This window comes from Hirundo rustica, chromosome 8 (assembly GCF_015227805.2).
Source record: "Hirundo rustica isolate bHirRus1 chromosome 8, bHirRus1.pri.v3, whole genome shotgun sequence".
In the NCBI taxonomy this organism is placed as follows: domain Eukaryota; kingdom Metazoa; phylum Chordata; class Aves; order Passeriformes; family Hirundinidae; genus Hirundo; species Hirundo rustica.
Window position 1 is genome coordinate 11,035,078 of NC_053457.1, and position 71,381 is coordinate 11,106,458.

Consider the following 71,381-nt stretch of genomic DNA (forward strand, 5'->3'; position numbering starts at 1 on the left):
TTGTGGCAATTTTGCTACCTATTCAGCTCTTCCCATAAACAGATTTAAGCACATGAGGTTCATGGCTCTATCAAAAAAAAAAAAAAAAAAAAAAAAAAAAAAAAAAAAAAAAAAAAAAAAAAAAAAAAAAAAAAAAAATTAGCAAAACTCTGGATGCTACAGTATGCATACCATACCCCCTTGGTTCAAATCAGTCATCATTTGATGTTCTGAGCTTTCTTGTGGAGCATGACATCAAGTTAAGGCATTATTTTTTCTTCTTTATGGAAGTGTATTTGTGGGGGGGTGTGTGTGTGAGAGAGACAGGCAAACACAGACAGATGGCAAGGTGGTGAGAGAGCCAGAGCATGCAAGAATGTGCATATACTAAACATGTTTACAGCAAACCAGTTAATCTGAAAATTTCCTGGTGGAGCTGGCAACCGCAGAGCCAGTGTGCCTCAGTGCCCTTGCCCTCCCCCAGACTGCTCTGGCACTCTCTCCTTGGGCTTCCAGCAAGGGGGGCAATGTGTGCCTCCCCCTAATCCCTGCTCAGCAGTGCCGAGGAGAGGGGCAGGGTGAACAGCAGCGACACACGGGCACACACAGCTCCGTGCCTGAGGCACGGGGTGAACAGCAGCGACACACGGGCACACACAGCTCCGTGCCTGAGGGGCAGGGTGAACAGCAGCGACGCACGGGCACACAGCTCCGTGCCTGAGGGGCAGGATAAACACCCGCGACACACGGGCACACACAGCTCCGTGCCTGAGGGGCAGGGTGAACACCAGCGACACACGGGCACACACAGCTCCGTGCCTGAGGGGCAGGGTGAACAGCAGCGACACACGGGCACACACAGCTCCGTGCCTGAGGGGCAGGGTGAACACCCGCGACACACGGGCACACACAGCTCCGTGCCCGAGGGGCAGGGTGAACAGCAGCGACACACGGGCACACACAGCTCCGTGTCTGAGGGGCAGGGTGAACAGCAGCGACACACGGGCACACACAGCTCCGTGCCTGAGGCACGGGGTGAACACCAGCGACACACGGGCACACACAGCTCCGTGCCTCAGGGGCAGGGTGAACAGCAGCGACACACGGGCACACACAGCTCCGTGCCCGAGGGGCAGGGTGAACAGCAGCGACACACGGGCACACACAGCTCCGTGTCTGAGGGGCAGGGTGAACAGCAGCGACACACGGGCACACACAGCTCCGTGCCTGAGGGGCAGGGTGAACAGCAGCGACACACGGGCACACACAGCTCCGTGCCTGAGGGGCAGGGTGAACAGCAGCGACACACGGGCACACACAGCTCCGTGCCTGAGGGGCAGGGTGAACAGCAGCGACACACGGGCACACACAGCTCCGTGCCTGAGGGGCAGGGTGAACAGCAGCGACACACGGGCACACACAGCTCCGTGCCTGACTCCAGTGATTGCTCTCGGGCACCACAGCCCCCTGCAGAGAGAAATGTTCGGCTCCTGCCTCCCCTGGAAAACACTGTTTGTTCTAAGTTTAGCAGTGCTTCATGCAGGTAAGATATTCTTGAATATGGCTAACAATTATTTAAATAGGGCTGTCTCAGAGAAATGAAGCGCCTGCTTGGGAGTCCAGCCCTGAGTGGCTCTACAGGCGCTCACATTGCTGTTTCCAACAAATCAATGTTTGTACAGGTTATTCACATTTGAGCCCTGATCACCTCCGGTACACAGCTAGTACTAGGACTGTGGGATAGGATAGAGGCAGGATAGAAGAACAGTTCCTCTGAGCAAGTGGTATTTGGGGTTGGTTCATGTGTCAGGAAGGACTATGACCTTGCTAAGTACCTGCTTCTGCTTGTCTTTTAGATTCTGCCGAAACTGGAGCTTTTGCTGGTCTAAGTGAATGCAAAACTGCAACCATAAATGATGTGAAGGAGAGTCTGGAGGTAAGAGGTTGGCTGTCCCGGGGTCTGTTCTGCACCCACCTCCTGTGCAGGTGGGCTCCTGCCGTGTCTGCTGTGCTGGCCGGGCAAGCACAACTCGTGCCTTGCTTTGGCAATGTACAAAGTACACGCTGGGGAGGGGAGCCACACGCAAGAACAGAAAAACATTCATGTCATCTGACTTACCACAACTTTGGTCCTGCTTCTGCTGGTCCAAAAAGTGTCCTCGTAGATGTATTTTTCAGTTTTGCCCTGCTCCAGATGTATGAAGTAGCTTGAACATAAGCAGTATAGCAACATAAATAACAATAGCTACCTAGAAATACATGAGCTTCTTTATTGACCTGTGTTCACAGACAGATTAATTCTAAGGCTCCAAAGTCTTTCCTTTTCAGCTTAGGCTTTTTCTCCCCTAACTCCACAGAAATATTCAAAATGCTTGCCTGAAATGGTTGCCAAGGGTGAAAAAGCTTCAATCAATTCCCTGGTGTGGACACTGCAAGAAACACTTGATCTGCTGCGCCCTGCTCAAGAGCAATGTGAGGCCCCTCCTGAACCAACGCTCCCCTTTGCTGGGCTTTGGAGAAGCACAAAGGAAAGTTTTCCTACTACAGAAGGAACCAAGTGTCTGCATTTCTTTAGGGGAGGAGGGGCATTGTATAAAAGACATCTCGGCAACAGAGAGCACTGGGACTGAGGAGGCACTGCAGCACTAACAGGGGGTCTTGCTGTCCCTGCAGCCCAGGCACTGGTGCTGAGCAGCAGCACAGTCACAGGACCTGCTCTGCCCTCCAGCCAGAGCCCCTGTGCTGTCTTGGACCTGCATGCCAGCCAGATTTTCCCAAGGAATATTTGGACGTTTTTGGCCACAATAGCGCTGAATGTCGGTGCTGTGAATGCAAATGCCACAGTGAGCCGCCTCTAAAGTGTAACCAGGGTGACCCTGTTGTAAGTGACGAGAGAGGGGAAAATTGGTGGATGTGGCCAAAAAAAAAAAAAAAAAAAAAAAAAAAAAAAGGTTGAGGAGGGGAAGAAAAAATTTTAAATGAGCAAAAATGCTTGCTTTGACGATGGAGACAGGTCAATGAATTTACTTGGGAAGGGGAGGCTTTTATACTGACTTTCACTCTGATATATTTTTTCTTGCTCTCTTTCCTTTTTCTTTCCATCCACCCCGAAGTTTGCAAGCAGCTACCTCTGTGCCCACGGCCAGTGGCCCCAAAAAACGGGGGGCTGGTGTGTGTGACCATTGACGACACTCAGTACTGCAAACCCATGTGCAACAAGGTAACATTCCTGCCTTACTGCCGCTGCATTGCTGCATCTGTTCCTTCATTTACAACTGCTGATTCGCTAAAGCCTAATTTTGCTTTCTATACTATTTTTTTTTTTTTTTTTAAATATCCCTCAGGGCTGGGAGAGGTTGTAGTGTTTGTGTTTGGCTGACTGTTTCTTCCCCTTGCAGTTACCATGACGTGCCCTAAGTCGGTGTTTGTTTATTTTCTCCCCACCACTGCTTCCCAAGGGTTATGACTTTCAGTTCCTCAGAAGCAGCAGGCTGTATGAGGTGTGTGGCAATGGCACTGGATTTTCCTGGACCACGCAGCTTGTCGGGGGAAAGGCACTGGCTGTTTGCAACCGTGAGTGCTTCTCAGATGTGTCTGTTCATGGGGCCACGAGGCTCCCTCTCTGTTGTTCAAAAAAATAGGAGGAAAGAGAAGTTTCTCTTTTTGTAACAACCTTGTCATGTGTGACATTGTGAGAGCCAGTGCTGAGCTGGCAAACTGATGAGTAAGAAAACATGTTACCTTTAATACTCTCATGAGGGCATTGCTGTTTCATCTTGGGGTACCAAATATGATATTTTTGCCAATGTTTCAATCTGTTTTTTTAAAAAAAACCCAGAAAATTGGTATCACCCTAACACAAACCCCACGTTGCACAAGGGTTGTGTGACTCACTGGACAGACCGCAATAGTCCATAAAACTGTTTACCTTTCAACAATACTTGAAGAATCTTAGCAAAATTGGCCAACACCTGTATGCACACAAAATAAAGTCCAGCCAGCAGTGCTCCCATCTTCATGGCAGCCCAAGGACTGCAAGACTGCTCCCACTGTATCCACTGAGCAATCTGTGACCCAAAGCAGGCTGCATGACTCTGCTGTTATTGCCTTAATTTAAAAATAAATGTGCATGCAGATACACAAAAGGGCCCCCTTACCTGTCCTGTGCTTAATGGAAAACGTTTTACTGTTGACAGTGCCTAGTTGCTAGTTGTTTCCAAGGCTTACTAAAAGCAGGAAATCATCTAGGCACTTTTATTCCAAGCTGGAAACTCTGGTCTAGAAAATGAGAATGCCGGCACAGGTTTAAAAATTGGGGAAAGATCAGGAAAAATCCAAGCGAAGTAATTCAGCTACTTATTTATTTATTGTCACCTTTGATCTCTTCCAGCCTCTGAGATGGCCATCAGTGGAGCTAAATCTGCCTATTTCCCCAGCAACAGCACCTGTGTGCGCACACTTGCCTTCCCTGAGGCTCAGACAGAGCAGCTGAACATCTTCCTCGAAGAGCTTGCAGAGCAAGGCATCGACGGCTCCCGCCGGGCCCAGGGGGCTGATTGTATCATCTGTGGTTACTAGCACCGAGCAGCCTTGGACGGCACTTGGACAGCAGAAGAGAGCAGTGAAATCATGGCTAGTGCCTGTAAACACACAGCTTTTGTTTAGTTAAAGGACTGGAGATCACAGCCGTGACCTCAGCTTTGGGGTACAGATATAGAGGCTAAATCTAATCCCACGGCTCATGGCAAGAAGAGTTTCAAAAGAAAGAAGACCACTTTTATGGCTTAAATCTGTCTAGCTGTAATTAAATAAGGGCTGCAGTTTTTCAATGGATGCCTTCCTATTGGCTTAATTTCTTCAGGATCTCTGAGGATAGTGATAGTAACACTGATTGTTATCAGAAATTGTCCTGTGACAGGGGTCATCTTTACTGAGAAAGGGCACTACTTCTACTCACTTTTACAGTTGCCAGATAATCGCTATTATTGCTCTGGTGACCATTAAAGCTGGGTAAGTGATGACATTTCCTGGCTGTAGAGGTCTATAATACTTTATCCACTTGCTTGCTTGACTGGGCCTTAGAACAGCAGCAGAAAACCTGTCCATGGTCCACCTGGCACTAAGTGAAAGTGAAGATCAAAGGCAACTTAGCACTGGTGATCCAGCTTATTTGTGGAGCTGCAGCTACCAAACAATGTGCATGTGAATTATTACGAAATATAAACAAGAAATTTAGCAATGCTTGGTTTTCAGTGGAATCTGTGCTTGGGGTAATATTTTAATTTTCTTTTGTTGAGCAAACAGTGAAGTTGTAGATCTGAAGACAGACAGCTCATCTGCTTGTGTTTCCTTTCCCTTTCTTACCTTTTCCCTATTTCTGTCAATCTCTCAGACACAGCATAGTTTTGTGGTACATTATGTAAAATTGACCTTTACCTCATTAATCAGATAAATGACTCTAATATATGTATTTACATACTTACATTTCAGGCTAAGAATCAAGTAATTACAAGCAAAAAACCCCATAAATGACCCCAGTTGCTTTAGGGCCCAGAAGCAGACAGTCATATGACAATGAGTGGAGCAGACAATTACAACAGAAAAGCCATTGTGTTGGAGACAAAAGTGCTGTAGTCTTAAAGAAAAACAATGAGTTTTGACTCACTGTGGGGTTTTTGGTTTTGTTTTTTTTTTAATTACTTATTTATGGCAAACAGATGATCTCTTTCAAATGGAATTGTAATATTTTTTAAGTCTTTCCCGCCAAATCATTATCAATTGATGGTCAGATAAAATATCTGGAGTACTTTGCAGTATAATTTTTCTACTGGTGCTAAATCACATTTTTTTCCTCTCAATTTTGTTAATCTATTCTAGTGACCTTCTAAATCAGCCAACAACAAAAAAAGTTACTCATATTTTATTTCATGAGGAAATCAAGCCTGTAAACTAACAGAAACTGTTTCATTTGTGGGTCAGAAATCCTCACAGTGAGTGTCACACAGTGTGGAAGAATTAGGCTGGAAAGCTTTAATTGTCATCTGTCATGAACCTGATATTAAGCTGGAGATTGGGTTGTTTTTCAAAAACTTGCAGAGAAAAGGTTTTGTTCTATTCCCACCACCTGAGTTCTTATTTATACATGAGGCAGGGAGTTGACTCAATAAGCCCTATGACACAGTTAAAAACTAAAGTAAATTTAATTGTGTTCTTTCCCAGAGTACATTTGAATCATTTAATTCATGTAAATGGTTGCTTTAACTTCTTGTTGGTGTCTGGCCTGGCCTGTCTGAGCATTGGACCATTCCTCGTGCTCCTGCTCTAGCCCCAGGATGGAGTAGGCTTTGTTGTGGCACTAGGGGGTTGAGGAGGGAGGAAAATCCATTAAAAAAGGAAAGAATTTAAGAACATTTTAAACAATTAAGTTTTCAGAACAACAACAACAGAAGCAGGGGAGGCTTATTTATTGTATCGCTCTCTGAAATTTTATTTTTTATTTTTAGGTTTTGCAATATAACCAGATTGAACTACTGTCTCCCCAGAGTATCCTGCATGCTTTTGATAAGTCCTGCATAACTGTCAGTCAGCTAAAGGCTTCGGTAATATTTACAGCATAACTGTAGAGAGGGAAGCTTTCCTGGTATTAATTAAGGGAATACAATGCTGCATTATCCTTGCTTCTCTTTCAGTCCATTATAACACAAGAGAAGAACTCAGTCTAGGAACTGAGCCAACAACAGTAATTACAGCCCAGCCAAAAAATGGAAGGGAAAGTGCCGAGGACTGCCATTCATGATGATAAAATCACACACATTCTCTTTTCATAGGAACTTAGTAGCAACAGAGTGGTAGCCCCACTGCCTTTGGGTGGATCACAGGTCGTGAGAGTGATCCTGGGCGATGTTATCCCTGTGAGCCATCCTCCCGGGGTGCGGCAGGGCTGGCTCACACCGAGCCGTGCAGCGAGATCTGCGGCATGCGCTTCATCCTCCAGATCACCACCGCAGCCGGCGGCAGCAGCATCAGGAAACTCATTACCAGCACTGCAGCAAAAATCACCAGCAGGATTTCCCATGGGGCCAGGACCGTTTCCACCACGATTTCCTCCATGTCAAGAGTCTGAAGCTGTAAAGCAAAAAATAGGCTGCATTATTTACTTGCAAATAGAAATCGTGTCCAAATAGTTGTTTGTTTCATAGGGGGGTCAGCCTCTTTGGCCTATTCCTTTCTCAGCCTGAAGAATAAACCCATTTCCTGGGCTGCAGACCCCAGAAAAGCCCCAGTTCTATCTCACTGTGCCCTCAGGAGCCTCCACAAAGCATCAGCCTGCCTTTGCCCCTTGGCTCAGGTGCAGTTGCTGATGCCAGTGTAAGACATTCTGTCCACCCTGGAGCATCATTCCTAACCCTTGGATAAGCCTTTCTCTTTAAAGTTTTGATTTTTAAGGCATCATTACACAAAATGATTACTACACTGACATGAATCAAAGCTAAGGCTGAATACAAAAGATTATGATGGAAAGGAGAATTGGAAATTGAACTACCATCAGAGTGTATATTTTATCTTTTTCCATGTAGAATGCTCTAGAAAGAGCAGGGTGCTTAGGAATGAGTTAAATCGTGTTGATTTTGTTAACTGTTAATAGCTATGTCCTAGGGAATGCAGTGGTCAATGCACTTCCTGCCACAGGACCCACACACCTGAAAGCTGTAAAGTGGGTGAATAAAAGGAGGTGCCAGGGGCTGAAGAGGTTTTTTTCTCCAAAACCTCTACCAGTACTGGTAGTGAGGAGGTTTCCTGAGGGGTGCAGTGCTGCCTACACTGTGGGAACTGGGGCTACAACTCACCGGAGGAGGTCTCAGGTTTGTCTGAACACGTGCTTTACTGGGGTTTTGTTACTAAATCCTCACCCTTAAAGATGAAGATGGAAATAGGGTTGATGGAGAAGAGTAGAAAATTTGAATAATTTCCAGCAATGTGTTAAAATTGCCATTAGCTCAACTTATTTTTTTGCTGTGGTTTGTGAGGAGAGTTGCTGTATGTCTGGTAACAAATCTTGGAGGATTCAGGCCAGGCTATCAATTAGCAGACTCCCAATGGAGTTCTCCTTGGCTGCTGTGTCATGTTCTAGTTAGATTAATCTCAAATCTTACAAGCACAGGAAAAGTACAGAGGCTGCAGCTGGAGCTCCCCTAGCTCAGGGCCTGGAGCACTCTCTCAGCTGCTCTCTTCTTACCAGTGAAGCCACATACCTGTGGCAGGAGAGTGACTGGAGCTGGAATGCTGCCCACCAGGTTTATTCCCTGAAGTGGGCTGTGCTCTGTGTCTGTTTTCAGCCAAACTGCAAAAGCTGCTTCATTTTGTGTGTGTTTGTGGGCTCTGACCTGTGGTTCTGCTGTGGGCTGTGCTGCAGAGCCCATCGGGCTGGGTGATATCCTGACCTTTCCTGTGGCAGCCTTTGGTATTGTTCCTCTCTTCCCACTGACTGGTGGGTGAAGATAGGTGTGAGGCTGTTTTTAAGCTGGAGAGGGATTTTTTTTGCTCAGGGAGCTTCCTTGTGCTGCCTCACTGCTGCCTATAGCTGCTACACAGGGAATGTCACAGGCTGTTGAGTGTTAATAGGGCTGTCTTAAGGAATACAGTGCCTTCCACAGGAAAGCACTTGTGACTTCCACACACCTGAAAGTCATAAGGACTGCAAGTCCTGTGCCAGAACCCACACACCTGAAAGCTATATTAGCCTCCTGTCTGCTGATTGGGATGTCTTTGTCAGCTAACTCCTTTAAACGTCTCAGTTTCTGACTAGCTTTGTGGTCCATTTTTCCTGCCTTTTTCTCTGCTATAATATATCAGACAAAACCACATGTGAACCATATTTTATTTCCCATATCTTCTGCAAACAGGGCTTATAGCTGTTTAGGTGGGGAGGGGTTTTATTACCTACACCTGAGAGCTGCTCAGTCAGATAAGAAGATGGGCTCCCAGTTGCTTTAGCACGACTGGAGCTGTGACCACTCTTCTCCCAGGCACGCACTTATTTTAAAGGAAGAACAAACTGGAAAGGGCTAACCAACAACAGCAACAATGAACTTGTTCTGCTTCATTTTCCACTCAGTCAATGATATAAATATTTGCCCTTCAAGTGGGGAAAACAAGTGCTACTGAGTACTTGTTCTCTAACTTAACTGCCAGCTTCCTGTTAACACTCCAAGATAATTACCCATGACTGGTTTTCTGAAGAGGTCAGTGCTGCTGCAGCGTCCTTAGCGTGCCTTGTAACCCTGTGCAACTGCAGGAAGGTGAATTCATTCCTCTGCCACTTCCCTGACTGTGTGTTACAAACAGAGACAGCAAATGGTAGCAACAGGAAAAATTCTTAGACCTGGATGTCTGGCACAGTGATGGATGTGAAAAGAGGGTGATGATGGAGAGATAACTACACTGCAAATTAGAATCATCTCTTAAAACTCCAGTAAGAACCAGAAATCAAATTAATGAGTTTGGTACCTCAGAGAAAAGGCTGCATTTCAACTATATAGAACCTTGGAAAGGTCTAATAATGCTGCTTTGGTCTCTAGAGGGCCAAACCTTTCAAACCAAAAGTTCATGAAAACACTCAGAGTCATTAAAACATTAACAGAAATTTCACTGAATTTGATTGTTATAAATATCTCCCTCTACACGTAACTAGTAAATAAAGTATTAATTAAAATACTTCAGTATTCATTTTTTAGAGGATTTCAACCTTTATAAGGCATGAAGCAGTTTGGTCTGATTATTTTTAAGTCAAATCTGTATGTATTTATCTTTCAGTGAGTAAAGTTACTGTAGGATACAAATCTAGCTTAAAATACCATAATGTGAAATCTGTCCATTTAACAGACAAAACTAGCATAGCAGACTGTGTGATTAAGCCAATCAAGCCCTCAGTTTCACCTCACTTCCAAAAGTAATTGTAATCAGGTGACTACAATGACAATTAAAAATGCAAGAAGAGTTACTCAGTTGTTATTTAAATCACATTTTTCTGGACATATAAATTCAAGTTTTTTGTGTTTTGTCTAAAAAGATGGGTTTGTGCTCTCATAGATAACACATTGTGGCATGTTTGTTAGGTTTCTGATTCTTGAATGTGTAGTAGTGAGGAGATACTACGTCTGAGTCACAGACGTCACCTGTTCTGAAATATTTAGATTTTAAACACTTTTGAATAAGCTTATACAAGCTGCAGGTCTTCAAAAGGAGAAAAAAGGATTGCCCCATGCAGTCCGCTTATAGACGTAATTCTAACAACTTAGCAAACTCTTTTGCACTCAAAACTAATTATGTGAACAGGAACTCCGTTTTTTCCAATCTTCCCTGCTGACAACCCATTACCCAAATTAGAAACAATTTAGTCACCCCCCTTATTTTTACAGAAAGGCATCAAAGCAGTTGAATTTTTTTGTTGTTGAGTATTTTCATCTTTCTCGCCCTGACCACCTGCAGGTAGCGCTGGGATGTGCTGTGCCCACCCTTACCTGTCCTCGGCGTGCTGCAGGTGCCGGGCAGGGCTGCGCTGGCTTGGGCAGGGTGCCCATGCCCGGCAGCCGCGGTGCCGGAGCCGTGACAGCGGGCAGGGCAGGATGGGCAGGGCAGGGCGGGCTCCCCTCGGCTGTGCAGCCTCAGGTGAGTTCGGCACGGTGCTCCGGCGCTGTCTGGGCAGTGCGGTCTCCCCTCGGCGCTGTTAAATTGGCCCCAGCCCTCCGGGAGGCGAGGGAGCGCTCCGCCCGCGCCGCGGCCTGCCCGGGAGCGGCCCAGCCACCGCCGGCCCCTCACGGCCGCGCAGCCTGCCTCAGGACACTGACACGGGGGAACCAGGGCCCGCTCTTCACCAGGAGACCGCCTGGGCTTTCCTTGTAAACCGTCCTGTTTACTCACAAGCGAGTAATCGGACTAAGTAACTCCTTCTGCCTGATTATGAACAGCGTGTGCAGCCTTCAGAGACACGAAGGCTGATGCCCGTAAGTTTACTGCAGATCCGAGGCGTGCGTACACCCAGCTCTCTTCCACCTGTGCATATTCAACAACCCACTTGGTACTTAACAGCTTAGCTTTGTTTAAATATCTGAAAAATCACAGCTACTCTCAGGTTGCTGCAGTAACTGTTCTATAAAGCACACGTAAAAACCTCTTCAGAGGCTTTGCTAGGCCAGCTCTGGCTCCTCTCTGTGATGCTGTGGAGGTGGCACTACGCAGCCCCTGGGAAGTGGTCCTCCTGCTGGGACACGCTGCTTCATCCCCCTCCTGACAAGGGATGTGAAGGCCAAAGTGCAGCCTGCCCTAAGAATTGAACAGTGAAGCCTCTGGGACTGTCTGTGCTGGAATGGGTACATCCAAAGGGCTGTGCAGAGCTTCAGATTGCAGATTCACCCTTTACACCTCAAAGCCACACAATGGTCAATAGGTTTTTCAGCTTCTTACAAAGGAGAAAAAAATATTAACTAGGGCATTTTCGCAGAAAATAACATGTTAAGAATACTTTTTCACGTGATGGATATTTTTATAGAATTCAAAACAATTTTCTGAACAATTCTTGGCAGGGGGGGTGGGTGGGTGGAATAATTGTTTCCCACTATACAAGGCAGCAACACTTTTCCCTGCAGAACTTGACTAGTGACTTCCACTTCTCTCAATATTTGACACAGTATTTCATATTGCTAAAATTAAATTCCTCACTGAGTTGCTTTCCAAGTTACCTGTTCATGCTATTCTTTTACTAACGCTTCAGATTAATACAATTTTAACTTTACTTAATCCTCATGGTGGTACTATCAGTCCTGCAGCTGAGAGCAGGAAAAGTACCTGCCATTGACTGAAAATTGAATATCACAGAGTTTGCCTTGTCAGCATGCTGTGTGGTCCAGAATATCCACAAGCGCTAGTAAATACACGTCAAATTATGGCAGTTTTTAAAAAGCACAACTAGTATTTAAAATTAGGAGAAGATGGATCAAGCTTTTAAAAAGAGTTCACAAATGTTTCAGAAAACAGCTTTTGAAGTAAATGCTTGCTAGCCTTGGGAAATCCTGTCTATCTACAAATCAGAGGGTGCTGTACCACCCTCACATTCAGATTTAAGAAATAAATTCAGTGCCCAAACGCTGAACCAATCTGCCTTTCAGGCCACGGCAGCTGTTTCCAGACCTGCCTGCTGTCAGAAGGGTTGTTGAAGATGGCAGCTTCAGGCAGGGTGACAAAAATTCGCTTTGAGGTTTTGTGTCCTCATCTTAGTACCATGATCAGCTACGGTCTCAACAGGGCACTGGCAGCTGTGGAGTAACAAACAAAGTCCTTTACTCTCTTCCCTGGGAGCCCACAGGGGAAAAGGCCAAAGATGGGGCAGTGGTGGACCATTTCTGCTGTGGCACATGTTCATTAGACTAACACTGAAGGCAGTTGCTTTCTTTCACACAACCTGCAAATAGCTTTAATTTTGATAGATAATGCTGTGAACCCCTGGGGATTGGCAAGATAAAATAAAAAACCTACCATGGCTTTAAGTGTTCGGTGCTGGTGGGCTGTGTGTCCAACTTCATTCTCAGGCTGATGTTAATCACTGTAAATTTCCTTAACTTTATTGGAATATGAGTGGAAAAGTACTGTATGAGATGATGCTTGTGATCCTGTTTCCTTGTGCTCGTGGCAGAGTTAATTTCACAACAGGAGTCACGCAAGGCTGAAAACTGGGCAGGTGAACTGATGGGTGCAGGCAGATACTGGTGAGCTGTAAAATGTTTGTAAGAATAGAGTTTGCAAGTGAAACAGTGCCATATGGACTCCTGAGTCCTCACTGCTCCTCTAGTACCTATTTCAATGGGTTAACAGGGCAGTCTATCTAGACCTTACATGAAATGGGATTCAGTGGTTTATATTTTGGCTGGGCTGTTCAGAAATAAGGCATTCATTATCAGTTTGTAGATCTCCTTACATGCCAAACAGATGCATGGATAAACAGGACTTTGCTGACAAAAGTTTTATATTTGCATATGTTGAGGTAATTTTATAGCTCTTGGAAACAGGGTCCTGTTTAGTATGCATTGTGATGGAGGATTTGAATACTGCTGGAGTGATTAATTGAGTCTACCAGTGGAGATGGACCACCTGCAGGCACCAGGCTGTTCAAGCAGAAAGGTGTCCGTGTCTTGGTTTGACACTAACCTCCTTGCATTAATTTTCCTAACGCCTAAAGGACAAGCAGCCTGGTTTGCAAAGAATAACAGCGAGAAGGATTCACAGGCCCTGACATCAGGCAGAGGGCTGAAAGAAGGTCAGGAAGACCCATTCCTTGTAACAGAGCAGGTGAAGAGACCATGTGTCCAAAATAATCCTGTAATTGAATTTAAGCCAGTGCAGGACTGTAGTGTGTGGCAAGTTGCTACTCTGAAATGACAAGTGATTTTCACAGCTACAGGGTTCCAAGCAATCTCTTTGCTGGCCCCCAGGTTCACAGGAGCTGTGAGCACACCTTCCCTTCCCCGTTACCTCCCATACTTGGGCTGCTCTGTCTCCCTGTCACACAGAGGCTGAGGGGACAGATGATCTGGCTCTAGAGCTGGACGTGTCCTCGCTCAGGTTTCTGTGACCCAGCTGGGACTAACATGGGGTGAATGAGTGTCTTGGGTTATGTAACCTAAAATTGTGTATTCTATTTCATCTGTTGAAAGCTGGTTTTTTGGGAGATGTTTTATCCTTCTAACTCCAGGGGGTAGGGGGAAGATGCCTTCTGATAATGGCCCAGCCATTCAAACCAGGTGGGGCAGTGTTTCTTATCTCTTTCACTACCCCTCCAGGAGGACATCTTCTGATAATGGGCCATCAGGGCCCACCAATGACATGACACATTCCATCATCCCATTGTGAGATGCTCCACACATCTCACATGTGGGGGAGGAGCCAGCTATTCCCAGCTAGATAAAAACTGGGACTGGAGGACAAAAGGTTTCTGTTTTTTCCACTGGATTCCCGAAGGAAGACCGGACCCATCTCATCACCACTGGACTTTCTACAGGACCATCTCTACTCCACAGAACCACATCTGTTACTCCAGGAGGATTTATTTGGACTGCTTCCAACACCCTGACCAACAGGGTGCCAGGTCGTATCCCTGACTCTGTCAGGGTTTTTCCAGGATTTTTGCTTGCTTCCTTGCTTGTTTTTTGTATTACTACATTTTCTCTTTGTACTACTACATTTTCTCTTTTTTTTAAATATTCCTAGTAAAGAACTAGTTACTCCTGTTCCCACGTCTTTGCCTGAAAGTTCCTAATTGCAAAATTATAATAATTTGAAGGGAAGGGGGTTTACATTCTGTGTTCCAAGGGAGGCCCTAGCTTTCCTTGGCAGACGGCTGTCTTTCAAAACCAAGACAATGAGTGTGACTGACAGTCAGGCATTTGGCTTTATGGAGGCATCCCCAGATGCTCAGCCAGCCTTTGCACCATGTCATGGGGCTGATGCAGAGCCTTCATTGCCTAAGCTGTGCTGAAGTCAACTGCCCTGGAGAAAGGAAAAACCCAAATCGGACACCTCTGAGTGTGCAGCTGTGCTGCACATATGTGAATCTAAACCTGGGGAATTCTCACCTGCAGTAGGTGAACAGACTCAAGCAAGAGAGCTGGGAAAGATTTCTCTTAATCCTTTAGCTTAAGCTGGATAGTGGAGGCTGAGCAGCTTCTGCAATGAGCGCTGACTCACTTGGCACCCACCCAACTCGGCCCTGTGGGAATCCCAAGGTGGGTTTGACAGACACCTTTGTGGTGCCCAAAATTTGTTGTATCTGAATCTCATGACAATATAGCCTAAAAAAAATTGTCCTTGTTGTGGCTCTGCTGATTTTCCCTAAACCACATAAGCCCAGTAATTCTGTGTATTTTCTTCCACACACATCCCATGTGACAGGGGACCTTGGTCTTCTTGTGTTCCTACATCTTTGAGTCAGGAAAAGGATTAGGAATTGCTGAACAGTGGCTTCTAGTCACCACTTCTGAAGTGCATGAAGGCTAAAATCCTGCTTACTCTGAAGTTTTCCAATGGGAAATGTAAGGGGGATGGCTCTGTGCCACCCCAGCAGCACTGCTCGTGTCTTCTTCCAGGGCACCTGTTGGGGGTGAGGATGTCCAAAGCAACAGCAGTGTCTGCATGGGGAGTTTTGGTGCGGGAAATGTACAGAGAGGGATCAAAATACACACAACATAGAAGTTCATGGGTAAAGGAGTACTGGAAGAATCTTGTGGCTGCAGGTCACTTTAGATATGTGGCCAAGAACTCTTAATTTTTGGTTTTGTAATAAATCAGCAGGCTAACAGCAGTAGGAAGCCATAGGCATTAAGACACTCAGTGGGCAGCAATTAACAAAACAGACAAAATGATCACTGGTTTAATTATACAGTTTCCTCTTTATGGCTGGCATTTGTTTAACAGATAGATCAGACTGGAAAGAGTGAATTTTATTTTTTCATGCTACGTTATCTAAATTCACTAGCTACAAATGAAGACGCAAGTGATAGGGAAGCGTATTCCAGAGAGCAGCAAGGGAAGCACTAGAACTGGCAGACAATAAGGTGATTCTTGTTACACTTTTTGTCGTTCCAAGTGCCATCAGTGTACATCTCCACACATTCCTCCTCCCCTCGGCCAGAAGGTTCATTTGAATACCAGTTAGTATAGCTCAGCTGACCACCATTCAGGGGCTGGAATTTGCCTGGAATAAGAGATTGTTTTATCCCCAGGTAGGCGTAGGTGTTAAAATATTTCACGAAGTACAGAATGGCATCATTCTCGCCAGGGTTCCTTGGAGTGGCAATAGAGCCTCCAGCCTCTTTACATTTTTCCACTGTAGCATCAAAATCAGCTCTTTTCCCATTGGTAGCAAATATTTTTCCTCCAGACTCTGTTATTATCTTGTTCAAGCGAAGGACTGCAAGAGGAGGGAAAAGCTGTTAAACACTTGTGCATTGTTTTGTGTTCACTTTGCTGCCAATTCTAACTCCTGCTATTTTGCTCCATAACTTTAGATTAAATCCAGGAAAAGGTGAAGGAAAAGAGAACTTGAAATCAAAGATTTCAAAGAAATTTGAAAATGAGGATGAGAGAAAAAGGAAGAAATACATATATACAGAGATGATGAAACAGGAGAATCATGTAAGAAGCTGGAGAAGGAGGAAAGGGAATGAGGAATTTGGTATTTTAAAAAAGTATATGATTTTCTTTGGGACTCTCTGGAAGACTCTGAGGTATTTTGCAGTATACCGATGTTCCTGAGTGAGTGGGATCTTGGATTTGGTCTCATCTTGATTGTCTTAGAATGATTTTAGTGTTCTGTTTGTCTGTTGGGAGCACATGGTGTGCACGGAGCAGCTCTGCATAGGCAGGGATTTTAATCTGGCACATTCCTGCCTTGCTCGCACTCATACTTCAGAGCTGTTACCCAGGTCTCTCCAGCTAGTTAAGAAATTCTAATTCCCACCTCCCCCATTTGAAAGTTTTCATTCAATGATATGCCAGTGAAGAAGATATAAAAGAAATGCAATGAAACTGCAGAAAATTCTGCCGTTTTCCTAAGAAGAAGCTTTAGCCCACCTGGTCTACCCCCACTAACCCAGTAGCAGCAGAAAGTAAAGGCAGATAAAATACCTCCTTCCAGTCTGGAAATCCGATATTCCAATTGACGGACAGTGTCCCCATTTTCATTACCAGCCACTGGTGTGAGATCTGTGAATAAAACTAGCTATTACATACTTTGCATTACAGTTTAAGTCTTGGCTTTCAAATAAAGCAAAGCTCATCATATGGAACTAAGATGAACTTTAAAAATGTTTGTTTGACAAGTTTTCATTTACTGCTGTGTTTTAAACAGGCAATACACGTTAATCCTTGAAAGGATAGGGGATAAGTTCCTGGAGGTGACCTGCAGAGCAGGGGTGTTTACGGAAAACTGGAAGTGGCAAACTGAGATAGTTTTCTCTCTAAGTGTTTGATCCAGTCCAGGCTAAACACTGACACTAGTGTCAGGTTTAGTCAATTTTTAACTGTGTCTAGGGACTGAATCCTCCACAGAATCCTTCAGGCTTTTCAAGCACTTGCTTACAGCTCCAATCCAGGACTCAGCAACAAGTTTCTTGTGCTATGGAAAAGTCTAAACTTTTATCTGTATTCACAGAGAAAATATCAGTGAACTGCTGCATCATTAAACTGAGGTTTAAGCACCTTACTTCATATAAGGAATTAGTAAAGTCCTGATTACTTTATTTCAAGTAGATCACACATCAGATTATGGTAGGTAGCATGGAACCCAACAGATAAAAATGAAGATAACTTCATGTACCTGGTATTTGTCGTTCATTGCTCTTAGCTCCAAAAAAAGGGAACTTTGGAAGAAATCCTGCAAGTTTACCTTGAGCACAGAATGAGAGTAGGAAAAAAGCTACTGCTAAGATTTTGTGCAGCTGTGGAGACAGCATCATATAAAGCTGAAGGTAAACCAAACTGGTTTACTCTCCAGTGCAGAGTCCTGCATTTAAAAAAAGAGAGAAGGTTTTAGAACTTTTCTGGGTGTGAAGTCTTATATATATTATTCTTTGCCTGTAGTGACATGAATGTCATTCATGTAGTTGCAAAGATATCTTATTTCAGACAATTAAAATATTTTCCAAAAGATAGTCTGCTAAGTCTACAGAGCAAAAACCCAAAGCATCCCTTCAAAGCTCTTTTCTGTACATGAGATACCATTATAAGTCATTTTTTCCCCATGCAAAAAGTTACAGTTTCATTTTACAGGACAGCAACAGACACACGGCTGCTTTAGCAAGAGAATGTTTAAGACAAAGTGGGACATACTGTCTTTATCAACTAGTTTAACAGCAACACAACTGCTAATACTTCTACTGCAGCATCCATTTTTTAACATCTCTTCACCTCAGGTGACACAGTCTATAAAAAGAGGTGAAGTTGTTAATAAAAACGTTGATACACACACCAAAACTGGAAAGTTTTGTGATACAGTTTAATAGATTCAACATAGTTTAAGCAGCAACCTATCTGAAGATGTTCAACTTACCTAGCAGCTCCAGCGTAAATTAAGAAAGACTCATTAAATGGTCCAATTTATAGGGCATGTAACTTGAGATTCATCATCTTACCCACAGAAAGCACAAATAATACGTCATATGATATGAATTTGCATATAAATGGAAATCTAGTGAACTTTAACTTGAATGATAGGGGGATTGTTTTCTTCAAGAGGTAAACATACTTAAAACATGTGAAGACTATTTGAAGGGACTTTTTAAACTTGTAGAGACACTTTCACATGTTTTAAAATGCCCACCCTGGAACAGAACAAATTTCCCAATTCATATTTGAAATAGCTAATGTTTCCACAGAGTGGCTGTGCAAATACCACAGAAGATAAGCCATAACAAGTTCACCTGAAATATGCACCAGGAACACCACCATCATTTTTGTTACAGACTGAGGACTTACCGGTGATAATGACAGAAATAACTAAACAGAATCTCACAACTGTAGCAGCAAAGTCAAATGACAGTGGTGCATCTGCAGCACACATAGAAGAGACAGCTAGAAAGACACATGCTGAAATAACTTACAGAATACTCCAGGGGAACTTTATATGTCAAAACTAGCAGCTTACTCCAGAGGAGCAATGACCTCTCAGTGAAAGAAAAAGCTGCTTTATGCCAGTCCTGTAAGTACAGAGGCCCAAGATGAATATCAGTGAAATGGAGATGGCCTTGCCAGGCATTTTACAGCTGTTCTCATTTGAGAGTTAGCTCTGGACAGTGAAGACCTGGAGAAAAGCTGTTTGAGTCCAACTGGTGAGGTCCAGTTCAGCCAAGTCAGATGTGGCCGCGTGGTGCTTGGGGTGTCAGGCCAGCATCCTGAAGCTGCAGCAAGGCCACCAGCCAAGACAGCTGAGGAATGAAGGGCTCGTCTGAGACTGGATGGGGAATGTCAGCAGCATCCCTATTAGCCTAATATGCTACTGGGTCTAAGCAAGGCTAGATCACCTCCACAAGCACTGTACACCTGTGCCCTGCACTTCCATACTCACCTCAACCCGTGATGTGTGCCTCCACACCTCTGTCCTTGGTGGTGTGCCCACAGATGCTGGATTAAATCCTGCTGCACTGTTTGTTGAGTGCCCCTGAGTGTGCCAGTCCTGTGAAAAATAAATAGGCAGTACCCAGTTGTATGCACCTTGACAGAAGAGGACTGTTTTAAATTTGCATGAGTAACCTTTGTTTCCAGTTTCTTGTCAAATTTCAAGTTTCTTAGCTTTTGAGTGTTTGATGTAATGCTTTCAACATTCTTCTGGCAGAGTTTTTTTAAATAGTTATTTTTGGGAAAAAAAAACCCCACCAAAGTCAAACAGACAACATGAGACGAGCCAGTTCCTGGGTTCTAGATGAGCCCTAGAAAAGGTCACTGGCTGACCCTGGCCCTTTGCATCCATGGTGAGAACAACTTGAACACTTAACTGCACCTGGAGGAAACCACAAGTTAGGCAAGGGCGAGAAGAGGAGGAGGTTTGGCCTGCAGTTGTGAGTTTGACTCAGAGCCTGGGAAGCCAGGAGGGGGACAAAAGGTTTCTTGTGATAGACTCCTGAGGAAAAACTGATGTAGATTTGATAAACTATAAACTTTTCTTGTCTTGCTTTTCATCTGCCTATTAATAAGATGGTGCAAGTTAAATAGATATTTAAATACACCTTAATTTCTAATATGTTTGTTTATGATTGCCTGATGCCTGATGCAATATTTTATATAACTACCGTAGCTTGTAAACTATTTTCTGATCTTTCCTTGTACTGCATATCACAGAGGTCTGGCAAGATTCAAGGACACAGATCTGATAAAGAACAAATTGTTTTTCAGTATTGAGGTAACTTTTCTTCAGTTTCCACATCAATCAGTAAGAGATTTTATAGTTTCAGTGGCAGAGAAGCAAGTGATGGATATTCTGAGTAGATTATGTTGTGCAGTGTACGTAGGCCAAAGCAAAACCTGCTAAAGACAATGTTGCTTTCTTAGCTGTTCTGAGAAATATACAAGGAGTTGAGTAGTTGAATGGCTGTGTGCTCCTTCCATAAGGCTGTTTGTTAGCCTTTCCTTGGTATACTGAAAGTTTTGCCTTTTTTTTTTCTTTTCTTTTTTTTTTTACTCCTTTTCTTCCATAGTGCTATTCACAGATAACCTTAAAAATTATTTTCTTACTCTCTGTTTGTATTGAAATGCTCCCAACCCCACCACTATTTTCTGTTTAAGTTGATTTTGTTCTGTTCTGCTTTTGTTTCCACCCTACCTTGTTTCCACCTTGTCCTGTGTTTTCTGCATTTCCTTTTCTCTTCCAAATAATATCAGACTCTCCCCAGCAACTCTCTTATGCCTGGGAACAGCAGGAAGAGCACAGAACATGGGGAGACGTGAGGTCCCATCTCTCAGAGGAGGGCTAAGGCTATTTTTGCTGAGCACTAAAAGCAATTCAGCAAAATGTAGACACTTGGGACAGCAGGCTTCAACAGGTATTTTTTGACATTAAATTATGAGCAGCATTTTAGAGCAGAAAATCTTCATTTTACCTGTGACCAGTGCACATGCATGCTACTGCCATCTTGCCCCAAAAAGAGGTTTCTGGATGCCTCTGTTATGTCACGGTGCAGTTCAGCTGAGAATAAAACACAGCTGAGAAGTTGTATAGCAAATAGAAAGCAAGGCAATATCTCATCTCTTTAACAGCTAAATAGTTCCCATTCACAGTCTCCTCAAGGGTTAAGGGACCCTTGCTCTGCAGTGTTGCTCAGCTCCTGAGCTGCAGGGGCAGAGATGGGTGAAAGCTTCATTCCGGGTTTCACTTGGCATCACACCTGGGTTATAACCCTTGAGGCAAATTCTGCCAAACCCTGGTTTCCTAACAGGGACTTAAAAAATAAATCCAAGTCCTCTTACCATTTTTTCAGGTGCTACTCTAATTTCCAAGAATCCTGTATCTATTGTGTTTTGAAACGAGCTATGTTTGTGTAACTGTTGGCTAACAGGATATTATAACAGCATGCTTCAACTTCCAGTAATGAGATATCACTTGCAACCTGATACTCTGAGGTACAGCTCACAATTTATACAAGATAAGGTAGCCCTGCCAGCCTGTGTCACATCCTGCCAGTTAGGTTCACGAAAGGTTGAATTTGGATTCAGTTTTCTCAAGAACCATGGGCCATGGGGTTTTTCAATTGAGTTTCTACAAAAATCAGGGAGCCACAGAAAAATTTGTGCTTGCTGGAACTGATGGTCAATTTCTTCACGTGTGGTAGGGATTGGGGCGGCTGGTGTGAGGTTTTTGAGTGCTCAAAATTGATAATAGGTACTTCTAAGCTGAAACAACTAATTAAATTACACCGTTATAGAAGAGGATATCACTCTAGACCAGAGACAATTCTCTCTGAAATAAATATCCATAATTTTTATGGCCAAAGCCTTACTGTTAAACATACTGTAATAACTATATTTAATTTCTCTTATGTGAGACAGGATTCACTTGCCTCCAAAGGGTTGGAATTTTTGCCATCTTTTTACTTGTACTGGGATCTTAATTCTTAGAAAACAGCTTATATAGCATTTGGGGAGTAACTAATTTTCTGATTTAAAGATCTTATTTTTATGTTGCACTTCTGTAGCGAATTATTATAAATGAAGAAAAAAAAGATTAACCTGGATTTTTCCTGGTCAGGTCATTATACACCAGGAATTGTTGTTGCTCATTGCATTTTTAAGGAAAGATTTTAGCAAATTTATTTATATTACCATAGCAGAACACAGAAACAATTTATTTTGTTTCTTCGTGTGCCATACCTCTCCATCCAATTAAAAAAAAAAATAATACATAAATGAAGAATTCAGATCTTTCACAAAAAATAGACTGAAATGCTGTTGTTTCAAATAGCATTTGAGGGTATGAACTGATAGAGTTACACACCAACACACCAAAAAACCCCATATCAAAATAAAAAACAACAACAACAACAACAACAACAACAACAACAACAACAACAACAACAACAACACAAAAACCCAACAGTTTCTGGATATTTTTTTCTCTGTGGAACTGTGAAGAATAATCAAGCAATATTACAGATCAAGTGTGAACCATAAAGGGGAAAGTACTGCCTAGCAGTCCTCTGACTGCATCTGAGGAGCTTTTATTTTTCAGAAGTATGTGTTTGATCTGTTTTTTTTTTCTCCTTTTTTCAATAATTGTGGCTAAAGCAGGAGAATTGCGCTTTTACACCTAGCCTAGATACTTTGCTTATTGATGTAATAAATACAATACAATAAATACAGCTTGTGACTGGAAAATAAAAATCTTTTTTTTCTTAACTGGATGAAAAACACCCTGGTGTCTTGAAGTCTAAATCTGTTTAGATGTATATGTTATATTGTGTTAAAACATTTGTAAGATTTTACAAATTAAGGGTCTTAACAAGAGATCTCTACAGTCATTTTACAAACCCCATTGTGGTAGAAATAAATTTTTCATTAACTAAACGAATAGGATACCCCAAAACTAGTTGGAGATATAAGTAAATGAGTATGCTTTTTCAGTTCAGGAACTAAAAGATGGTGTCAGTAGGGATGCTTTGGGGGTACACTTTGGTGAGTTTTTGTGACAGGTAAACACTTTGCTCTAACAAAGAAACTGCATATTTAGACTCAAGAATTGCTAATGAGGTTTGCTTACTAAAATACTAATATTTAAGAGGTAGTTTTAATTAAACCTTCAACCCCTTCTAGCAGATTTAGTGTAGCTGGTCAGATCTAAACCCAGGAAAATTAAAAGATATAAATTTATCCTTACTTTTTTCTCAGTGTAATCATAGAGTTAGAGTTGTTGTCATGGCTCTATTCCCTCCCTATTTGAAACTTTTGGCTAAAATGTTATCACAGTCATAGGTCTCAAAATAAGCTGCTTTGGAAAGCATGTTCATATTGTAAGAAGTTAACCAAGACTCCATTATTTTCATGCAGGAAAAGCCAATTCTTTATTCACATAAGTTATTTTATACAGTTTTTACAGACCTTGTGTGCAACACCTATTGGCTGGTAGTTTTCTTACTGCTTCATTTTTTGGTCAGAAGGTGATTTGTGTGTAGGTGCTAAGATTCAGGCTGTTTACATTTTTCCTTTATGGGTTCTCATGGAACATTTGTTAAAAATAAACATTATTGTTTACACAGATGCACTTCTTTTTCAACCCAAGAATAGGTTCTTGTGTTAACAAACCTTTCATACCAAGATTGTTTTTGCAGGAGAACTTGCAAATTGCTTAACTACGCTTAGAAGAGATGACAAGCTAACCATTAGTTTAATAGACCAGGCCTGATTTTATGAGGCCTTTCTTTTATAATTCTTCTACCTGCATACCAGGCTCACACTTTGAAATCTATCCAGTGTGGTCCTGGGTGTATTTTTTCCATTTCAGAATCCTGCTCTAACTCTTTTCAGTTGGAGTGCTGCATGCAACGTGGAAGCGAATCACCCCTTGCCAAAAATTTGGCGGGGCTTGAAATGAATGGGAACCGATCCTATCTCTCTTCTTCAGGAAGGGCTTGGGAACATCACTGCCCAGAGTCAAGTCCAGCTTCCCTGGGCCAAATGTGGGGGAGGAGATTGTGTTTAATGTGTGAATTTTAAAACCAGTGCTGTTTTGTTTTGTTTTGTTTCGTTTTGTTTTGTTTTGTTTCCCTCTCAGGTAGTGTGTAAATGACAGTGGATGAGCCCAGGACTTCCTCACTGCAAGGTAAGGCTGTGGGAATTTGCTGCTCGTGGTACTCTGCTCAGCTGCCCAAATGGAGTAGCAATAAAATATTTTGTGCAAAAGTGCTTCTTGGTCCTACCAGACTTGAGTTGAAGCCTGTCTGTGTTGTTGCTTGGTAAAACATTGGCAAAGGTGTTTGTGTTTGAACTGATTGAAGTTCCACTCTTAACCGCCTTCCCAAAATATTATCTGCTTTGCTCAGTGTTTTGGGAAAAGACAGGTGAATTTCCAACACTGCCAATCTCATGGTTTTCCCACACATTCTGGGGGAATGTGCTGTTCTAGCAACAAAATGCAATCTTTAGCATTTTATACCCTCTCTCTGCATAAGTAGAGTACAATATTTATCTTGGTGTTTTATAGAGAATGGCTTCTGAAATTGGGAAAAATTAATTGTAACTGGTGGTATTAATATTTTTATTAAAAAAATTAAAAATATGGATGCTGATGAATCAGTGAGTGGTTCGATGTGACACAACACAGGCTCTGTGACTGAAAGTGATGTCCAAAACCTGAAACCATAATTGTTCCAGTGAAGTCAACCTCTGTGCATCTCTTTTGAGGCATAAACTATAAAATACTTCAAAATGCTTCCAACTATGACACCACAGACAATTGAAACTTCAGCATTTCCAATATCCCAAGTCAAATCTTGGAATTTTCTTCCAATCTTCACAAAGGTATGGAGACAGTCTGCCATGAGAAATGAATTCTGAGGCATTCCCAACCCCGCAAAAGGGAAAACCACATCAGACACATCAGTTCACGCCCATTTTAATCGTGTTAATCACCTGGCACATTTGGCATTTTCCTAAGGCTAAAAAATATCACAATATGATTCATTTTATATTTTAGAGAAATTACAGAAATTGAATCAACCTGAAGCACAGATACTTCATTATCTCCATACTCTGAGGTGGCTGGAAGGCCATTCTTTAAAATTTGCAGATTGTGAGACGATTCCTATCGCATTTTTTGTCATTCCAGGTGCCGTCGGTGTACATCTCCACGCATTTCTCTTTCCCTTTGCTATTAGGCTCATGCTGGTGCCAGTTGATGTAATTCAGAGGCATGCCATTTATATACCTAAATTGACCTGAAGCTTCTCCCTTTCTAATGCCCAAGTAAGCATATTGGTTATACTGTTTCACAATGTCCATTATAGCTTTATTCTCCTCCTCGTTCTTGGGAGCTGCAAGAGTCCCTCCAGCCTCTTCACAGGATTTTAGAGCAGATACAAAGTCAACTTTCTTCCCATTGCTGGCAAGGATTTTCTCTCCTACTTTTCTTATTTTCCCATTCAAAGCAAGCGCTGAAACATAAAAGAGTTAGTTTTGTAAATTTTCTATGGCATACTGATGTAAAAGCAAAGAAAGAGAAATCAGGAGATTAAGAGAAAACTAAAACTGCTGAGAGGAACAGAGGGAAAAATTGAGCAAAGGATGAAGAGGAATAAATATTTTTAATTTTACCCGTTCACCAGCTGTTCACTAAATATGTTTTGCTGCTTGTGACCGCCTGTCCTTGTCTCCAAGACAAGGATGTCCCTCCAGCATCTGCTAAATATCAACCCTGTTATGTTTCGTGTACTTTCTAAAGAAAATGAGTGTGCTTCACATTTGAGCAAGGGAAACAGAGAAATAAATTATAATTGTGAATCTCTTTTCAGTACAAAGCAATTTGCCACCTTTAACAGTCTGGTTGCTGATAGATAAAAGTGGTACAAGACTGAGTTTCCATTAATCCATGTGGAAAGTGCAACATCAGATAGTTGGAATATTTCTTAAAATAAACCCAATTTGAATAAATGTGCATTATGATTGCTAAGAGGAATCTGCTTCTCTCCAGGGAAACAAGAATCCTGATTTTACCTGCTTTGATAAGAAAAGTGGAATTTTGGGATATGTTACCCTTTCCAAATGCAGTTTCTTTCCTGCAAGTCATGATTCTGTAACTAACTTTGCCTACTCCACTTAAAATTGATTGTGAGCTGAAAAGGTAACAAGGGGAAGAATTACCAGCTTCAAGTCGGAAAAGTCGGTGTTTCAAGTTTGCTAAAACACTGTGGTGTTTGGCAGCCAGAGAACCAGGCAGACCTGTGCAGGTAAAAACAAAAGTTATACAATCAAGCAAAACTAGGCTGTGCTGCTAAGAAAAAATCCCTGGATAAAACAAATTATTTTCCAGAACTAGCAAATGTGTTTTTTAACATCAGCAAGTGTAAAATAAATATTTTCCCAGTATTTTTTTCACATTGTTATTAATCTATAATAAAGCAAACTAATAAAACCATCTAATCTTCTGAATTACTGATAATTCCCCTCTGCAGAAAAGAAACTGAAGCTTTCTAGGTCGAAGCCTTTTGTTATATCTGTGAAACTGGTTTTGAATTAGTTTAATTCTACTAATTGGAGGTGAACAGGCACAAGGAATACTTTGAGGAGGAAACAGTTTCTATGGCACCATATGATTTTTTTTTTAAAGTGCTGGGTGTATGCTTTGCGTTTATCTTACTTTAATGGGAGCTATAAACAGTGGTGGTGGAAGATTTCTGGGTAGTGTGAAATACATCCAATACTGCTTGCTAAGGATGGGAACCTGCTGTAAAGTTTTCATACCGCTTTCCCCAGGTCACAGAGGTCCTACAAGTAGAATAAAGTCACCAATGTACTCCCATGATGATAATCCACTATTCACAGCTGAAACAAACAGCAATGTAGAAGCACAAAAGGCTGCTGCAGGCCCGAGCTGCAACGTTGCAACTCTTACTGCACTTCACAGTCCATTAAAATGCCCCATATTCGACCAAATACAGGGAGTCTGGGAATGATTCTGATAGTGCTTTAGCCTTGTCAGCAGACCCGGAGAAAGCATTTCTACATATATATACATAATATTTATATGCTAAATTGTTGATAACCTGTCCAATTCCCCTCTTCTCCCAAAAGAGAGAGCAGACCTGGTTTTTAGAAGAAAATTAAACTGCCTGTTTCCTCCATTCTCTTTTCCTTCCTGTGCTTAACACATCTGCTTCCTTGCGAGCACGTCTCCTTCTGTGTTATCTGTTTCTAGTCATGCAGCCTTCGTGACGCTGGGCTCTTGCAAAAGAGGCGAGTTTGCTTACCTTTCAGACCATCTCCTCCAGGGATACCAGGTGGCCCAGCAATTCCTGGGCATTTACACAATGCATGGCATGTCACTAACAAAGCAGCCAGTGCTATGAGGATGGAGGATGAGTAAGACAACATGATTTCTCAGGCCAGCTGTAAAAAACCCACACATTTGTCAGGCAATGATTCTGTAAGAAATTGTAGACATTGGTTTATACAGCTGCACGTTCCTCCTCCCATTATCCTTTCTTGAAATTTACTTTATTTCCTTGTTTAAATAAAGGTTTTCGTTCAGGTGTAAGAGATTTGCCAGATTTGTTTTGTAACCCTTGTGTAGTTTATACACAAAACTCTTTCTAGACCGATAAACATGGAGTGGTACAGATAAATTATCCCTTTCACTGTCACTGACCGTTGAGACCATTAATCCTTGAGAAATGATAGCCTCAGAGGTAACTGATCACACTTAAGCCATTAGTTGCCTGCAAGGACTATAATCACCCAATGATACCTAGGATAATAACCTGAAAGGCAGATCTGTCACAGTGGTAGTTGTAATGTTTGGGAACTTGTTAAAGCACAACACTATCTAAGCACATTTATTTAGCATAAACTGATACTGATTTACACATGGGCAAAATTTTATATCTCAATTGACATTCCTATCCTGTTTTGAACCTAGTTCCACAAGCTTGAAAATGTCAGTTAATCTTGTAGAAAATGAATTTTTGCTGGTTGGCAATAGGCGTTTTCATCTTATTTTATCCCTACAGATAAAACAGTAAGTAGGGTTGTAATCTTAGTGCTGAGCTATCGTGACTAAAAAGCATTGTAAAGCTGTGCATCATGGGTTTACAGCAGAGTGAGTGGGTGTGTTGTGCAGCTGTGAAACCGGAAGGACTGTAAGATACTATGGCCTAGAAATATCCAGTTATTGACATCATTCAGTTCAACTAACAGGAGGTAGAAAGAAAGGTTCAAGATGCCAGAATGGGTATCCATTCCCAGTGGGGTGATGCTCATGGTTGACTCATACAAAACAAATAGTATCCATTACTCCACTTTTCTATTTGCACAAATCAAAGAGGATCCTGTACTTGCTCTCTCTTAAAAACTTCCATCCTTTAAAAAAACACCCAGCATTTACACCTACTAGATTCTAAATCTAGCTCCACTTAAAATTTAAAATAAATAACTTGATTGGCTTGAGTGCTGTAAAATTATCAACCCCTAGGTTCATCAGCTATAACAAGGCTATAAATGTTATTATATTTCAAAGTATATATGCCAAGCAGAATCAAAATATCAGTCTTGTGTCATTTATTAAATGGGGTGAGCTTTTAAAAGAAAAGCATTATATCTCCCATATTGACGCTGTTATAGAAGACTTTTGAGATTATTTTTAATCTGCATCAACAGCAACTTGTTTTTCTAGGGGATTATCTCATCAAGGGCAAATTGATGCAACATACCCTTGAACGTATGAATATTCAATTTTGTAATAAATTTCCAGCATATAGGATCTGTTTAACTAACAGCAGTATGGTGAAGAATTTGTGCTTTAAAGAATGTGAAATCAGATCCACCTGAGAGCACATGTGCAGTGTTAAAGGTGCTGTTGAGTTTTCTTTGTTGAATCTGAATCATACCCCTTGTTGAAGGCCAGCAGACACCTCTGGAAACACTGGCCAGTGACTCAGGGACAGCAGATTATTAAAGACACTAACAGAAACCTACCCTAGGTGTCTAGGAATATTTACATCCCTGAGATAAGGAAATGCAATTACAAGGTGTACCCTTTGCCTGGTGATGATCGTTCAGGGAATTACATTTGAATGGACTACTGCATCCAGCTCATAATTGGATTATGATACAGAGTCAGACTCCTGATCAGTTATACAGCAAAATGGAAAAAACCCACAGCTCTTGAGTTTTAATCCAGTTTTAATGACCTTCATCAGTCATTACTATCTACCATCCTTCAGGCATCGCCTTATCTACTAAAATTGCTAGTATAAGCAAAGTAAAAAAATTACTAATAAAGGGAAATTTAATTTTAGAACTTAAATATGACTACAGAAATCAAAAGGAATGGGTTTGCCTTCTAGCTGAAATTTGTTGTGATTTATTAGAAGAAAATTCAACTTACCCTTCTGCTTCAAAGTGAAATGAAAAAGCAGTTCACACAAATCCCCTTTATATAGTGTTGTGTTTGTTAAATGATATGGCTGAAGTGGAGACTGGGTACTGAGGCCACGAATGAGGTTTTTCAGTTTTGCACACATACTTGTTATGCAAATATTGAGTTCAGTTTTAACGGTTGAGGATTTTTTTTTTTTTTAAACAAAATAAAGCCAAAGTTGTAGAAAATACAATCCAGAACTAACAGATAACCCCAGATTTGTAGACACAAAATATATAAAAACATAAAGTAACTTTTAGCACTTCTAGGTCATATTTAAAAGTTGTCTGTTGTTTTTTAAAAGCAAAAAATGGCAGATGACCACCAGAAGCTCTTGTAAAAGGAAAGATACTCTTGTGGTTAATCTTAGGGAGCCTGGTACCTTCCATATAGTCTGACACAGTCATCAGAATTCTAAACTTTGCCTCCCCTCTCTGTATCTGATGTACTTACCTTAATATAATTTTCTGGCTATGTGCTAGAATGCTCAGTGTTTCCATGAGCTTCTGGTCTCTTGCACATACAAGACAGCTGATCCTCTCTTGGTCAGAGATGGATCTTGGAAAAAATCTGTATACATGCACAAAATTCTCCAATGAATATCATTTTCAAGAAAAGAAAGAAACCAGAAGTTTTGATCCTAGATTGTTTTTTTTAATAAACCTCAGCTAGTCAGCACATCAATGCCACACCTGAGAGACAGAAATACCTCATCTTCAAGGCTTTTCTGTGTTTTGTCAGTTTATACTGTGGTCTCTTAAAGATAGGATGTTTTCTATTTTTCATTTGCATTTTACTAAAACTATTTAAGTTTTGTCATCATCCCTAATAATAGAGTTATTCCTTCTGAATAATTCCAGCAGGATTCACAGCTGCAAGCTAACATCTTTAGGCTCCCTGTTCATCAATTAGAGATGTTTAATATCAACTGGCTGACCTGGCCAAGACAAAATACCAAAGCAGAAGATAAATTTAGGATTTCCCTTAGAAGTAGTGCAGGCACTTAAATCCACTTCCATTCACAATTGTGAGCCTTGTCCTGCAGCTGAAAATGCCCAGCATGGCCTCTTCTCCATCTCAAAAACCCCCACAAATAGCAAAGTGAGGACCTAGCAGGTGTCCTTCCTAGCAAATGATAGTTAACACGCACAAATGTCTGTTGTAGACAATCTGTCTTCAAATCCTTCCTCTACCAGATGGGCAGCAGAGCTCTAAATGCAGATTAGTCCTTTTACAAAACCTCTCACCTCACCAATGGAAGCTATTTCTCTCTGTAGTCCAGATGAGGTAGATGTAAAAAAGTGGTGTTGAGTGCATAAGATGTGGATTAGGCAGTACCAAACAGATAAAATATTTTATTACCAGTTCCTGTTGCCATTTGGCACAGTCAACTGAGCACAGTCAAAGACACAGGTAATTCTTTGTCTGGATGGCAGCAGATCTCTGGGGTGCATAGGGAATTTCTTCAATTCCAAAATAAGATGGAACTCAATGGATCCAGATTTTGAGAAAAAATATTTTAAACTACTAGGTGCCCAAGTTCTTGGGACTGTTACCAGAACAAAATCTCACACAGACCCAATTTCTAGGCAACTCTGTAACAGTTGCAAGGGCTAGTTTTTCTGCTGCATCATTGCATATACGTGCAGCTCTAATACATGGACATGATAAGTCTCTGGAGATTTGCACTGTTTCTTCCACCAGTTTATATTATAACACAGTTTATATTATTAAAAAAATTAAAGAATTAAAAACCTTAAACAGGGAGAGCAGTGAAGCTCCATTAGCTATTATCTCTGTCCATTTATGTCAGTGTGGCATGAGCAAAACACACCTTATGATCTAAGAAAACCTTAATAATCAGTTATTATCTTTTACCAAAACTTTTGAAGAATGACACATTTGATAACAGTTGTTCTCCCATAAATCAGATTATACTCACACAATAGAATCTGATAAGAACTCTCAAACATAATCCAGTGTGAGAGATAACTTAGTCATTAGATTTACTTTCCTTAGTTATGCAGCAGAGAATGAGGGAAAACAAACATACTCAAACAAAGAAGAAAGAAAGCAAATATTTTTTCTGCAGCTTAGCATCTCTGTAGAATAGCTACAAGAATGGGAATTCTGAAATTTGCAGGTAAATCTGTGTGATAATGGCTGAAGGCCTTTAGCTGGGAAACACCCACAAAACACAGCAAGGAAACTTCAATGGTTTCAGTGGACCCCAGGTACTGCATACCTCTTTCTATCATTAGAAAGAGCCATAAGAATATTAAATATTTTGTGCTGCCAGTGAATTAAACCCAAACCCTGCTCAACTATCAGCAAAGGAGAACTTGGGGGGAAAAAAAGGAATCTGATATTCAAGATGTCACGTAGCCAAAAAGACTGCTTCTTTCTGTAACAGCTCTGCACGCTACCCTCAAAAAACTAACTGCCAGTGGGGTTTCAGAACAAGAACTAATTTTCTACAGCTTTTAAGCCTCTCATTTTCAGAACACAAGGTAAACTGCTCATTTTGATGTTTTGAAGCAAGCCAACAAACTAGTCAATTATGATAACTTATCCTGATGTGTGTAAAGCTATGCCACGCTCTTTCACACAAAATAGTGATGTACGGCCTCGCTAGTTTATTTTAGCAATTTGTGAGACAATAATTTAAAGGGTGTCACTGCAAGTCCCTGATATCAACTCTGAGCGAGTCTTTGGCAGAGCACTGTGTGGTAAGCAGGTGTGGTCAATTCTCCATGTTTGCCTCCTTCAAAACAACAGCTATTTTTTATATTTGTCTAGTATTTCCACTGCAATTTATTTGCTTAGCTTTAAATCATACAGAGTTAAGCACCTATAGTTAGTTTTAAGAGTGCTCAATGACATCAGCTTAAGACTTCATCAGAAATACAGGACACTAAACACTATGTCACCTCTTAGGTCATGAAACAATCCAGTTGGTGAAGTGTTACCTCCTCCCCACCTGCAATTTAATTTTACTGACACAAAACCAAACAAAAACATGGGAAGTTCAACAGTCCCCCGCCTTTGGAAAATAAGAAACACTGATAAAATGGTTTGTATGCTAATTCACAGTGCACTGATGCAGGAATGGGAGGAAAAAAATAATACTGAAAGAAAATTCTGCTGTGTGTGCCCTAGACCTTAACCTGAGGATAATTATCTTACAGGAAGAATGTAACTGCTGATGAGACATGTTTATATTTATGAAAACCATGGCATCAGAGAAAGGTTGTCAGCTCAATAATACTGTTATTTTGGGGAGTGAATCCCAGGGAGATTTCTAGGCTTAAGTGTACACAGGTGGATGGAGATAAAGAAGGAATACTGAATATAGACCATGAGTTTCCGAAAAGAGGATGGCAGAGAGGGGAACATAGCTTGGAGCATTGGATTTTAAAGAGCTGGCTTCACCAGACTGAACTGAGCAGACCTTGCATACCCTTGTTCTTCCAAAGTACAAAAAGCATAAGTTTAAGACAAAAATAAAAATTAAAAAAAGGAAAGAAAAAAAAAAAAGAAAAAAAATACTCCAAGCAGACCTCAAATCCCTTTCAGTCTATCAATTTTCTATTCTAGGAAAAGCAATTCAAACTTTGCTATCAAGAAAAGAGGTAACCAGCTTGCTTGCTTTTTTTTTTTTTTTTTTTTTTTTTTTTTTTTTTTTTTTTTTTTTAGGTCATGGCTCTCTCCTGCCAAAGAACTTGCAAGTTAAACCTATGTTAAAAGAACTACTTGGCCTTTGCTTTCAGATTATATTTGATTCTTTCTCTCTCATATGCTTTAAACTACCGATATCAAAGTGGTCTCTTGGGCTTTCTGAAAATGGTAGGCAAGTTGCTAGAGTCAAGTAATTTCAAGTTAAGTATTGTTTCTATGCCTTGAATCAAAAAAGGAGAAAATCACCCAGAGCACATTAAAACAAAGACATCAAGCTGCTCTTGCTTTGACAATAAAAGAATTTTAAACACAGCCTCCTTCCTTCCTTTGGGCAGGACAAGTGCTCTCCCCTTCTTCCTTCCCATATTCTTTATCCAGGCTTAGTAAAATTTTTCACCATACTATAATCAGCTTCTGTCTTGTCCTTTCATATACAAACAGATACCAGAAATATTTCACTCTAAATTCACAACCTAGTAATGTTTTCAAATCTGCTTCTTACCTGTTTCAGAGCTAGAATAACTAAAGTTTAGAGAGATCATATTCCTAGGATCACTGAGGGATCCTGTTTTCTCTCTGATCATCAGTTATCCTGTAGGACACATTACCAGCTCTAATTCCTCCCTGCATCCTCTGCACCAAGTAGCCCTCCTATGGGAATGCTACGTAACAGCACGGGATGTGATTCCTAATCTTTGTTCAACAACACAACGAAATTACTTACTGCAATGTCAATTAGGTGTGCCACAGTGGAGTAAATATTGCCTTTTTTTACTGGAAACATTGCAAAGAGTCATGCTGGAGGTGTCCTGCCACTTTGTGCTCCCATCGAGGTGAGCTGGACCCTTTACCTCCCATCCAAAGTGGTAATAGGAAGCAATTTATGCTTGAACAGCCACTGGCCAACATTGCCTTGGAAACGTGTGCTTGCAATTCATATCTTGCCCTTATAAATAGCCACCTGGCTCTTGTTATCAATTTAAAATAATCTAGCCTGATGATAGAAAAAAAAAAAAAAAAAAAATCCTGCCAAACTCTTATGATGTTGTTATTGCTGGGAAATGGCCGTGTAATGTCTCACTGATAAGTGTTAGAACACATGTATCCAAAAGCATTGTCAATGTTTCATTTGTTACTGAAATTCAAACTCCTTGAGAAAAACTTGGTGTTCAAAAAGCATGGCAGAAAGTACAGAGGAGCAAAGGAAAATAATAAACTCACCAAGCTGCTAATGTCTGATGATCACAGTGAAATGAAGCTGCTCTGTATTTTACTGAAGAGAAACAATCATTAATGAATTCCCAGCAAACACCACCTATTGTGTTTTCTATTGCTGTTGTGAGCTGAAAATTAGGATAACAGGTATTACAGAGCTCCATTTCTCACAGATTTTTTCAGGAGAGCGAACACAAAATTCTCTGTTTTAGCTGATCGTGTTGTTGGAAGGACGTAGAGCTTAATGTACCAAATCTGCTTCTTTTGCACATGTTTAGATTCTAATTTGTGCAAAAGCAGAGGAGCATTTTATAGCAGACAGCTAGTAAAGTACATAATTTCAGTTCCCCTGAAGATATCCTGATGGATTGGTGAGACCCAGCCCCGCACCCGCCCAGCTCCTGCAATTCCTCGTGGTGGTTCTGTGCTTCTCCCTGGAGCAGATCAGTCCTCGGGGCTGGGGGCTCAGACAGCAGGAGCCAGCAGTGCTGCACTGAGCTGGAGTGCTGACATGCAAAGGAAAGGCTGTAAGTGCCCAAGGAAGCAGGTTCATCACCTTGCCTTTTATTGATACATCTCTTGAAACTACATAAAGTGAGGTTACTGCAGAGACTTTGGTGCAGAAATATTCTTGGAAGGTTCCTGCAAGGGTAAACGAGAAAGGCTCTGTTTAAAGCCCCTTGAAGTCCATCTAATAGATAAAAACAAGAAACAGATGAAGACTCAAAGAAATAGAAATAAAACAATTGGGAATGAACAGAGTTCTACACCCTCAGTTTCTCTCTCAAGAGATGGGAAGATCTTGAATGTTGCTCAAGGCCAAAATGATTCAAACTGAAATTGTTTAGTAGGTTATTAAAACACAGCAGACTTAACTTGAATGACAAATCAAACAGAATGTTTAATAACTCTGAGAAATGTAATAACCATGAATGTCAACTACTTAACTAATAAAATATCATTTTATTATTACATGGGGGTCACCCCTTACAGGCTTTATGGTAGCTTTATATGTAGTTTTGAAGATTAAACACTATTTTTCTTAGTAAGGCAAGAGAAACTCTACAGAATTATTAATAATCATTTCAGCTACCTATTCTAGTGTAAAATACACTTTTTATCATATAACAGAAGTATTCATTATATCAATTTATAAATTAGTTTTGACACTCTACTTGGATTTGAGGCCTCATTCTAGGCAGACAGGAACATGCTTGTTTCCCAGGAGTAGGAATCTACCCAAGAACTCTCCAAAAGCATGCTTGTTTTTCAAGTAGTCTCATTGTTTGTCTGCCTTACCAGACCATCTCAGGGACCCAAGCTAGCAAATAGGTTTTCCCCAGCTGTGCCTGTGCCCAGCCCTGTGAACAGCCCAGCCTGCTGGGTACAAAGGAGTGCCTCTCCCACAGGGTCAGGCCATTGCCACTGCTCCCGTGGACAATCCTCTAAAGCTGAAGTGATTTTAAGTACTAACTTACAAAATTTAGTTTTCAAAACCTGCAGAACAACTGTGCCCCTAAATATTTTGGTACTGGTACCATCATGCCAGTAGTACATTGCTTTTCTCTAGCATCTGTTTTCCCACACAGATGGGACCCAACTGTTTAATAACTGCCATCTTTTATGTTTTTTACCTTTCTTGAGAAACATACATTGTGACTGTTACAGAAGTAAATGATGTAAACTATTATATTTTCAACAACTCCCACAGTTTGCCAGAATAAAGACCAAATTCAGAATTATTTTGAAAGTATTTGGCAAAAATAAACTTTAGGACTTCAGCATTCAAAACCACTGGAGAGCTCCCAGTAACTCGAGACAAAGAGTAATATACAGTTTTCAGTGAAGTGATATATAATACACTTAAGCACTGCAGACACAACTGAAATATTTCTTAAATAGCTTTTATAACTGCTATTGTGTGTGGAGCTGAGAACTTTTCTTGTCATCCAGTCCAACGCTTAATCCCCACTTCTTAAAAATACAGGTTTTGCTTCAAGAAAATTTAAAACATGATGTTATAAAGAAACATTTTCACTATATTTGTAGAACTTTTCCATTGAAAGGCTTTTAACTTTTTTTCCCCATTAGTCATGAAAGCTAGAAATGCTCATGAAGATGAAAGATGAGATTCTCCAGAGGGTGGCAATTGCAGCTTGAAGCTAAATACCATGCAGTAGAAAATAACAGCCCGTAGAGGACAATCAGAGGCTTCAAGATAATATATGCTCCACTAGTTTTTGATACATAAATAAAAGATCTACTTAGCTGGCTTAGGAAATACCATAAATACCTCCCCCCCTTTTTTTTTTTTCCCATTTTAGCTGCAGCTCTAGAATAAAAAGGTAAAGAGGTAAAAGGATTTTAAAAGTACATCACTTCCTCCTGTCTTTACCATGCTTCTGTGAGTATGTATGGTTGCTTAGGCAGGGTGGAGAGGGTGTAAGGGGATAGAGAAGTCAAAAGCTTCTGTAGGACTGACAAAACCACTTCTGAATGGGACACCTTTACAGAGGGGCCATTGGATATTAAAGTGCAAGACAGGAGATGATCAAGAGAGTAACTAATGTACACATCATTATTTTGCCGAAGAAGTTTCAGGATTTCCAACTAAATTTGATGAAATGCTGTGTCCATCTCAGCTAAAAAAGCTCGTATGACTTAGGTTCTCTTACATCAAAAGAAAACTTAGAATTATAAATGGGCTTGGGTATGATTCTTGGGGCAGGATGGAAATTTGCCTAGAACTTTTTTCCTACATAGCTGAAGCACAAGGCAAAGGTGGCCAAGTGTTGTGACACAAGCGTGCAGGTGGGACGAAGGGGAAAAGGTTCTGTTCAGGGCTCTCCCAAGTAAGCCCAGAAAGCCTGATGAGGAAAGGTACAATGAAACACTGAAATTCAGGCTGCTGCACTGCTGAGCTGGTGCAGGTCTGTTTGCATGAAGCCCAACACAGCAATCTCAGACTCTGAAACCAGACACCGAAATCTGGGTTGATTGATGCTCTCACACTCTGTGTATGTAGTCCAGCTGCCTGAAATTTTATCTGAATTTAAGCACCCTGGAAGAGGATGCCAACCCAACCAGCTGGACACTGTAGAGTCTTCCCCCCACTGCAAATACGCCAGAAGTTTCTTGCAGGATTAGCACACAAGCTCAGCTCTGAGGGACAAACTGTGCCACTAGCTGAAGTCATAAACAAACTGCAGCTCACAGAAAGCCAGGAAAAAGCTCTTACAACGGTCTGCCCTGAAGCACTGATCTAAAGAGTCAGGCTACTGATGTCTGAATCTTCACTAGGGTCACTGGCCATATAAAGAGATTTTAACTGCAGGTGCCTCAGGAAAAAGTCATTCGTGCTAGAGAGAGCATGGAATATCCAGTCATGCTGCTGGTGTTGAGAGGTTTAGCAGAGCTTAAAAAAGAGACACAAGACTGTGCCTAGGTTTCCAGGCAATCTTGCATTATTTATTCCCCTGAGCATTTTTGGCCAAACTGCAACCCAGGAATCATTTTTCTCTCCTTAGCTCTCCAGGTGCTAAGCAACAGAGTAGAGCCATTTGGTAGTGCTAAAATCACAGACCCCTGCATAAAGCTTCTCCCCTGCATGTTTAAACGGAAGAGTTTGATGCCTTCACAACAGGAAACCAGCCACAGCAAAGAACACACTTCTCCTCTGCTCTAACTGCATGTCAACCACCTGCTCCCCCACATTTATATAAGTAAAAAATAAAGCTGTGAGTTGCTACTGATTGAATGGCTTCCTGTTTGCACCTTGTAGTTTCCACTGAAAATTGCCACTTGAAAACTAGAGAGAATGAAAAGAGCTTTTCAGTGATTGTGTTTTTTCACATGTGACAGGATAGCTCTTCCTGAGTCTGTACTTAACCTGAAATTGTGCTTTAGAAAGATAAACCCGGCAGCTGATTAACAAATGCTGCTTTCAGTCTGAATTACTTAGATGCTTTGTGGAGGTCATATTAGCACAGATGAGTTGGTTCTAATCAGGGATATTACAGCAAATACAGATTAGTTTATAATTAATACAAAATTAAGTGGATATCAGGGATGCTGATTTAAGCCTCCTGGAAGACAAAAGACCACAATTTCAAACTCTTTCTTTTTAGCCCCTACTGAAGAAAGGTGTTCCTCAAGGAAGAAAAGGCGTCCCTAACATAAATGATGAAGAAGGTCAGAACTTAGGGCACATCGGATAACACCTTGCCGAATTTGAAAGTTTCAAGTGATATGACTTAGTAAGAGCTCATTTTCTATTTCTAGATGTGGTTCCTTGCCCTGTGGACTTTTGTCCAGCCTGAGATCAGCCTGCTCCTACACAATGGCCTTCCAAGGTGTCAGATTCCAGCATCACTGTTCTGCTCCTCTGAGCACTGGCTCAGGACAGGAGAGTTTGCCAGGCGAGCCCGGACTAACAGAGCTACACTTGCACAGCTGCTTTTCCAGGGCAACTCCAGCAGAGACGGATTTTCACCAGTGTAATGAAAATCAGTTTGGTTTTCTCAAAAGACAGGGAAGCCGGCAGCTTCCCTCCTGCACGGGAGGTGTTAGAGCTGGGGGAGCATTTTCCTGGAGATGGTTTACACCAGGGTAAACCCACAGGACAGGAAATGCTGGAAATGAGAGGTGACGCCAGAATGGAACCTACAAGCTTAAGGACTGGGAGTTTATTTCAAGAAGTGCAGTTTTCTATAGACCCCATCCTTGCTGGGGCCAAGTATGCCTTTTTTGTACACATCCTGGTTAAAAAGTTAATTATCTGATAACTTTGGGCCACAGAAAACTGAGCATACAATAGGAATGTTTTCTCATTCTGCTTTTGTGAACTTCCAATGGGGTTAGCATAAGAATATTGCACTTATCTGCAAACCATTGTGTGGTTTGTATAGATCCCATTTGAACGAAGCTCTCTGAAAATAACATTAACTTAAGGTTATAAGAAGCTTCATAAATTTCTCAACTCAGTTGGAGATCTGCTGGGAAAAATAATGTAAAAATCAGTCTAAATTGCACTTCAGAGCTGAACTCTTGAGAAAGTGGCTGATATAGCAATCAGGAATAGTATTTCTTAAAAAAAAAAAAAAAAAAAAGAAAAAAAAAGTGGAAAGAAAACTACCATTCATATCTTCAAAATACTACTCCAGGTTTTTCTTCTAAAACAGTAATTTAGTCATTGCAACCTACTGGTTGATGCACTGGGGGAACAGTCACTGCTCTTAGTTCAGCTCCAGATGAAAACAGTCTCAAAACTTTTCACTGTGGTTTTTGGAGACAGTCTCAAAATAGACTTACATAATCATTCCAAATGAAAGCATTGGAGACTGAATTATCTTTGATCCCTAAACCCAAATACATCTTCTAAATATTGCACCATTTCCTGTGATTTTATGTAATAAATATTGATTAAAAACTTCCAGGCAAAATTTTAAACATTCTGTTTTTCATAGCTTCAGGACACCAATTAAAGCAGAAAAGGAATGCAGTTCACTTGAGGACTGCAAAGATACTTTGCCAGAAATGACAAGGAGGGCATGAAGCAGATCAGCAGATAAATCATACTCTGGAAAATTCATATCCTTTACCAATTTCAGTTATTGCTTTTTTGCTGTACCTGTATATCCTAGTGCAGAGAAAATAAATGTCATTACTTATAAAGGTAGACAGGGAATTAGGCAATGAAAATAACATCTATAAAACAGATGAGCTGGGCATCAAATGCTCCTCTGTACAGACACATTCCTGTGTTTCCATGGAAGTAGCCACAATCCTTCTCTCCATAGAGGCACTTAGCTTAGTCTTAAACTAAGTGGAAGACAAATTGAAAATCTGTTCCTCCATGGTTAAACACTAATAACCTTCAATGGAAACATTTTTCTTAATTGTCAGACTTGTAGTACAGGGCTTTGGTGTCATGATATTCACCCATTGCTAGTTAATACAGTCTGTAATTGTGTTTTTGTAGTTCACTTGAGGTGAAAGGAGCTTCCATCAGGAAAATCATAAAAGCCTATAGGATCACTTCTCTCACATTAAGAACCCATCACATAAACAGGGCCTTTTTTTTTTTTTTTTTTTTTTTTTTCCTACATGAGCTAAATTCCACTTGGAGAACATTTCAGCAGCAGGCTTTTGTATTTAATTTAAAACAAAAATCTTTCTGCTTTCCACTGCATCTAAATATTGATTTATATCTCCGGTACCTCAGTTGATGCTTATAGATTGCCAGAAAACATCATCTTGTTCTCTTCTCATGATTATCTACGGCACACAAGGCATCTTGGCTGACTGGTTTACTGTTTTATTCCTCTGTCGTTACAGCACAATTCATTTTCCAATCACATGGGAAGAGCTGCATGAAAACAGCTGAAACTTCAAAAAAGAAATTATTTCCATGTCAGTAGCTACTGCAGTGGGCTTCTGTACTCAGAGGAAAAATACCACTCTAGGCTCTAAGTGATCATTATCAGTCAATTTTAGAACTAGGATAAAAGTGCCCCAGGAGCAAAGGCATCACTAAATACTGAAGAAACACAGGACTGAATGCACCGTACATTATTTATATCATAAAAGAATGTATCAGAAGCAGCATTTAGAGAGTAGTGTCTCCAAATCTACAGCTCAGCTCAAAGGTGAAATAGAGACAAACTTTTCATTAGTTTCAAGATTATCAAAAAATGCTTCCCTCATGCTGTATTTATGAGGAGCTCAGGCAGAAAGAGCAACCAGCCTGCTGAGCAAGCCATAACTTGTTATCCTTACACCACTAGGATAAACATATTTCAATATATAATGATTGAAAAGATGAAATCTGATTTTACTAGGAGATTCAAAACTGAATGTCAAAGAGACAACAATTATAAATAGACCCTGTTTCTGGGTATTCCAGGCCTCTTTTTGAGGCACAGCACAAGCATGTCCATCATTTTTCCAGGCCAAAAAGTAAACTTACCTTTACCTTACCTTTTCTGTGTCTATTTAATTCAGCCTCAAAAACCTGTGCTTTTTTTTTTTTTTTTTTTTTTCCCCCAAAGCAGTTATTTCTCTCTGCAAGTCATCAGTTACTATAAGTGGGACTTAAGGCTGTTATTTAATAATTTATATTAAAATGACTGCACAACCACCTGTCTCCAAGATGCTCAGCCCTCCTGTAATCCGATGCCACGTGAGGGATATTTGGTTTCCAGAGCAGAAATCTCAGGCCACGCTGCAGATTTGTTCAGGGAATTTGTCAAACTGGGAGTGCCTTATCCCTGGCCAAAGTGAACACTTGGACAGGCTTTAAATTCTCAGGGCTGCCAAAGTCATCTTCTGTTCGGAGAGAAAAGCCCAGTTCTCAGAGGCAAAACACACATGTGAACATTTTAAAATTAATTAAAGTTGGAGTAAAAAACCCTTGAACAGACAAAAAACTAGAGAAAGAAAACTGCTGTTTATAACATGAGATAGAGGGCTTGGTATTTCACTCACAGAAAACAAGAAGCTAGTGACTCATTCCAGACACTTTCTTCCTCCAGTTCTGCTGAGCAATCATCTCCTATGTAACAGATGGCTTATTTTTCTGCTCCTCACGCTTCTGGAAGTCACACCTTTCCTCAAATGATGTTATAGGAATGCCAGACACTAACACAAGTATTTTTTGGAGAATGTACTGAAAGGTTGAAAACTAGACTCATAGTAACATGAGAAATTTATTTCTTACTTCCATATTCTACTTTTATTCCTCTCTCTCCTTGTGTTTCTAAAGTTTCTTTTATTCCTGAAGGTCTCACTTTTCCAGGGAAACTCTATAGGCCTCTTGATTCTTCTCCTAGAATTTAACTTGGGGAAAAAAAAAAAAAAAAAAAAGTTCAAATATTTCCTAAATTTTTTTCCCACTATGTTTTCTTAGTGTTTTGAGAGAGCACCAAACTCTGACTCCTCCCCCCTTGCTCTTCCACCTGCCCACCCCCAGGAAAATAAAAACATCTCAGGAAAATTGAATTATTCCCATAGAAAGCTTCATCTGTTGGGAAATGCATTACTTTGATGAAGAAGCCTTTACTACCCCTACTTATGGCACTGAAAATCCAGTGAAATAAACACCCTTGTGTTGATGCAGAAGTACACATCCTCTTAAACCAGGAAGCCAGCCTTGTTCAGCTGTAATCCAGTCACACATCACAGTATAGGATCTACAAAATGAGCAAAATCACATTATGAAGGATTCCTGTCTGGAGCAGTTTGGTGAAAGATACTGCTGGTTTTACTCATTTCAACCACGGAATTGCAGAGAGCACACTGAGGAGTATGTGGAGCAGAAGAATACACAGAATATCAGTGTATGCCGCTGAAATGTTATGTCGTAATTCATACAAAGCGATAACGGTGAGACTTGGTGGATGGAAAGCAAGTGTCTAACTGCAAGGTGGGTGGTATGCACATTGTAACACAGATGGGAAATGGTAGGAAAATATATAATTTCAAATGTACTTATTAAGAGTTTGGGCAGAAACTGATTTGGAGCTTGGGAGGGAGCGTGACTTGGTTCTGCCACATGACAGAAAGCATTTGTGGATCCATTTGCTGTTTGAAAAAAGTTACCTGACAAATCATACCTAGGGGGAATTGTGCTGCTGGGGTTAGAGAGTACAAAGCAATCAAGTTATGACCATCAGATTAGGAGGCAGCTCTAACAAGTATGATTTCTGGTTTGAGAGCTGGCCCCTGGAAAGAAAGAGCAGTAATATTTTAGTAGGATGTAATAGGAAGTGATTCAGAGTACAAATGGTACGATGAGATTAAAATCTCATTACATCTCTATTTTGTGGGCTGCTGTGAAAATGTATAATATTATTTTTTTTTATTTATTAAAAGCCGAGTATCTAGAGTAGCTTTATAAATGCAGAAAGCATGTTCAGCTTCCTGAAATTGTGCAGAGCCTACAAAAGGCTAATGGGGCAGAAGAAAACAAGTAAAAAAAACAAAATGAAAGATTGAAGGAGGCATGAAACAAGAGTAAAGGGATGATAAGGAGTGTCAGAATTACAGTATTGCTAAATGGTCACAGCTCTGTACCTGTTCATCCTTTGCACCTTTGAGACCATCTCTAGCTGGTGAGACACTGACTGTGGGAGCACTGCTCTGAACTTCTGGGCAGGAGTAAATATTCTTTTCAGGTGTTTCTGTGCTAACTGAACTTCTTACTGTTAGCAGTGAAAGCCAAGGCATTGAAAGGATGAAAAAGAATCATTGCTAAGTCCATTGCTGAGATTGGTGACAAATCAGAGTCATTTAATAAATTTCTCCACTTGCATAATTTTGAGGAGTTATCTGGGAAATACACTGCTGTATTCAAGCAAAAGGGATAGTGTCTGAACCATTTCATATAGCCCCTGATTGAATCTGTACATATTGAAACCTGAAAAGAAACAACCAAGCCTATAACTTGGTTGTTTATAACCAAATTATGACAAGTCTGAAAGTCTTGAGGTCTAATGAAAATACCTAATATCACAATGGTCATTAATCCCACCGTGCTACAAATTAATTTCAGTGTTTTGTTCATTATATGTCTAAATTTACAGCATTTATCTTCATTCCAAATGAGTCCAGTAAATAATCCTGTTGAGGATGAATCCTCATTGTGCTTCTGCTGGGACTCTTCACACCTATCAGGAAATGCCAAAGCTCAAAGTGATTAATTGCTTCTCTTATTAGAATTTCTACTACTTGCAAACACCCATACCTTAAAGGACAAAAAGCTCAAGTAAGTCTGAGTAACAATGATCTTAATACCTCCCCTATTTCTCCTTTCATACCTTGTATATTAAAAAGATTCATTTCTCCTCTGTATTACATCTCAGAGCTGAACTCCTTTTGGATTCCAAAAGATCTGCAATCCTTTGCTGCCCTCTCTGAGCAGAACAGCAATAAGAGATAGCAACATCCTAAGGTAAAGCTCTGACACCACAGTGATTGCCCTTGCTTTCAATATCAGTGTCAAATGTGAGGCAATCATACCCCATGCATTCTCTTTAACTGAAAAAAGACCTCAAAAAAACCCCCAAAATTAAACTATCACAAACAGGAGCTGACAAACTTTTATAGAAAATAAGCAATATACTAAAGTCAAGTGACCTCAGTTTCTCTTAATTTGTCCCAGTTCTACCAGTCAAAAAAAGAAGCCTCGGGAAACACTGAGACAGACAGATTTGAGTAACAAGAGAAAAATCAAATCCAGCACAAATTCTGCTACTCGCCTTAATTATTTCTCTTTATTTTGAGCTTCAGAAAAGATTTCCCACAGAGAGCAGCTTCCCCTGTCAGGTTTCATCTGATAAATTACCATATAGAGTATAATCATTAGAATATTACTGTGAGAACATCATAATTAGGATAAAAAGCAGAGCTTAAGGAGCACCATTTTTCTATATTTTTCTTTGTGCTTCCTCCATTAGGCTCCCATCAAAGTCTAGAGCAATGGAACACACTAAAATAAAATAAGGAAGGTATTTAGCTAACTAGTATAACAAACTTGAATCCGGGTTAAAATCTATTTGCCTCTATAGTTTTCCAGGGTGCTCCAATCCTTTATTCTAGAAGAGCCCAGGTGGCTGTTTACACTTTGGCAAAACGGTGGCAGGTTTTCCTAGCAATTAAATCCCTTTCCAAAGCAACTGATGACAATTTGCACCACCAGTGGCATAGATTAAAATAAAAAAGCATAATGCCCCAAATTTCTCACAAAAATTGAATAAATCTTAGGGAGCTGAAAATAAAAACCAACAAAACAAACCCACCAGGTTTTGCAGTCTGTATGTGGAGAATCACACCGTGTGGATTTAATGATAGTCTTCAGGTCCCAAGGCTTACACAGTTTGAGATTTCTCAACAGAGATCAAAATTAGGCTTTGAAAGATGCCCTGAAACTTATATTTAGGGGGTAGCTAGTTTGGAAGGTCCTTTTCAAAGACAGACGTCTCAGGTAATTCATTTTTCCTCCTTAAAATATGCTTTAAGCCATGATTGACCCAATGCAGGTAACAGCAGAGGGGGGAACCTGGTGAGGCAGCAGGAAATCCTTTCCAGAGGTAGTCTTGGAGGTGACAGCTCTTGGCCATCAAAAGTCCAAACCCTGAGAGCAGAGGACAGCCGTGTTGAACTAAAGTCCTAGGAAAGCTGTATTCACACACAGACTACTCGGGGCCAGAATGCTCTCAGGCTGTGAGATTCCATCCTGCTGACAGTCCTCCTTGTCAGCTTGCTGGGGGCAGCCTACAAAAGTCCCTTCTTGTGTCTGCATCACCCTGCAAAGGCTGCGCGGCCCCAGCACGGTTAAATACTCATCCAGCAGAGGAAATCCTCACTTCCCTGCGCCCGTCCCACACCCGTGTGCACTGAGGCTTCGCCGCACCGCCAGCGCGACAGAATCCTGGGGAGAAGAAGTCAAACAGAAACCGGCTGAACTTTTAGCATGAGGACAAGCCTGCCAAAAGAAAAAGGTGTATCCACATTTCTACTAAGAGCTGTTATTTTGTGCTTTGTTTTGGGAAGAGGTTGCTCGCTGCCTTATCTCCCTGCCTTGCACGATCCCGCTGGTTGCCTCCCTCAGTGCCGCCGCCGCTGTTCGCGGGGGCCGCCTGTGACACTCCGGGCCGAGGCCTCTGCTCCGGCCGGGCCCGGGCGGACACCGCCGGCGGCACAGTCCGGGCGGGCGACCCACGGCCCGGCACAGCCGCGGGCACGCCGTTCCGCCTGCAAGGTTTCCCCCTTTTGTCGGTCCGTGGACACGTTTTTCAGTACCCTAGGAGAGGGGAGGCTGTTCGAGGCCTGCTTTGTGCGGTGACTGCCCGTCCCGCAGCAGAGCCGGCACTGTCCAGCCGGCCACGGTACCGCTGTGTGCGCCTGGAAAGCACGGGGTGTGCTCTGCACGGCTAAGAATCTAAAATGGAATGCTGAGGAAGAGGGTTTTCAGCAATTCTGCTTGTGGAAGATACCCTTACCATGAGTAACGTCTATCAGATGTTTCCAGCTGCAAAAATTAAAGCTCTCAATCCCTGCAGCAGTGGCAGGAGGGGTTTTGTTCTCAGGACCCCGTTTCTGGGGCTATTGTTCCCTGTTCTGGAGAAGTTACAGGCTGTCAGGTTGCCTCGTATCTTTCCTGTTTGAGAACTAGGATAAATTTAGTGTCTGTAAAAATATAGTGAACACATCAGTTCAGAGCAGTGCTACTCGTCAGACATGATTTGGTAAAAACATCATAGAGCCAACATCATTAAAAAGATATTTGGAATTAGAGATCTGTTGCTTTGTTTTGTTTTTAAATAAGTAGCTGAAATTTCCACACTGACCTCTGCTGCTTTGGCCAAGAAGCAGATGTGAGATCCATGGGCTGTCAACTCGCGGCACCCAGGGCTCAGCCTGTGACCTTGTAACCCACAAAAATGTCTGGTTTGTGGCACGACTGGTGAACTTCCCCGGAGGTTGCTTGCCTGCAAGAACAGAAGTATGCAGCAGACAGGATTGTCAGCAATTTCCCCACCCCTAGGTTCTCACCAGGTCAAGACACCACCTTGCTGAAACACAATTCTTCCACACAGCAGAAATTTCACTAAACTCTGTCAAACCCAGCATGTTTATACAAAGTACAAAATTTACAGGGCTACTGTAAATATCTGCATTAAGTGACAAATAGAAATCATAAGGGCAGGTGGCTTAGTATTCACAGACTATTAAATGTTTTTCTTAACTGGGTTTGTAATTTCTTTTTCTATCTGCTTATCTCTATATCTCTATATGCTTATCTCTGTCTCTTCCTCCAGAATTACTTGGTCTGGTTCCAATTTTGCATACAGACTTCCTCACTGTTCAGGTCCTTGAATGTACCTTCTTTCTGTGTACCATTCTTTTGGGGGAGTGGTCTTATGTCTGCATATTCTTGAATATATCGTGAAACTCTGCAGATTTCCTCGGTGAAGGAAGCAGCTCAGCACAGAACACTTGGCTTTTGAAGTTTCAAACTTGCCTTTGGAGCCATCAGTTTTGAGTATTCTTCACCAGCAGCAACATCATATGGGAATAACAGAAGTGGGAACTATACCCAATTATTTTCATCACAACATAGCAGGGTGACAGCTCCTAGACACTTGCAAAAAGAATATATGGCTAAAGCACTGGATAGAAATGCACAGCTACCTCACTGATTCCCTTTGATGTCAGACCATCAGAGTGCTTTTATTCTGAAACCAGGAGTTCACAAAGTGCTTCAAACTTTTCATTGAGACAATTAGAGACAGGATTAAAGACTTCTGAAAAACAAAACTCTAGGAATAACCTTGCTTCAGAAAAAACTCAGAGCAGGCATTATGGAGCACGCTTCTTAGTAGGTGTTCATTCAGTGAGCATAATTAGAGCTCTTATAAATATATAAAATGGAAGATGTCCTGTGCAGGGTCATTTTATTGTGGATTAGTAGTGATTTATCCCTTGCCTCTGTATCCTACCGTGCATCTGTGCCTCTGCACAATCAGAAGGATGGAGCAGAGCTGAAGCACTTTACCTCTTTTGACTTGTCAGCCTGTCAGAGGGACTGTGCACAGGAACAGCTGCTTTCTGTTTTGTTTTCTATCCTGAAGTAGTCAATCCTCATTAATGATAAAATCTTTCATTGTCCTGTGACTGCTTGGTATTTTAAGATCAAGGTAAAAGTATGAACTTCTCGTGAGGGAGTAGGGAATTTCTACAGCAGAACACACTAGGAGCAATGCCACAGGTATAACACAATTTGCAAGGCTGAGCATAATCTTGAGAGGAGCTGTTAGAAGAGTGAGACAGTTCTGAAGGAGACCAGACCAAAATCCCAAACAACCTGCTTAATTCAGAGGAAGTTCTGTTTGAGATTCAAAGCTGATGATTCATGCAGGATCCCTCACCTGGGATATTGACTGTGAGGAACACCTGTATTGAGCTTCTCCTCTTCCAAAAGTCTGCTGCGTTTCCTGTCATCCGCGGTAAAAGACATGGAGAGCTTTAAAAGTGTGAGATTCTGAACAAAGATAAATAACTTCAAGTTGCTGTTCTTGCCATCCCTGGTCAGCTCTTCTACTTTATTTACATTGTAAAAGTTTGACTGTAAAGTCAAAGAACTTCTCTCTTCAGCTTCACGGAGCTTTAAGGGAATCATACTTTACGCATTTGGAATGCATCTGCATATAAGACACCCATTACTCCATAAAAATTTTTATCCAGCACCAGGCCTCTTTGCACCCAGCTTTCTGTTTGACTCCTGCAAAGAATGTATTGCTTAGTGCAACTGGAAAACTAAGCACAGTGTAAATCTTTGCATATTTATACCTTTATACTTGAGAATAGCTATGGTTTTATCCCAGTATTGAAAGAATTAGGGAGCTAGAGAGACAGAATATTGCAGGATTTGTCTGCTCCAGTACACCCGCATACAAAGATAAGTTACAGTGCTTCATGATTAAACCTGAGTTTACACCTTGATATTTACTCAACTGAATCAAACAAAAAGATTTTGATGCTGACACACCTGTATAATGATGAACTGTTCAGCACTCTATTGCTCTGAGCAAAAAGTTATTAAATCTTGCCATCAAAAAGTAACAAAACAAAATTAAATGGCATTCTTACAAAGCTCAGAACATATTACCTAACTATTGGGCTAAAGGGGTCTGTACACTATGGGGAAGCTTCTGTCCTTCATTCAACTTGGAGGAAGAGGAATATTCTCACTCTATTCCTTTGCTTTTCCTGCACTTGCTGTAAATGAAATGTAAGGAGAAAGACGTTCTCTTCTGTTGAGACTTCTTCAAACACAGGCCATGAAAAGGCGATCTTGATGCTTAAGGGCTCATAGAACACCGTGGCAGATTTCCAGCTCCTCACTCCGCCTGCAGCAGAAGATGCAGAATGGCAGCTTTTGCCAAAGCTGGATGAGTTGTTCACATTTGACAACTGATCTGTCAAACAAAGATTTCTCAAGGCTTTTCATAATTTTGCAGCAAAAATTTATGAAGCAGAAGGCTACACTATTGTGCAAGAGCTGACATTCACATACAGTTGAAGTATCAGAAGCTGTAAACACATTTTGCTTCTCAGCTGAAGTGCGCATTGAGAAAGGTTTTGTGAAGACTGAACAGATAAGAATCCAGATAAGAATCCAGATAAGAATCCCATATAGTTTTGGTAATATAGGGTAGAGTTGGCTCACACTCAAAATCCTTTAATGTGCACAGCAAAACTTGTGAAGCACAGTGTAGGCACTGAGATGACCTACCGAGGTTATGGGATCAATAAAGTCCCTACAGTTCTTCATGGTCTTTATTATGTTTCAGCAGGATATTTCCTTTCTGCTTCTTAAAGTTAATGATTCTAGAGAAGATTCAAAGTCATTAGAAAGGTCTTCATCACCAACATTTCAACAGCTGATCCAAAAAGTACTCCGTAGGGAAACAACAGATGCTAACTAGGCAAGTGAAAGCACAGCTACCAATGAATAAAGCAGCCTGTAAGTGACCTCTGGTGGACAAGAATAGCGTTAAACTTTTTTGTATTTCTCAACAGAGGATTGCATCTGTTTAACTAGCTTACAGCCATTCAGTTGAATGCTATTTCATATTATAGAATAATCAAAACCATTTTCCACTTGAACAAAAAGAATTTGATACAAAAAGAAATGGAAACTAATACAGTTGAATCATAAACTTTAAAAACTTCTGTAACAGTGGGGATTCTTTATTGCTTTGTATATAACATTAACATTATACCACTAACTAAGTGAAGCTAAGGCAATCTTTCAGGTGATCCTTTGAGTAATTCCTATAAAACATTTCCCAGGTTGTGTGAGGTGGTGGAACCTGTTGCTTCCAGCACATGCAGTGGTTGATCACAGCCACTGTACTCAGCCAAAGGAACTTATATAGCTATTTATTACAGTGCAGAATATTCCCAACTAATTTTTTTTTTTTTTTTTCAAGTATTATAAGTTTGGGAATTCATTTTGATCTCATAGCTTGAAGAGGCTCTGGGCTTTGGGATCTGTGTTTTCAGAGTGCCTGTACAGTCTGACAGACCATAATGCATGTGCAGATCCCTCTGGGACCACAAATCCCCCTTTGGTAACTGCACTTCTCTTCCCTTGCTACTCTTTCCCAGTCTCCACATGGAGCTAAAACTCTGAGAGCTTCTCACGTGTGTACAGCAACAGACATGGGAGATGGTTTGCTGTACACAAATAACACACTGAAATTGCTCCCTAGGAAAACCAGCATGTCTTGGCAACAGTTGTCCTGGCAACTAAGTCTCCTGGCAGAGGGAGGTGGCCGCTGATCTGTGCAAACCGACCTGTGAGCTGTTTTTTCTCAGAGGCCTGAGTGGATAGGGAATAGAATGGGAAAGCCCCCACCATTTGATTTCCCCCATCCTTTGCTGACAGGAAACTCTCACCAGTCAAAGAGGTTATGGAATTCAGCCTCTTGAACACAGATACAGGACATATTAATTACAAGGAGTATTAATGGACAGCATCTTTTCAAACACCACTGCTTTTTTTCTTTTTTTTTCTTTTTCTTTTTTTTTTTTTTTTAATCTAGTCATATTAGGAACTGTCTTAACTCCCCAGCAGGAAGGAAAATTGCACTGGAAAAATCACAGCAGAATATGTCAGCACAGCCATAACAGTACTAAACAGAGCACAGATAAAAATGACAAGGGACATTTTTGTCTAAGTAGCTTTTCAGAAGACTGTGAAAGCTTTGGAGGTCTGTATAGCTTTTGATTTCATATCTTATGTGGAGTGTGGCACAGGTGCCCATCAGGGCTAGCAGATGTGCTGCACTTGTAACTGCACAGGCCAGACCTGAGCCTAAATGAAACCCAAGGCTCATAACAAGGAGCTCAGATGGTGGCTCTTGGCCTCGACAGCGTGCCCGTGTTCAGCAATCCCTGATTGCCTGCTAGGACTTGATTGCTCTTTCTGCTAAAGTGGCCTCACTGCAGGTTGCTCTGACTTTGGAACAAAGCACATTGCTGCACCTCCTCTAAGGCATTTGTTTGCCTGGCACTCGTGGACTGAAGTGGACAATGTAGAGACGCCTCCATCCCAGCACCATTTGCACACAGAGCACACAGAGCGTCCCTTCCCAGCCAGAGCACGCTGTTCCCTCTTCCCTTGCACTCCCAGCTCTGAGAGGCCTGAGCAGAGCTTGCTTCAACACCTCTTGGAAACGTCTGAAGCCTCCAAGAGAGTGAGCCTCACTTGGGCACAGCCAGGGTCTCTCCTGCTGGGACAGGGCTGCAGTCAGAGCAAATCTCTCTCACAGGGAGAACAAGCAGCCCTTTGGCCACTGAGTTCCTGGTGCCCAGGAAAAGCAGTGACACAGAAAAAAAACCATTTCATTTTCATGGGCTTGTCATCCCTGAACTGTCCCTTTCAAAGCACGAGTGTGACTGGAGCCTTGGATGGCTGAATGACCGGCAAGGGGCTGAGTGGGGAGCAGAAACTTTTGAAATGGAACAGTTGAAAGAAATGAGAAGTGCCTGAGTCCGTGCCAGCTCTGAAGGGCCAGCGTGAGGCTGAACGGGGCTGCACCAGGACATTGGGGTCCAGAAGCAGCAACACCTCCAGCAGTGCTGAGAAACCCATCTGAAAGAAACATTTCTGTTTCAGAAAACATGGCTTGGCAACAAAATTATTTCCTCTTGAAATATTTCTCAAGGTTTATTCTACCGCTTTAATCTGAATTATGCTAATCCATGCAATCATCCATAGATGATTCTATTTAGCCATGAATATTTGGACACATACATTTCCATATAGGAGGAATGCAAAAGAGTTCATTAGATGATAGCACAGCCATTCCATGAATTCAATATTTGCACAAGAAGCAGAGAAATATTTTTCATCAGTTTACGCTTCTCTTTCCATTACCTGCACCGTAAACTCCACACAATAAATGTTTCGGGATGCCATTAGGCAGGTGGACTCCCAGAGATTTTCAAGGAGATGGAAAAAAGCACCTCAAGCAGTAAATCATACATCTTGAAAATTGCATAGTAAACACTTGGAGACATATAAAATCCCACTTCTAACCTGAACAAGTAAACAACTTGAAAAAATGGGCTCAGACATAAAAATTGTGAGCTGACTACCAATGATCTGCAAATACATTGAAGGCCTATATTTGTTCAAATACATTATTCATGAGAAATAATTTGAGTTGTAGTTGTATGCAATTTATGTTGCATAAACTTAAGCAAATAGTTGTAACCAAAAACTGATTTAAAGAATTAATGAGCAATCTCTAAATAAAATTCTATTACTAAATAAAATCTTCCCTTTTTTGCAAAGCCATATGCTTCCTTTAGCATATACATTAATAAGCATATCTGTTAAGAGCTGAGGCCTGAGATGCTGTGATAGGGAGCTTAGATCTGATCGAGCTCTTATTAATCAGGACTGTTGTGAGGTAAACAAGAGGAGAAACTGCTGCTTTAGAAATGTTCTTTTAAGTATTTAGGGTTCAACAGCACCAAAGCCAACTTTGCTAAAATTCTTTTGCCAAACAGCTGCATTTCTTCTCTAGGATTAACATTTCTAAATTTTTAGTAAACAAATAAAGAGAAAAGGGAATGTAACTGAAACACTACCACTGTCCATTGCTTCATTCCTTTGGACACGGAATTTGTCAGTGAACATTTCAGGCTAAGAGGCGCTGCAGCATAGCGTGGTACAATCTGAATTGCTGTACCAGTGCTTGTGTAGAACAGCACGAGGGGTGGCTTGTCTTACATTATCTGCAGTGACTCCATACTCCTCTGTACTAACTCTGAACTAAACAAGTGCATTGTGCTGAAGCACTATTGATATTATTATTCTGTAAATCTCATATTATATAGAAGCCTTAATAAACTAGATGCTTTAACGCAGTTGGAGACAACAGGGAACGTCTCCAAACTAACACATCCTCCAATTATTACCCTCAAAAATTGCTATCCAAATAGATGAAAATTAGTCCAGCTTCCATATACTTGTCTCTTAAATCTGAATTTAATAAAAGTACTCAGGCTGCCTGACCAACAGTTGAGGCACCTCAAAGCTTTCCTCTGGCAGGGGTCTTGCTGAACTAAAAAAAAAAAAAAAAAAAATTGAACAGCCAATATTTACAAACAAATTAAATACAATTACAATTACTCAAGCAGAGTAGCTCCTACCATCTACTTTCCACTAATATCCACCACTCCTCTTGTATTCACTCCAGCCAAAAACATGAGTTGTACAAATAACTTCCTATTCTGTCTTCACTTACCCATCCTCTTTATTTCAAAACCACTTTTGAAGTTCTGAATAGTTTTGGAGTAGTTTCCCAGCTTAGTCATGGGGCAGAGGCTGTTGTGCAGACTGTCCTCCCTTACAGAGATGCTCCGAGCCTTTGCTGCCTCCCTGCAGTGCAGCCACAGGCTGTCACACAGCGGATGGACAGGAATGCCCAACAAGCTCTTTCTCTCCAGTGCCTCCTCTGGATCTGACTCTTTTTAATATAAGGACGACAGAGACAAAATTTTACCTTTTGTAATTGTCACGTGCGATTCCCTCACATTGCGGACTAAACCAAAATGGACTCTTAAAAATTTGTTTGATTTTAACCCCCTCCCCTCCGGTTTGGCTGATTTATGGAGCCGACCAAACAACTAGCTGTTGTCATTAACCTTGATAGCATTGCTTCTCGTTAGACATCAAAGCTGTTACATTTCTACGGTAGCTTTCCACAAAATGTGTCTTGGTATCTGAAAAATATTAGGGCGTGAATCCTAACTGCTCTTAAAAGGTAGCTGCCAAAAATATGAAAGCCATGAAGATTTTTCAGACCCAGGATTTTGAAACACTAGATCTTTCCAAAGGGAGTGAGCCAAAGATATCTTGATATGATGACAGAAATGCAAAAATGGGTTTGTTAATGTGTTCTGACAGCACTTCTGGAGTCTCCAATACCTCTCAGTCACGCCCTGTCTGACAGCAGCTTTGCAGCTCCAGTGCTCTGAGAATGACTTGTAGCTCTGTGAGTCACTTCTCTCAGATAGTCTGAATAATCTTTAAATGGCCACTGGTTAAAATACAATCTACATCACCAGCTGAAATGTATAACACAACAGGATCTTCTGGCACAGGCTGCTTCTGTTAGGAATTGCTCCAGTAGCTGGGCAAAAACTAAGTTTCTGGAGAGCCTTCCTGCTACAGCTCAAACACGGTTATCTTTTTTGTAAAGTTTGGTGCCCCAAAGTTTCAATGACCTCAATGAGAGCTGTGAGTTTTCAAAATTTTTGAAAGCCCACCGCTTTTTTTAAAATGAAGCCTAATTTCAATATGTTAGTTTAAATAGGCAGAGTTCTGAAAAATATGAAATAGATCCCTAACAGCTTTCGTGCATACAAGGGAAAACCTAAAAAACCAATCTTTTTCACAAAACCTTTCCTAAGCTTATTTTAGATAACCATAGGCTAAAACCACAGCTCTTCGGACATATGGGAATTGCCTAGCAGATGACAGCTAACTAAGGTCATGGGAAGATTTACTGTCATTAATATCACCTTACAGTAAGAAGGAATGTCCACTTCCTGTTAGTGAGTCACCAAGCGCAGTTTCTGTTTGCCTAAAAGTGATAAGAGCAGCATACAAGAAAGTTAATTTCCACTGATGACAGAGTGAGTGAAGGGAGACTCGTAGCTGACAAACTTCAATGTGAAATCCAAGCAGGAACGCTAACGTGAATTTTTTACTGAGATGCACTGCAGCCATAATGGGGATACCATTTATGCAATATAATAAAAAACATTACATATGATATATTGGCAATATATGAAGCAATGTGCACATTTGTACCAAGTGACAACCCAGGGACAGGTAGATTAGAGTCAGAAATTACCAGCAGGACCCATCTTTTCACTTACACCTTTGTCCACTGTTCTCTCTTTACCACTCTGCTTCTATTGATCTCAGTTTGAATATTAGGATTTTATGACCTACCTACACACTTAAGCATTTCTCCTGCCTGTATATCATCCATTTCAGGTGATGGTCATTCTGAGCTGCTATTTATCCTATAGCACTACTCTCTGCTGACTTCCTTGGAGAAGCAAGCAGCCCAGCAGCTTGGCAATGAAGTGCTTTTGATGTCTCAAGTCACCTTCAAAAAATATCAGGTTTTAATAATTTTCCACTAGCACTCCTGCCTTTTGGGAACAGGAGGATAAAGAGGACCCAGAAACACAATGCATCTAAATTACTTTCAACACTGCAGAGCAGAGTGGCAGCTGCTGGGAGCCTGCTGAGCAAGGCCACCTTATTTCCCAGAGTGACCTACATGTGAGAACACTGCCTACAAATGCATGGCTAATTTGCCAATCTGCTTTGATGTCAGTGGCTGAGTACTGCTATTCCAAATGAAGGGCTTATAAATGTGTTTCCAGCTCTGTAGCTCTCTGAAAGGTCTAAGGGGTTCAGGGTCCAATGGGTCCTGGAACCAGATACCCCATGAGATGGCCTTTGCATCAATGCTCGTGTTACTAAAATCCTGAAGAATTACTTCTGTCAGACCTCTGCAGTAGATCTTTCTCTTCTGAGAGATCTGCAGTAACTCTGGGAAATGTTTGAGGGTTTTTTTTCAGTTGGGTTGTTTTTTTTTTTTTTTTTTTTTTTTTTTCTGTGAGGAATACTGCATTCCTTGTACACAATAATTTGCTGTTGTTTATGCCACCAGTAATCACCACTGGGCACGCAACAGTGTGGCTGCATCCTTCAGCTGAGGGCAAAACAAAAGCTGTCCAAATCCAAGCTCAATCTGATTCAGCTTTCAAAATGCAGCTGCATGAGGGAAGCATCTAACAGAAGCTGCTCTACATATGCTTCATCAGTTCTTTCTGTCTAAACCAGGACCTTATGGAAAGATGAAGGCTGTTCTTCCCTTTATATCATGTTTGTTTACTTTGCCTTGTCTGCCTACACTTTTTGTGAGCCTTTTGCTTCCTTTAAGAAAAGGTGGACCCCTGCCATCCAGCTCTTCTAATGTCTATGGCTGCTGTCCTTTTTGGTCCACACAGTCCATGTTTTCTAAGAAGAACCTCAACACTTCATGACCCAAGGAGTTGAATCAGAGAAGCTGAAAAAAACAGTGCAAATTAAGCAAATAATCAATCTCACAACTTTATTAACATTTGCAGCTTCCTCTTAAAACTCCTAGATGCATATTGTAAGTAATAAAAGGAAACCCTGGTCTTTTACTACAAATGCAAAGTATAATATTTGATACCTATGGATCTCAACTGGAATTCCAGAACTGAATATATTCAAGAAGTTCAGATATTTGCATTTAGATCCTGCTTGAATAAATTCCTGTGATTGCTGAGTGGCCCTTTAAGTCTTCCTTTTGGCCTTAGTAAAAATATTTAAGTGCAAATGAGGCATTGCTTTCTGTGCGGTTTTCCCAGGCAGATTTTTGAAAGGTACCTGATGGAAAGAGGCAAAATAGTGAAAAGACTTCAGTGCTGTGCAGTTGATTTCTTCTTTCATCACAGGATAATGTACACAGAAGTCAATTTTTCACATACACCAAACAACGGCACTGACTGAGATATACCATAAATAAATAAATAAATTATCATTTCAGAGAAAATTCAGTCTCTCGTCTGACACAAAATCAACCCCTAATATTGCATTTATTAAGGGGATTTCTGTGGTAAATAGCATCTGCTATATAACACTATTTGGAGTCACAGATTTTACCTAATTTTAGAATGCATTGAGTATATTGGAAAATGTAAAGTGATGATATTCTATTTATAGCTGTGCCACGATGATGAAGTAGGATTACTGTAAGGTATCATTATGGTGAGTTAATACTGGCCTTATTAGAAGCACATCTTGACTTCAGTTTCTATTACTAGCTAAGCTTGGAGGTTCCTCTGACTGGAAAAGAGCTGCTGTTTTGTCTTGGTCTGCTTATCTTTATTAGCCTCCTCACCATTTCTGCTGTTCTCAAGAATTCTGCAAGGTGCAAACATTTACTCCCTTTTCCCTTATATTTGCATAGAGTAGCATTAGATGTTTTTGCCAATGACAGTTCTAGAGAGGAAAATAGGAAAGCAAAGCAAATAAAAAACCAAAAAAACCTCCAACAACAACAAAAAACAACTGAAATGCCTGTCTTGAGAGGATAATGGCAGGATTAAGAACTGGGTGCAAATATGGAAAATCTGAAAGGCATTTCTTCCATCCTCTTCTGGCTGCTTAGAAGGAAACCACAAGCACTGATGCGAAGCCATAACTGAGGCAGAGTATAGAATATGAGAGACTTTTGGGAAGGGCGAATGCAGTGGCTGATTTGCAAGGCAGAAGGGCAGATTTGCCTCCTCTTCTGCCACTGAAGCTCGAGTGGTGCTGCACGAGACTCCTTGTCTGTGACAGGTATTGTGCCTCCCTCACCTTTCCTGTGGACCCTCATCGAGGTCATTGAAAACTTTGGGGTACCAAACCTTACAAAAATGAGATGGATGAACAGATGTGCCACCACCAGTGTCAAAGCTGAGGCAGGGCTGGCAAGTCTTGCTTGCTTGAACCAGAAAGGTTTAAATTTTTCTGCCTAAGCAGCTTCAGTGGAGCTGTAAAGCACAGTGCCTCAAGGTTTGCTTTAAAGGCACTATTCTTCTAGCCTCCCTTCAGGCAGAGATGGATTATGTGACTTTTCGTAACCTTCTCTTCTACACGTTTTTTTCCACTGGTTTAATGCCTTAATAGTATTTTCTTGCAAGCAGCTTCATTTCGTGGGTACTCAATCTTTTATGACACATACATTTGCATTAGAGTACCATTTTTTCCTCAACTTGGTAGTGCGAGATTTTCAGACCTTCTCTGAAGTTAAATTTCTTTTTTTCTAATCCTCTAGAAACTTCAGATTTCTGCAGAATTTAACAGGAGTTGGAATAATCTTTTTTAAGTGTCCAGAAAGATGTAGATTGACTGATTAGCTTCTTTTAGTTTTAATGCAAGCATTTTAATTGCCTTAATCATGAGCAGAAATCCTTTAACTGTAGGTCATTTTGAGCATGCTTGGTAAGGATGTTGCCTGAGCATTCCCAAGTAGCTAATGAATTGTTATTTACAATTTGGACTGAAAAAACATTCTTAAGTCTATAGAATTTTCCTTATTTTGGCCTTCCATTTCCTTATGGCTTGTATTCTAGGGGAAAAAAAAAAAAAAAGGAATTGAATTTCCTATAGATTCTTCCCATTTTAGTGTAAATATTGAACTGGGCTATATATCTTACAGCACTGTGGTTGCCCTAGAAAAAGGTATGAAGGATTCACGAAAAACCTGAAACAACACCACTGGTAACGGATTTAGTTCACTACCAGACCAGAGCACATTTAAACATGTTATTCTAGAACTGAAAGAACCACAGAAGGAAAATTACCTGTGGAATATTCCACCCTCTTTTTACATGCTGCTGTCATGTTCATCTAGTCTTTTACCACAGAATCTCATGAAACCAGAAGATTTTATAAACCTTCAGACCAGCTATGCTCACAAACCTTTCCATGCCTGGCTGGTTGAGGACTGTACTAAACATAATTTTAATGACGAATAGTTGAACAGCGTTACCAGTGAGACAAATTGTAGGAAAGCCACTTTACTGTACCTGGAGCCATTTGGACCCCCATTTCCTTTCTATTTCTGCTGTCTTTGCCTGGCTTTTCATTCTGAGCACCAAGCCTGGAACGTGTTTGCAGTGCTGGAGCTGTCACTTGTTCCAGGGACCGAAGTGCTCAAGGCTGGGTGCAGCAGCACTGCTCAGTCTGGCCTGCAAGGGTTAATGACCAAATTATTGTGAGAGCTGATGGCTCTCTTTAGCTGCCCATGCTCCATAAGGTAACTATAGTCCCTCAAAGGGGGTTGATCACCTCTTTTTATTTTGAATTTCTGCTTTTTAACACATAAAATGAATGCTCCTGGGCAGCTCTTAAATAACATCTTTAAAGGGGCCTTTAAAATAGACATTAATTGTAAAAATTGACTTAAATGCAGGAACCCAAATTAGTAAACTAAAGCTCCATCACATGATGAGAGTAACTCCCAGATTCTTTGCCCCTTGCTCAGATTAAGGGTTTGTCACGTCCCCTGAAAATAGGACAACTTCAGAGATGGGGCAGATGTCCAACATGCTTGGAAGCCTTTACTCATTGAGTGATGAGCTTTCAATGAGGGCTTTAACTGATAATTTTGGGGGTATTTCTGCTAAGCCATGACAGTTCCTGTGAAAACAAAATTCAGCCCCTACAATCCTGTCTCAACAGCCCTTTTTGCTGTTTCACTCGTTAGCTATCAGCAATAGCCAATTACATCTGAGCTCACAATTGCTCTGGATTCACTGAGTTTGTTCAAACAGAAGTGCACTAAAATCCAATTTCTAAGCTTATGATTTTGTAATTAGCAGCTAAAACCCATACAGACTGTTTCTCTCAAATATAGATTCATTTTCCTGACTGTGAAAAGAGGTAGATACAGGTAAGCTGCTTTGTATCAATGACTCCAATGTATGGCAAGAACAGAATTTTGAAATTTCAATAATAAGATGGTGAATATTAACATATCCTCTGTAAATCATGAGACTAGAAATATAAATTGCTTCAGACATGCTTAATGGGCACCACCTATTCTGTTTATGATTCAACATTATTACACTAGGCATGCCATCAGAATTTCATCTATATAAATACAGACTTTGAATTTTAAAAAACCAAACCTTTTCTGAATGCAGCTCCATCGAAAGAAGACAAAGTGAAAATCAGAGGCAGACAGTACACTCAGTTATTTACTCTATGATTTTTGTTGCTTTGAGAAGTTTCAAGCAGAAATAATTTTTGGAGTTCAACCTCCCATTAGCCACTAAGCAATTATTAGAATGATGTCAAATTCCTCCCCCATGCCACTTTATTCTAAGTACATTTAACTAATGAATCTAAACAAATAATCTAATTTTTTCATGATAAATAAACACATTGTACAAACAAAGGAACAGCGGCTGATAACTAATTAACTGATATGTCTAATTCATGGTATAATAGAGACCAACCATATATCTTAATCAGACTTCTAGAGTATTTGATAGTACCAGCAACAATGCTTGTGAAAATTCTGCCCACATACATTCCATATTTAGGAGGGATCAAAAGTATAATGAGAACAAGGAAAGTATTTCTGTGGAATATAAGAACTCTGGCTCATGCCTCTGTCAGAGTCAATTTGCATGATGCTGAACTTAGCAGTAAATGCAAAATCTGAAAAACAAACAGACAAGATTTTTCTTCTGCAATATATCCTCCTCAAGCTCATGGTCTTCAGATCCCGTCTGGATTTCCCAGCATTTGTTACCCACTCCCAGCTGTCATCTTATCATCTGTTGTACAAAGCAGATAATTAATTATGGGCTGCTGTGGAAGACATTCAGCAGAGATATCCCTGCCTACAGCAGAGTAGTGAAAGAACTAATGATGCCTCTTTTCAGTTTCACACACATTCATACACGATCTTTCCCTGATCAAAATATCAGGTTTTATGATTTCACTAATTGATAGCCCACAACTCAGAAATATCAGAGCCATCAAAGCTGAACAATCAAAATATGATTAGGGCTTTATAAGGCTGTCTACCACAACTAGTCATTAGAGGACTTCAGCTGTGTCTTCTAAATATTTTCACACACATCTAAATTGCAATGATTTAGTCCTTGCGCCCTGATTAACAAAAGCAAGGGTGTGCCAAGTCACTAACTCAGTTTCACTAATTATGAGGCCTAAGAGAAAGTTTTTAAAAAATGACAGAGAAGCTGATTTTTCATAACCCAATTTAAAAGGAATAAAAATCTTGGCAGTATATGAAGGCAGAACTACTCAAGTACCAACAAATCTGGTCTTTACTCTTTGTCAAAGGGGAATATTGACCCCAGGTCATTCCTGTGGTCTCAGGGGAGATGGTGCTTCACAGGTTACCCTCATAGCTGGTTGCAGAGAATCAAAACGCAAGAGTTTCTATCTTCTAAAATCTAACAGAAATTACAAGCCTGTATTTATTTTTAACTTGTTTGTTAGTATTAGGTGTAGCTCAGAGCTTAACCTCCTTGTATTCCTTCCTTATATTAGTCTCATATCTGATTTAGGTTTAAAATCATCTCATCAGGGATCGTGCTTTCAGTGAAACCTGGAGAGTTTCTAATTCTGCTTTAACATGTTCAAAGACCTTGCAAGAGTAGGTTAGCATTCTAATAAAAATGGCTTTGGGTTTATCTCCTCTGTTATGCCACCTGTAAAGTCACTGACTTGAAAGAAACATTGCGGAGACTCTAGTTTAAAAAAAAAAAGTACTTTGGCCTCTAAGCAGCTACAGCAACACCATGATCTCAAGGTTGCATTCTAGAGATTTTTTTCTTGAGATTTTTAGCAGTTTAGAAGACACTAAAGCTTGGGCAGCCAGCTTTGCATTAGTCAGAAATGGTTCTCGAATAAAACTCTGAACAGAAGAGTGTTTATGATGATGACATCAGAAATATGCCAGCAACATGTTTTTCTATTTATGTATTCCTGAGCAAAAGATTTAAACAGATTTATAGCACTACATAATTTAAATAGCAATCGTTTGGATCCACTTAAGTTAGAACCATGAATAAACATAAAATAACTAATTGCATGCCTAAATATATCTTTTCTCCTTTAAAGCAACCCATCCCATGTGTCTATTAGTACACAAACACCGAGCAGGATCAGGGCTGGCAGTTTTCCTGGAGGGACTGCCCCAGGACAGGAGGATGTGAACCTGGTGGTGCCACTATCACTCAGCTGCTGCTTGCAGTCGGGTATCTGGATGCAGCATAAGGCATCAACACGTTTCGAAACGCCTAAGGGCAAGCTAAACATCTACACGAGCCATTATTTGCATACATACAAACAGAATTTTTTGCCACTCGTGCAGCTTTTATTCTTTGGTCTTTCAGACAGAGCCTGTTAAATTCTAAATGTTTGAACACTTCCTCAGATTTGAACGTTGTCACTTCATGTCCGTACAAAGAGCCATTTTGTTGAATTTGCCCTCTAAATCATTTATAACTTGTACTAAAATGGGGCTCATTTTTAACACTGGAACATTTTTCTCCTGTCCTGTCATTTCCATAGTGCAGGCTATTTGTACAACTATACTCTTAAGGTAGGCAGTTGTTTTTATGAAAATGAATTGTTGTATTTGTAGCCTCATGCTACACACTTTAAACCCAAGATTTCTGCAATATTCATGCTTGGCAGTCGCAATTGCATGTTTGTCCAATGAATGGTTTTGTATCAGCTCTAACAGTCATTTATGTCTCAAGTTTTCTGTTTTAATAGCAAAAACAAAGGAAAGGAGAAAAATTAAAAACTAGTGCTAGTGTTCAAAACGAAGTATGAGCATATACTGCAATGGCTGCATAAAAAGAGTTCCTTCATTAATATCTAAATTACAAATGTTTTAAGAAACAAAACTTTGGCAAATTACGTATTAAAAAAACTTAATGAAGTGAAAGATAAAAGACAAGTAATTTTAAAATTTTGTCTTAAAAGATCCTCAAAGTAACCCCTTCCCTTAGAATCAGGCACTTCATTCATGCACATGTGTGTGCACAAGTACATTATGGGTGAATTAACAGGAGCTTTGGTGTCTTTGCTGTTTACAGCAAGCAGGAGTGGCACCTATGACAGCAGAGAGCAAAAATAATGTAAGGCTTAGTGTTGACACAGGAAGGAGGGAAAAATCACCCTGCAGTGATTGCTGCTTCATGTGTTGCAGGTTGTTCCAAATGTCACCTGGCTTTTCAACAATGAGGAGCAATTATTCACAAAGGTCACAGAATCTCCTAAAAACTCCCCTCAATGTACAATGTACTTCAGTTGGTGCGGGCTTGCTACCTTCATTTAAATTAGTTCTTTTGTTACTACCCTCTCTCTGTATAAAACGTGGATTTTATGTTTTAGGCTGGGATTGAATAGGGTGATCCCTTGCCTGTCCCCCCACCTTCCTTTCACATTCTGTTCTAAAGGTGCACAAAGATGTAAAAAAAGAAAATTATGGATATATATGTGTATATATAGACATTAAAGTAAGTTGCTAGAAGTCTTATGCTTTGACAGACTCTCATTACCCTGGGATATCACAGGGCAAGGGCTGACCCTTAAGAACAGACTTTAACACTGTTCTTGTCAAATGTTTCCCACGGGAACTCTTTCTATATTTTTTAGCCTCTGACAGCCTTTAAAAAAAAAAATCTCAATTCTCTAGCTTTCCAGATAACAAACCAGTCTACAACCTGACCTTACTAAGAGTAGTAACTAGGAAGTGAGAAAGCTGAGTTTATGGTAACAGGAACTATTTTAGGAGAAACCCAGGAGAACAAACACTAGTACCAAGAGTTAATCTTGTCAGTCCAGCACCTTTCCCTAAAGTCTAAGAGAAAGACCACCCAATTTCTATTTCCAGCTGCCAACAGATTTCAAATAGAGATTACAGGTTTGTTGCTACCTGTTCCATGGAAAGGATGCTGCTTTTCAATTCTTTATTTTCCCTTACAGCAGCGACTGGCAAAAGAAAAAAGATCACATAGGGCAACTAAAATAGTGCTTTTTCTTCCAGGCAGAGAATGAGAAAGAAAGAAAGAGAGAGATATCTGTGCAGGACAGTATATGTGATTGGAATACATCAGCAATGTTGGTTCTATGAGCTATATTGAGGCCAAGACCTTTTGGGCAGGGCCCATAATCCTTGGGTCATTGACCAGCTTTACCTCCCACAGCTTATAAACTCTCTCTTCATCCTCTCCAATCAAGGCCTCAGACTCAGTAAAACCCTTTCCATCAAACCATTTCCACTGTTTCTTTTCCCTCCCCTGCATTTGCCCAAAATTCCCCCTTACCCTATACAGCCTATATGGAGTTGGTGCGCTACAGCAATTTGTTCAATCTTTTTTAAGTAATGTGTATTATATTGCTGACTTTAATCAAAATTACATGTACCGCTCAGTTACTCAACGAGTTCATGCTTCCTACAGGTGTTTTGCTAGTCAGTGAAACATTTGTTATGATTCAGTCCTTTCTACCCTCAGGGTTTCACTCACAGATAGTATTTTACTTATAATACTCTATCAGACGAATCCTTCTATATTAAAAAAAAAAAAAAAAAAAAAAAAGGACAACAGAATTAATATTTTTAGCTTAATATGTCATTTCTCTTTCCCATGGCTGCAAGTTAAGGAAAGTCTTAGCAGACTTAGCTGGACCATTAGCCATAAGAAGTCATCACCAGGATTCCCTTTCAAGCCAGAACTGAAAGATCAAGCGGATAAAATCATCCCCCAGGTGAAACACTTCAATACAAATGAGGAGAAGCAGGGTATTCTGCTGCTCAAGCATCTGATGACTGTAGCTTCCATCTGTGCCTTGCTGAGTTCTGGCAGCAGGCTGGATTGCTTAGTCTATTATTGCTCAGCCAGCAGGGTGACTGTTATGGCAGAGGATGTGGGACAGCTTCCTCAAACAAAGGCAGGTTTCAGAGCAAATTGGTAACTGAAGAAACAGGATTTGAATGAGCTTATGACCTGCTTGTCCATTGGCAGGCAAAGCATCAAATAGGGACTGGAGTAATTTGTCCTGTAAGATATTTAGATTTTGATTCAGCACATATCACTGCCTCATGAATCAATTGTACTGGGAAAATGAAGCCTTATCTTTTTAATAAGAAAGAAAAGTTGCCGTATAAATAATAGTAGAGATGAATTAAACATTACACCTTAAATGAAGTGTATTCCAGACAAAGCATACTATTCGATATTCATGCTTAGGTGGTATGTCATGAATCAGCAGCTTTAAATCCTTCTTTTGAAAATATTTGCTGGTACTTTGTTTCTTTGAGTTTCTTTGAAATATGCTTTTAGATGCAATTTAACGGTTGAAGATTGTACATGTCTCTTCAGTATAAGCAAGCCAGAATTGTATTATTTAACTATGTCCTTTAATTATAGGATTAATCTTCAAAGCATTGTGAAGTACATTTGCAAAGTCTCAGAGAGAATAAAAGGCTTATAGAGGATAAAAGCCTCACAGAGCATAAGAGGTAGCAGTGGTATAAGTGAATGGTGATAATGAAAAGATACACATATGCTACAGCTATATTTATCCACGAAGATTACAAGGCATATAAATGAAGGAACCGTGGTGCTTTTGTCTCTTTACAGTGGCAAAGCCTACTCTGGCAGCTGTCTGTATAAGACTACTCAACATTTTACAACCAGCTCTGTCCCAAAACTGTGTGCCATGCCTCAGCTGGGTGGGGTCGTCCTCAGGAGGGCATCTGTGATGTATCACAGACCTTCTCGAGTACAGGTCTTTTCCAATAGAATCAGAAGGCAGGAACTGATGTACTGTAGAGGACTCCACAATTATTTCAGACTATTAAGTTAAAATCTCATCATTTTCCTTCACTTTTCAATGAGACATCCCAGATGACACTTGGTCATCCTGAACCCTCTGACTCCTCCAGTGGAAGAAAGAAAATACTACAAGCTAATGTTAAAAATAGTTCAAATTAATTTGGGCTTTGGTACAAAACTATGTGATGCTGCAATATTAGTAACAATATCTGTTGCCGTTTTGCATAAAAATAATATATTTAAAATCAACTGAATTTGTACTTGACCGACTAAGAAAAGAAACAAGTCCCTACTGGACTCCATAAATTTCCTGTAATGAATAAATTATCTGCCTTGAAAGGAAACAAGACAGTTATTTCTTTCTAATAAAGATATCAGGTCTCTCCTTTGTCTGTCATACTGCAGGTATTTGACCTCAGCACCTGTGATTACATTGTGAAGGATTCTTTTTTATGGTATTTTTTCATAATAAAAAAACATAACAATCAATCTCTTGACAAGAAATCTAACCTAGTGATATCAGGAACACTGAGCATAAGTTATCTGAGGATATTGGTTAATTAGTCTCTGATGGAATCAGTATCTGTACAGATAATTAGCAAAAAATATATGCAGTACTTATCTAAAATAAGCGGTTCATTTGCCATATGTCTAGCTATGTACCTCATGCAAATATATACTTCTATATACTACGAATATTTCCCTTAGGTACACAAATCAGTTCATTATTTTCCCTCTTAGACATTAAAAAATTGTGACTAATGCCCAGAAGCTCACAGTATTATCTTAAAAATTTAAACGATTTTATAAACACAAAACAAAAAAACCCAACATTCGTTCATTTTCTGTAAGTTCAATAGTCATAGTTACATGCTTCATAAAACAAGAGAAATCTTGGGGGAAAAATAATCAGTGCAGGAGGGTGAATGGATCCAAATAATTTGGTCAAACATCAGGGGGAATTCAGAGAGGCAGCTGGGGCAGGTAGAAGAGGATCTCTTGTGTTTAAAGCAATGCTGCCTGCTCTCTTCATCTAACATTAATGGAATACGTGGTACCAACATCCCCACTTCTCCCTGAGCACAGCAGAAGGCTCCTGCCTGGAACCCTGACTCTTCAGAGCTCTGCAGAATGCCCCGAGGAAGAGCAGGGACTGCCCAGCAGTAACACCTGCCCGAGCTGCTTGGTGCTACAGAGGGAAACCAAAACGTGCCTGATGTATCCCAGCAGCAGCGTTCCAGCTGCTCAGATAGAAATGGATCAAATGGAAATGGATCAAATGGAAATGGATCACAATGGAAACGGATCACAATGGAAATGGATCACAGTGGAAATGGATCACAGTGGAAACGGATCACAGTGGAAACGGATCACAATGGAAATGGATCACAATGGAAATGGATCACAGTGGAAACGGATCACAATGGAAATGGATCACAATGGAAATGGATCACAATGGAAACGGATCACAATGGAAATGGATCACAATGGAAATGAATCACAACGGAAGTGGATCACAGTGGAAATGGATCCCATGGAATGGATCACAATGGAAATGGATCAAATGGAAATGGATCACAATGGGAGTGGATCACAATGGAAACGGATCACAATGGAAATGAATCACAATGGAAATGGATCCCAATGGAAATGGAGCACAATGGAAATGGAGCACAATGGAAATGGATCACAATGGAAATAGATCCCATGGAATGGATCACAATGGAAATGGATCAAATGGAAATGGATCACAATGGGAGTGGATCACAATGGAAACGGATCACAATGGAAATGGATCAAATGGAAATGGATCAAATGGAAATGGATCAAATGGAAATGGATCACAATGGAAACGGATCACAATGGGAGTGGATCACAATGGAAACGGATCACAATGGAAATGGATCAAATGGAAATGGATCACAAAGGAAATGGATCAAATGGAAATGGATCACAATGGGAGTGGATCACAATGGAAATGGATCAAATGGAAACGGATCACAATGGAACGGATCACAATCTGCTCTGACGTTATTGTTATGCAGGATTTTCTGGCTGAAAATGTAATTATGCTCACTGAAAGGCAGCCAGTGTCCACACTGATTTACATGCTGGAGACTGAACTGTCTGTGGAGATCTCTCATGTACTTTTCATGTTCTGTGTCAAGTCCTACCAGGGGGCATGCAAGTCAGCAGAAGCCAAAAAGGCCAAATTAATTACCCTTCTCATAGGAATTCCCTTAGTCATTTCCTAATACTCTATGTTTGTTTAAACACAAAAGTTACATATTCAGTTTTTAACTGGTTCTTTGTTTTCTACATTCTCCTCCCAGTCTCCATTTCGAATGAGATAGATATTTGGAAATTGTAGTCTCCAAAATCAAAGCATATAATTTTCCCTGGTTCCCGAGCATTTCAAAAGCCGCAAATCTGTGAAATTATCATGAGTTTCTAGATCTGTCTGTTACCCAAAATTATGGAGCAGAAAATGAAGTTGATGAAAATATTAACTCTCTCTCATCATAAATGCAGACTTTAACTCAATATTTGATCTCTTATTTTTTCATTATCTGACAAAATAAAAACCTAAACACAAGATTCTGTGACCATGAAGACTCAAAAAATAGTTAATTATATATTAAGTGTTAATTTATAAAATTCTAAGCACAGTTGAAATGATACAAATCTAACAGAGATTGGTATTATTACAATTATTACATGGCTATATAAGTAATACGACAAAAAACCCCAAAACTTTTACAATTTCGTTTCCACTACTTTAAGTATCAAAAACCAGAATTTGTAACTCAAACTGTCTTTCTTATATGCATCTGGATTACATGAGATTAAAGCAATTGTAGTTTAAATTACTATGATGTAATTATCATAGATTGTTACATATCACAAAGATAGGAATTGAATTTGAGATAGGTAGGGAGAGAAATTATACTGCTGCTTAATTTTAGGCATTATTCTAGCCATCTAGATAACAAAGATATCATCTATTACTTAGTGCATTATATTTAATAAAAGCCATCAGTTAAACTAAAAATCTTACAAACTGAAAACCCATAAAACTGAAGGAAAGAACGTCTGAATGCCATGGCATCCAAAATTGGATATGCACATGTGCTAACAAACTCTATCAAAGGACTGTGGATGACTTCACTCTGGGAAAAATATGCTTGCTTTGATCTGTTCTCTTAATCATCCTTGATTTTTCACCAAGAACACTCTGTATAGTTTCAAAAGACAACTAAGGAATTAAAATATTCTGTTTAAAAGCAACGGAGTAATAGTACAATATGACCTTCATCTAAAATAACTTAATTTTCTTGCTTCCACAGACAATTACCTAAAATTCTCTGGAAATCTTTTCTCCCTTCATTTGTGTTCAGTACAATGTGTGTGTACAAACATGCATTCATGCGGTGGAGACAGAAAATCAGAGTGGTGGTGAGAGAGGATCTGCTAGAGCTCAGCAGGAAATTCTCATCTGCTCCCCTAGAGTCACCTCCGTCAGAACTCCTCAACAGCTCTAGAGGGAGACATTCACAGCCTGGCAGTAGTTTCGTGGCTTCCTCCTTACCTGATATACTATTTTTCTATAAAACTTGTCTTTATGGTGCTTCTGAAGTTTCTGACTGGTATGCAAGAGATGATCATGGGCAGAAGAAATATCAAGATAGCATTTTGTATCTTGGAGATAAGGATATTTAAAGTATAGCTCCAGGTCACTGTGGAAAGAGAAGAAGAAAAATCCATAAAACAAATGTAAGATATTACATTGATGCAAAAGTCATTTACAAGGAGTAACTTAAGGATTATGGCAAAACTGGATAAATGGTCAGAAAAAGATGGAAAACTTAAAATTTCTACATATAGAGTATCCAAAACACCAGCTGCTGACAGAAATTTAGAACACCTAAACCTTTTTTGTGCATTTTTCTTTGACTTGCCTTTATTTTTCGCTGTTTCCTCATACATCCTCTCTTCTGGTATTGCCCATATCTTTCTGTAATTTTAGCTCCTCTACCTTCCCATAGGCTTCTGCAGGATGCCATGCTCTCCTGGGATGCCTTTAATGCCTGGCCTTTAATGTGAAACACAAAAATTATGTATCTGTCACTTTCTCATCTTTAAATCAAATTATGTCATAGTTTCCCCTTGAGGACCAAAAGTACAGGGAGAAATGCATACTAAATTAACATGGATTTCTGATCCTCTTGTGAGGTGTTTTTGTTTTGTGCAGGAACATCTAATTGCCCTTTGAATTTAAATAGTTATTTAAATAGTGTACAAAGCAGCAACTACTTGATCAGATTAAGATTTTGCCAGTAAACTTTTTTTATAACGCTTATTACAATGCTCTTGGATTTGCTGCACTTTCTAAATGCTTCCAAAATCCAACGTGGTAACGGTCTGAAATCGCTGCTGCGTGCCTGCTAAGGTGCTGGAGGAACAGATTAACGTAGGTGTGATCAAAACAGATCAATGCCGTCAAAACACTCAGCAGACACACATCCTAAACTACGAGTGTGCAGTGGTGGAAGAGGAGGAGGGGAGGGGAACACAGCTGATCTGCCGAAGCTGAAGCATCCCCTGAACGTGTCCGGGCCATAATTCAGCTCTTCAGAACGTTTACTCAGCACGAAAGATTAGGGCGAGCTCCTGCGTTCGGACCCCTCAAAGCCCCGGCTCGATTTTCTCCGTGCCTCCTGCTGCTGCCGTCGGGCAGGACCGGGCAAAGCGGGCTGGGAGAGAAGCTGGAACAGCCCCGTGCTGTTCATTAGGGAGAAGGAGCCCGGAGCGCGGGCGCTGGGTGTCCCCGGAGCGCGGCGAGCGGCTCCCGCACGGGCAGCGGGGCGGGAGCGGCAGCCCCGCGGTGCTGGCTCCTGCCATCCGTCCGTCCGTCCGTCCGTCCGTCCGTCCATCCATCCATCCATCCATCCGTCCGTCCGTCCGTCCGTCCATCCACCCACCCACCCGTCCGTCCGTCCGTCCGTCCATCCATCCATCCATCCATCCATCCATCCATCCATCCATCCACCCACCCATCCATCCATCCATCCATCCATCCATCCCTCCCTCACCTCGGCCCCCCTGTGCCCTCCCGGAGCAGGGACCTGCGCCCTGCTGGTTCCCGCAGCTTGTTGCTGTTTTGGGAAGCCGGGCGATGCCGCTGCCCTGCGGGAGGAGCCGCTGTGCCAACAGCGGGAGAAACCAGCCGTGCAACACCTGTCTGGGCCAGGAGCAACGGGGCTGACAAGGGATTAACCTCCCTTGTACGACCTGCTTCCCTGCCATGGGTGGTTATATGGATGTTATATATAATATCGTTCCTGTTGGCAATTTAGACGCTGCCAGGTTTAGTAACAGAGTCAGAAAAATTGGGATTTCTCAGCTCCAAATCATGTTGTGCTTTCTAACCTCCACAGTACAGACTAAACTCATGAAACACCCACGTTGCCCTCCTGCCCTCACCAGCGTTCCCTCAAACACAGTTACGCTGCTGCAAAGAAATTTATTCCAGACCCGCTTGTGAGAGCTGAGTGTCAGAGTTAAGCACATTGCTGGGGACAGCACAAAGCTTTTCCTCCTTAGCACATCTCTGCTCTGTGGCCAGGGCACATGGCAGCCTGCAGCACCACTGTTTTGATCAAATGTACTGCCGGTGCATTTCAAATAGATTTTCACACTGAACACTGTGGTCTCTCTGAAGGTCTATTTTACATCTGAGTTGCTCATCTGAACATGTCACACATTCTGTCATCCCCATTTCAGTTTGGGAACCAAATTTCACTGGGTTCCATACACAAGCCTTGTGCACTGTCAG

General features: G+C 40.8%; 4 protein-coding genes across 4 annotated transcripts; 1 reads left to right on the forward strand and 3 right to left on the reverse strand.

Moving 5' to 3' along the window:
- Positions 1-767: 767 nt before the first annotated feature.
- LOC120755872 (uncharacterized) lies at positions 768-5,218 on the forward strand. The gene is made up of 6 exons (XM_040071459.2): positions 768-1,522; positions 1,836-1,915; positions 2,337-2,451; positions 3,093-3,199; positions 3,438-3,552; positions 4,370-5,218. The coding sequence occupies exons 1-6, from the start codon at positions 1,459-1,461 to the stop codon at positions 4,555-4,557; spliced, it is 669 nt and encodes a 222-aa protein (XP_039927393.1). The 5' UTR covers positions 768-1,458; the 3' UTR covers positions 4,558-5,218.
- Positions 5,219-6,483: 1,265 nt separating this feature from the next.
- LOC120755873 (small integral membrane protein 3-like) lies at positions 6,484-10,622 on the reverse strand. Its single transcript, XM_040071460.1, has 2 exons — positions 10,500-10,622; positions 6,484-7,104 (listed from the first exon to the last, which is right to left on the reverse strand). The coding sequence occupies exons 1-2, from the start codon at positions 10,557-10,559 to the stop codon at positions 6,925-6,927; spliced, it is 240 nt and encodes a 79-aa protein (XP_039927394.1). The 5' UTR covers positions 10,560-10,622; the 3' UTR covers positions 6,484-6,924.
- A 4,774-nt stretch (positions 10,623-15,396) lies between these two features.
- Positions 15,397-17,526, reverse strand: LOC120755983 (pulmonary surfactant-associated protein A-like). Its single transcript, XM_040071628.1, has 3 exons — positions 17,345-17,526; positions 16,654-16,731; positions 15,397-15,937 (listed from the first exon to the last, which is right to left on the reverse strand). The coding sequence occupies exons 1-3, from the start codon at positions 17,481-17,483 to the stop codon at positions 15,561-15,563; spliced, it is 594 nt and encodes a 197-aa protein (XP_039927562.1). The 5' UTR covers positions 17,484-17,526; the 3' UTR covers positions 15,397-15,560.
- Positions 17,527-24,783: 7,257 nt separating this feature from the next.
- On the reverse strand, positions 24,784-27,096 carry LOC120756022 (pulmonary surfactant-associated protein A-like). The gene is made up of 3 exons (XM_040071680.1): positions 26,973-27,096; positions 25,867-25,944; positions 24,784-25,160 (listed from the first exon to the last, which is right to left on the reverse strand). The coding sequence occupies exons 1-3, from the start codon at positions 27,094-27,096 to the stop codon at positions 24,784-24,786; spliced, it is 579 nt and encodes a 192-aa protein (XP_039927614.1).
- Between the last annotated feature and the right edge of the window lie 44,285 nt (positions 27,097-71,381).

Bases quoted from the DNA above. Each gene is read 5' to 3' on its own strand.
- LOC120755872 (XM_040071459.2), top strand. From the start codon at position 1,459: ATGTTCGGCTCCTGCCTCCCCTGGAAAACACTGTTTGTTCTAAGTTTA. The intron at 1,916-2,336 runs GTAAGAGGTTGG...CTAACTCCACAG, and splicing joins ATGTGAAGGAGAGTCTGGAG to AAATATTCAAAATGCTTGCC. The intron at 2,452-3,092 runs GTGAGGCCCCTC...TCCACCCCGAAG, and splicing joins GCGCCCTGCTCAAGAGCAAT to TTTGCAAGCAGCTACCTCTG.
- LOC120755873 (XM_040071460.1), bottom strand. From the start codon at position 10,559: ATGGGCACCCTGCCCAAGCCAGCGCAGCCCTGCCCGGCACCTGCAGCA. The intron at 7,105-10,499 runs GTAAGGGTGGGC...TTTGCTTTACAG, and splicing joins CTGCAGCACGCCGAGGACAG to CTTCAGACTCTTGACATGGA.
- LOC120755983 (XM_040071628.1), bottom strand. From the start codon at position 17,483: ATGATGCTGTCTCCACAGCTGCACAAAATCTTAGCAGTAGCTTTTTTC. The intron at 16,732-17,344 runs GTACATGAAGTT...TTTTATTCACAG, and splicing joins CAATGAACGACAAATACCAG to ATCTCACACCAGTGGCTGGT. The intron at 15,938-16,653 runs GTATTTTATCTG...CTCCTCTTGCAG, and splicing joins GATTTCCAGACTGGAAGGAG to TCCTTCGCTTGAACAAGATA.
- LOC120756022 (XM_040071680.1), bottom strand. From the start codon at position 27,096: ATGTTGTCTTACTCATCCTCCATCCTCATAGCACTGGCTGCTTTGTTA. The intron at 25,945-26,972 runs GTAAGCAAACTC...TTACCTGCACAG, and splicing joins TGGAGGAGATGGTCTGAAAG to GTCTGCCTGGTTCTCTGGCT. The intron at 25,161-25,866 runs GTAATTCTTCCC...TTTATGTTTCAG, and splicing joins ACTTTTCCGACTTGAAGCTG to CGCTTGCTTTGAATGGGAAA.